We start from the raw sequence: 72,089 nt of genomic DNA on the forward strand, positions 1-72,089 counted from the left end.
TACATGTTGAACTCAAATACCTGTACTTTCTACTTCTTACATGTTGAACTCAAATACCTGTACTTTCTACTTCTTACATGTTGAACTCAAATACCTGTACTTTCTACTTCTCACATGTTGAACTCAAATACCTGTACTTTCTACTTCTCACATGTTGAACCCAAATACCTGTACTTTCTACTTCTTACATGTTGAACACAAATACCTGTACTTTCTACTTCTTACATGTTGAACACAAATACCTGTACTTTCTACTTCTTACATGTTGAACCCAAATACCTGTACTTTCTACTTCTTACATGTTGAACACAAATACCTGTACTTTCTACTTCTTACATGTTGAACCCAAATACCTGTACTTTCTACTTCTTACATGTTGAACCCAAATACCTGTACTTTATACTTCTTACATGTTGAACTCAAATACCTGTACTTTCTACTTCTTACATGTGAACTCAAATACCTGTACTTTCTACTTCTTACATGTTGAACTCAAATACCTGTACTTTCTACTTCTTACATGTTGAACTCAAATACCTGTACTTTCTACTTCTTACATGTTGAACTCAAATACCTGTACTTTCTACTTCTCACATGTTGAACTCAAATACCTGTACTTTCTACTTCTTACATGTTGAACACAAATACCTGTACTTTCTACTTCTCACATGTGAACACAAATACCTGTACTTTCTACTTCTTACATGTTGAACACAAATACCTGTACTTTCTACTTCTCACATGTTGAACTCAAATACCTGTACTTTCTACTTCTCACATGTTGAACCCAAATACCTGTACTTTCTACTTCTTACACTTTGAACTCAAATACCTGTACTTTCTACTTCTTACATGTTGAACACAAATACCTGTACTTTCTACTTCTTACATGTTGAACACAAATACCTGTACTTTCTACTTCTTACATGTTGAACCCAAATACCTGTACTTTCTACTTCTCTCACTTGGAACTCAAATACCTGTACTTTCTACTTCTACACTTTGAACTCAAATACCTGTACTTTCTACTTCTACATGTTGAACCCAAATACCTGTACTTTCTACTTCTTACATGTTGAACACAAATACCTGTACTTTCTACTTCTACATGTTGAACCCAAATACCTGTACTTCTACTTCTCACATGTTGAACTCAAATACCTGTACTTTCTACTTCTTACATGTTGAACTCAAATACCTGTACTTTCTACTTCTTACATGTTGAACTCAAATACCTGTACTTTATACTTCTTACATGTTGAACTCAAATACCTGTACTTTCTACTTCTCACATGTTGAACTCAAATACCTGTACTTTCTACTTCTTACATGTTGAACACAAATACCTGTACTTTCTACTTCTCACATGTTGAACACAAATACCTGTACTTTCTACTTCTTACATGTTGAACACAAATACCTGTACTTTCTACTTCTCACATGTTGAACTCAAATACCTGTACTTTCTACTTCTCACATGTTGAACCCAAATACCTGTACTTTCTACTTCTTACACTTTGAACTCAAATACCTGTACTTTCTACTTCTTACATGTTGAACACAAATACCTGTACTTTCTACTTCTTACATGTTTGAACACAAATACCTGTACTTTCTACTTCTTACATGTTGAACCCAAATACCTGTACTTTCTACTTCTTACACTTTGAACTCAAATACCTGTACTTTCTACTTCTCACATGTTGAACCCAAATACCTGTACTTTCTACTTCTTACACTTTGAACTCAAATACCTGTACTTTCTACTTCTTACATGTTGAACACAAATACCTGTACTTTCTACTTCTTACATGTTGAACCCAAATACCTGTACTTTCTACTTCTTACATGTTGAACACAAATACCTGTACTTTCTACTTCTTACATGTTGAACTCAAATACCTGTACTTTCTACTTCTTACATGTTGAACTCAAATACCTGTACTTTATACTTCTTACATGTTGAACTCAAATACCTGTACTTTCTACTTCTTACATGTTGAACTCAAATACCTGTACTTTCTACTTCTTACATGTTGAACTCAAATACCTGTACTTTCTACTTCTTACATGTTGAACTCAAATACCTGTACTTTCTACTTCTTACATGTTGAACACAAATACCTGTACTTTCTACTTCTTACATGTTGAACTCAAATACCTGTACTTTCTACTTCTTACATTTCTAGTTATGCTGCTAGTTATGGGTACTTTTTACTTAAGTACATTTCAAAGCCTTTTTACTTTTACTTGAGTAAAGAACTTTAGTCAGTACCTCTACTTTCACCAGAGTATTTGTAAACACGAGTATCTGTGCTTCTACTTGAGTAAAGGATGTGTGTACTTGTGCCATCTCTGCTTATACATACAATACACGTTTAAAGTCAGTTTAATTTGCCTTACAAAGATTGAAATACAACCCGTGTGGAAGTACCTGCGGGTTTGGGTCGATGCGGGGCTCCGAGCAGAGAGCTGTGCAGCAGGAGACACACCATGAGCAGCAGGAGCACCACCAGGATCTGGTTAACTGGAAACAGAGGACTCAGACATACACGAGGTGGTATCCAATCAGACTGTAAGCTGGGTCTTTAGCATCAACATAAAGCTGTGTTTACTGATATATAGGATCATGCTTTTTCTCATGGCATCAGAAAAGATATACTATCTATTCCAGACCAGATCTAAAGGAGGATTCCATCTCCCCCGGACACTTTTATCACGTCTCTTTGAGGTGCCATAACTACATCTGCACCTGAGATATGCAGGACTCACTGACCCCTGGGAGGCAGATGTAGGATTTATAGCACACATATTTGGATTGCTTTGGACGGTGAGATAAAAAAATGTTAACGAATGGAAAGCACGCGTAATATTTTTGGAAATCCCAGTTTCACTTACGGAGCTGACGAGTTTGCATTCAGTCCCAAGTGCTGTGTACACACTGGCTGGATACTCCGACAGCCTCTCATATGGTTACCTCATCACACACACGCACGCACACACACTGGGTATCTATCTTCCTTTTATCACACACTAGGGATGTAACGGTTCACAGAAGTCACGGTTCGGTTCGTACCTCGGTTTGGAGGTCACGGTTCGGTACAACAAGAAAAAGCAAAAAAAAGTCCCAAATGCATAATTCCAGGTTTGTTATTTATTTTTGAACAGTAGTGCAAGTTTCAGTTTCAAAATAAGGAACTCTGACATTTTGAATAATTAACTGTATTAAACAGTTAAAAACAAACCATAAACAGTACCACACACTCAGATGGCCATATTATCTATAATGGCTGATGTCAAACAAAAAGGTTTCATCAAGCTGTAAAACTAAAAAGAATGTCTTACATCATAAATAATAAGAAAGTATTTCAAGAGCGCAAAGTCGTTGAAAAACATATGCCAAAAGCTTCCGTTATTTATGTTGGTCTCTCGGCTCTCATGTCTATTGGCTTCTTACAAACAGCGGGGATCAGCTGCTGAACAGCTGCTGTCTTTCACCGGGCTCCGGTGAGTGGCAAATCTGGGTGATGCCTTCTGATATGATTTAGCATGTTTGGTGTGTTCCCATTAGCATACCGCACCGCTGTAGAACAACGCCGACACACCGTCCTCGTCGGTTCCACCACTCGCACACTTCATCTTTATTGTAGTCCACAGGGAACCCGACATGTTCCCACACAGCTGATTTAAAAGAAGCAGGTGGGTTCTAGCTCCTGTGTGTTATCTGAAATCGCCATACTAACTTTTCTTCTTCTTGTAGTTAGTTAGTTTTGTTGTTGTGTTTCTTCTTGTTCTTCATTTGTTGTTTAAGGGCGGCTGGCAAACAGCTTTTAGGCGCAATACCGCCCCCTGGAGTATAAATAGTGTAGTGGATGCTGCCCTGAATGACAGACTTTTTTCCCACTCGTAAAAAAAAAGGCGTATTCCTCGTGTGACTGCATGTGCCGAACCGTGACATCCGAACCGTGACGGTACGGGACGAATACGAATACCGTTACACCCCTACCACACACACACACACACACACACACACACACACACACACACACACACACACACACACACACACACACACACACACACACACACACACACACACACACACACACACACACACACACACACACCCTCCCCCAGCACACACACACACACACACACACACACACACACACACACACACACACACACACACACACACACACACACACACACACACACACCCCATGTATACATCACTTCAGGGGACATTACATTGACTTCCATGCATTTCCTGGAGACTTATCCTTACCCTAATCCTAACCAAGTCTTCACCCTAAAATGAATGATCCCCCTTATGGGGACCTCCAATATGTCCCCATAAGGGAGGCGAGTCCCCACACGTGACTGTGTAAACAGATTTAGGTCCCCACAATTATAGTAATGCTAGGCTAAGCCACACACACACACACACACACACACACACACACACACACACACACACACACACACACACACACACACACACACACACACACACACACACACACACACACACACACACACACACACGCTTTCCTTACTCCTTACAGCCTCTCATATGGTTACCTCATCACACCCTCCCCCAACACACACACACACACACAAACACACGCACACATGCACACACACACACACACACACTGGATATCTTCCTTTTACCACACACACACACACACACACACACACACACACACACACACACACACACACACACACACACACACACACACACACACACACACACACACACACACACACACACACACACACACACACACACACACACACACGCTAGATGTGGGGTTCCTTTCAGACTTTACCCAAATTAAATCTGGAGAAGACGTAGCTTCTTTGCCTCAACGAAGTGTTTACAACCTGAGACGGTAAACCTGCCACTTTGCATTCACACCACACTTATCTTCACTTACCTTTTCTCAGGAGAGCCATATTTCATCGTTGCTTCCAACAACAGCTGCAAACACACAGAACAAAAGAGCTATTAAGTCACTCAAGAGAAGTTGAAAGATTAAATATTCCTTGGCCGAACAATAACACATTGAAGGATGTTGCCTTTTCTTCTGAGGGGTATGGACACTGAAGCTCAAAGTGACGTACAACGTTTGAAATATGTATTACTAAGATGACCGGCCTCATGTATGAACAGTCAAAAGACATGGCTAAAGATTCAGGGCTTTTCTGCACAGACATTTAACTGTTCTGCTTCCTCCGTTCAGCTGAAAAAGATAATCATTAGTGTCAACGTCTTTTAAGAGTCCTCTCCTGCTGATGTTCAGGTGTATATCAGTATGTAGTGTCTCTACTTTAAAGAGTCCTCTCCTGCTGATGTTCAGGTGTATATCAGTATGTAGTGTCTCCACTTTAAAGAGTCCTCTCCTGCTGATGTTCAGGTGTATATCAGTATGTAGTGTCTCTACTTTAAAGAGTCCTCTCCTGCTGATGTTCAGGTGTATATCAGTATGTTGTGTCTCTACTTTAAAGAGTCCTCTCCTGCTGATGTTCATGTGTATATCACTATGTAGTGTCTCCACTTTAAAGAGTCCTCTCCTGCTGATGTTCAGGTGTATATCAGTATGTAGTGTCTCTACTTTAAAGAGTCCTCTCCTGCTGATGTTCAGGTGTATATCAGTATGTAGTGTCTCTACTTTAAAGAGTCCTCTCCTGCTGATGTTCAGGTGTATATCAGTACGTAGTGTCTCTACTTTAAAGAGTCCTCTCCTGCTGATGTTCAGGTGTATATCAGTATGTAGTGTCTCTACTTTAAAGAGTCCTCTCCTGCTGATGTTCAGGTGTATATTAGTATGTAGTGTCTCCACGCTTTAATGTTCAAACATTTATTTATTTTTCTCATACTGCCTGTGCTGCAGCACCTCTTTTCACCCTCTGTCTGAAACCAGAGCCCAGTCTGCTCTGATTGGTTAGCTGGCCGGCTCTGTTGTGATTGGTCAACTGCTTAGAGATGTCCCGCCCCTTAGCTTATCACGTACAATGTGTTGGAGCGCTAGCCAGTAGAAGCTTTGGAATTTGCACACAAACCTAACACGCAATACAAGCGTAATAGGGCCCCTTTAAGGCTACTCGAGGGGTTGGTTAGATTGCCACACACTCAAATTATGATTTAAAAACAGTGAGAGATATGTTTCATGTCAAAGACACACAGAACTGCCAGCTAACCTGACCTGCAGTAAACTCCCTGAGGCCTGCGGACACATGTGGCTGCATTTTCTCTAAAACCTTCCACCAGTTCCTTCCTTCCTGATGCCAGGGCTACAGAATATAAATGCTTAAACAATGAAGGACAAAAAGCAGATCTTATCCGTCCCACATCTCAAAAATCATTTCATTTCACCCTCTAGGTCAGGGGTGTCAAACTCAAGGCCCGGGGGCCAAATCTGGCCCGCGACTTCATTTCATGTGGCCCCACAAGAGCTTGCAAAAAATATGATTGTTATGGCGGTTACATGCTACTTTACAGAAGAACGTTGCCAATAAACTACATGTCCCACAATGCATCTCAGAATCTGACTTTTCTTTTTTTTAAATGTCACTTATTTTATTTTTTACTTTTTTTTCAGAATTTGGCTTTTCTTTTTAAATCATTTTGTGACATTCTCACTGAAGAGACTTGCAATTATTTTCCCTAGACTTCTGCTTTCAGACGTAGTTAATTATGAAGTTATTACCCTATCCGATAATAATCCAATGCAGACGCAATAATGTAATATAATACATTATTTTATATATATTACATATTCATATATGTATTTTTATAAAGTCTTAAAGTTACAACCGGCCATTTGAGTGCAACCTTAATGCTAATGTAGCCCGCAATGAATTTGAGTTTGACACCCCTGCTCGAGGTGGACGTCTGTTTTTTACATTTAACCACTTCCTTAGAAACCTGATAACTAAACTAGGACAGGACAATTAGTCATGCATTGCTTTCTAGATTGTTTGTCACACAGAGCAGCACAAAAACATCTGGACCGGATTAGGTTCAGATGCTGGAGGCCAAACACACTGTCTCCGGTCTGTTGAAAAAATTCATTGGTAATCCACTCGAAACTCAAAAAAAATTACAATGCAATACTTTTACATGTGATATGTTATCCTATCTCAATGCGTTTATAGACGCAATGTCAGTGTTTTTGCACCAACAGATGCAAATCCTCCATTTGTAAGCTTAATTTGAAGATTTTGTCTAATATATTACATTAAATATCAGTAAAAAGATGATCTCCTGTCTTCTAATAGTTTATTTGCTCTACCCAGGGATCATTGATAAGTTTAAATACATGAATAATTTCCAGAAGTTCCTAAAAAGTTGCAATATAACAATGTAAGTGTAGGTAAAGGGGGTGTGGGTCCGGTCCAAACCCAACCAATTAAATCATCCCACTGCAAAAAAAAAACCTAACCTGGATAGAGTAGTCTACTTTATCTGAAACTCTCTTCACAATGCTGTAACATTTTATTGATTTATATTGGAGTTAAGTTGTTAATGTTGATGTTTCTATCAAATGAAAAGTTAAAAGGGCAGATTTTTAAATTGTCCTGAAAATATTTCTTTCAGTGTAAAAGGACAGAAAGTTCTCTTGTCCAACACATACAGCAAAGCTGCATAACTAGGTCAAAATAAACAAAACATGTGTCGAAATACGCGATGAACAATAGCCTTTGCAGACCATTATGTCACACAAAAACGAACTGTGTTGTTTTTCGCTAAAATGCACTTTAGAAGAAGTGAATTAGGAGGTGTGCCCCTGTTGGTCTGATGTGTAAATCATCAATAAGGAGCACAATCAAAGCAAATGTAATATATCATAAATGTACATACCAGACAAAGAAGGTGGCAATGCGGTCAGTTTCATTCCTGCTGTTCATGGTCCATGTTGTAAAACCTTTCAGGACTCTGACCAACAAACCCACTTTTCGGTCTCCCCCAAAAAAAAATCTCCCCCTCCTTCTTCCCTCCAGATGTGACTCATCTTGTTCACCAACGCTGAGTCTTTTGCTGACATTTTGCCAAACACTGGATTAGCGCTCACAAATTAACAGAACCAGCAGTGACACTGAAAACTTAATTACATCTGCTGTGAAAACTACGGGTTTTCTGCTGTTATTTAAAGGACTTTAGTCACGATGTGAGAGAAAGAAATGTGTTTATAAGCTTCATTTAAACCAGGGGGCATTGCCACACACGTACATAGGTATGTATAAAGCTACGATTTGACAGATTACTTGTATTGTAATATCATGGAAGAAAAAAGCGAGATAAAGAAGTTTGGGACTATTTTAACGAGCCAAATCGCACGTTGTCACAAAAACTACATTTCCCACAATGCCTAGGGTGCCGGTCTGCCGAAAAGGACGACTAAGATGTATTCCTTATTTAAAGTTTCTTCTACTTGAGTACATAAACACGAATAAATTACATATATGAATAAATTATTTGTAGTTACTAAATACATTTGTGCTTTCATTATAAATTATAAGTGCTATCATAAATATTTGTGTATCAAACGTTGTCTTTTAAGTCGAAAACATTATTTACTTTCAAATAACATCATATTTTCTATATAATAATAATTAAACAAATATTCATAATGGATTTAGTTTGTTTCTGCATATTGTTATAGTTTATTTGTTGGTAACGCAGTCACAGTGTAAGGTCATGGTTGGCCATTTAATTTCTTCCTACTCTGCAATAAAAACTGGTAAACAATGTATTCCAGCATGTCTTGAAGAAGCCTAGCTTAACTATTTTCTATGAATTGACCAGCTAGTGACTTTGTTTACCTGCAGCAGCCTTTAACCTGCACCCAGCATGGACGAAAACACATTAAAACAGCTGGTAAAGCTCACTCAGGAGGGACAGCTAAACTCCCTGGAGAAACAGGTAACATTAGGAGGCTCCGTGGCTCTTCAGACAGTCCGTAATAAACACTTTGGTCGGTCAGGAGACACTTTGCTGCACTACGCTGCCAGAAAGGGACACCTTGACATTGTGGAGTATCTAATAAAGCGGGTTGGCGTGGATGTGGATGTTTACAACAATGACTACAAGAGGCCGCTGCACGAGGCTGCTTCTATGGGACATCAGGAGTGTGTTAGCTATCTTCTCCATGAAGGAGCCAAAGTGGACAGTCTGAAGAAAGCTGACTGGTGAGGATACATGAGTCAAAAATAATTTTAAAAACGAGGAGAAATTGTGCCCTCGTGATCTTTAAATACTAACTGCACGATGGTTAATGCCAGTTCCCTTCGATAGCTCAGTTGGTAGAGCGGAGGACTGTAGAGGCGGATAGCTGAAATCCTTAGGTCGCTGGTTCAATTCCGGCTCGAAGGAGGACCTTTTTAATTTGTTTTTGTAAAGACCGACAACTAACCCTTTTATATATATTTACAAAACGCGTGTATAACATACAGTGGAAACGGTTATGAAGAAACAAAGAAAGCATTCTTCGTATCGACTGTGGCTTAATGTGTGCCTCGTGTTGTACGAGTTCGTCAAAGATAACAACAAGCTGTAAAGGTCTGTTTTATTTTTTAAGTAGCTTAAAACAATATTCTGTTCCTCTAAACTCATAATTATTTCTTGCGGTGCACAATTATTATATTCTGTATTAATCAGTATCCCAAATCCTGCTGACTATTTCACTGTCCGAACACGGTAAAAGATGTAAAATCTTCAAAATCAACTTAATAATTATGTCAAATTGAACGATATGAGACGTGAATATTAATATAAATGTTGTTATCCATTATTTGCATTCACATTTGTAATTACTTTTTCTGTGATGCAAGAAAAATCACTTATTATGGGATGTAATGCATGTAAAAGTGTAACAGTCACGACAAAAATGTACAGTATATTTGATGCTGTCTAGTCCAAATTAAACTAAAGAGGGAAAAAATAGAGATTTGACACAGACAATTATTTAGAAATGTTATCGTGATTCTTCTATTTATAGATATGTATACAGTATTTCCTGTAAAATAATAATAATAGAGTACATTTGTATAGCGCCTTTCAAGGGACCCAAGACCGCTTTACATGGTGAACAAACAAACAAAAACAAAAAATTAACTATATCTACAAGAAAAACAACAACAACAACCCCTGTGTTCTGTGAGTGTTTCAGCCTCTCTTCTCTCTCAGGACCCCCCTGATGATGGCCTGCACCAGGAGAAACCTCTCTGTGATCGAGGAGCTGCTGAGTCTCGGTGCTGACCCGGCTCTGAGAAACAAAGATGGCTGGAACTGTTTCCACATCGCCTGCAGGGAGGGGGATCCTCTGGTCATAAAACAGCTGCTTCTTATCAGGCCGGACGTCTGGAGGACGGAGAGCAAGACGCAGAGGACACCTCTACACACTGCAGGTAAGACGTGCTCTGGTTTACGCCATTACATCTTGTAGCACTCGAGTCTGTGTTACTCCATTCTTGTTGTCTTTGTAAGCAGACTGCAATGCAATATTCAATAACGTCTCTGTCATAAAGTCAAATTAATTCCTAACACTTCCCCTTGTGGTTTTACTACATTAATAACATCTGTTTAAGGTAAAGCGTCCTCTGGTTTACTTGCAGTGGTTTAGCTTCACCAAATGTGTGTTTCAGGTGATCACTGAGTGAAGGACTGAGTCTTTGTGTTCATTGTCAGATTATAATCAGTACTCTCTCTGTTCATCATGCAGCGATGCACGGCTGCGAGGACGTTGTTAGCATTTTGCTGGAGAGGTATGTAAACATTTTGTATGGGGAATATTTCACATAAAACAAATAGAAAACACTAGAAAGTTAAATATTATGAATTAAAACCAGTAGTAGCCAAGCTGGAAAGATAGTTTGTTTACTTACATTTCCCACCCCTGTTTTGGGATATAAATACTAAGGGTGGGAATCACCAGGCTCCCCACGATACAATACTATCGCGATACTTAAGCCACGATACGATAGTATTGCGATTCTGCGATATGCTAAGTATTGCGATACGATATATTGCATTTCTGATATCTTTCTCCGCTGACTCCATCTTTGTGTGACTAACTTCCTGCCAATCCCACTGACTTTACCCGTTGTCATGACTGCGCAAGAAAAAGCTCAGCACCATCTTCTCGTGGGTTGAAAAAGCAATTGTTATCAAAAACTTTAATGTGGAATTGAAATATGAATAGTTTATAATATAATAAAATATCTATACTTGGCGTCCGTGTATCGATACAATATAGCCACGCAAAGTATCGATGCCGTATCGATTATTTCCACCACCCCTAATACATACAGTGTATTGCAGTTCTCCCACTTGTCTGACTGTCTCTTCCGTTTTCTCCCAGATGTGTCTACCCCCCCGACAGTCCTGACAGCTGTGGAGCGACTCCTTTCATGGACGCTGTGAGGACCGGACACGTTTCTGTAGCCAGGCTGCTTTTAGAAAAACACCAGGTAAAAAAAAAAAGGCCTTTTTTAAATCAGCTTCTGCTCAATTGGGCAAGTACTCACACCTACGGTCCGCTGACTCTAGACTCTGTAGACCCCATCTAAAGACACTCCTGTTTGGGTAACCTGTGTTTTTAGGACTTCTTAACACGTGGCTTGTGTGGTCATTAAATCTGTTATGATTCGTATGATGTTTTAATGCTTTGTCAAGCACTTTGTGACTAAGTCTGGGAAAAGCGCTTTATAAATAAATGTTACTTACTCACTCTCTATAATATTAGGGCCCTCTAGAAACTTTTTGTTTTAGTATTGCAACACGATCTGAGTCGTCTATCTTATCTTCTGCTTTGTTCCCCAGGCTTCTGATTATTTTCGCATTAACATTTCTTAATGATGTGTCTTTATTTTCATTATCGTACAACAAAATAACAATAACTGTTGTCTGCAGGCGTCTCCAGCAGCAGCTGACGGTGTCGGGGCTCAGGCGGTGCATCAGGCTGCTGTTACCGGGCAGAACGAGGCGCTGCGCTTCCTGGTGAAGGAGCTGAATGTAGACGTGAACCAGAGGACGACTGACATCCAGCTCACTGCCCTGCACTACGCTGCAAAGGTCAGATAGTGAATAGGCACTTCTTCCCCTGCTGGGGCGACGTGGAGATAAAATGTCTTTCTTATTTTAATCTGTGTTTTTCAGGAGGGCCACACGTCCACTATAAAAACACTGCTTGAGTTCGGGGCTGATCTTCATGTTCGGGACACAAAGGGAAGAACTGGTGAGCAGTTTTAAACTTCGACTACAGTGGTTTTTAACAAACAGAAATCTGCTGAAAATGAGGTTTCAAACCATAAATATCTTTACAACCTTAGAGGCTTCAAAGCTAACATTTCTAGTTTTAAAAATGTACACTCAAGTATTTCCTCCTTGCTTACTTATTATTACATTACATTACATTTAGCTGACGCTTTTATCCAAAGCGACTTACAATAAGTGCGTTCGACCAGGAAGATACAACCTTGAAGAAAACAGAATCATATAAGAACATCAGGTTTCATAGAGCCAAGTATTACAAGTGCTACTCAACTGGCTTTAGATAAGCCAGTCCTTTATTAGTATATAAGTGCTTTGTTAGTATTTGGGCCATTCTACCGAATTGGACCAAAGTAAGGTTGGAAATATTTTGACATTTTTGTATGTTTTTTTCCCAAAACTTTTTCCATATATATTTTGTCCCATATCTAAATTACACATATCTAGTAAAAGAACCGTACATGTTTATATCGTATTTTCAGACTGTATTGGAATGTTCTTCCTCTCCCAAAAATGGTCACTACCGAAACATAATACATACACTGTGGTAAAAAGGTATTATATGAACCTCTTAAGATTGTTTTACCTTCCCTTCTCTAAATATTATTTTAACAAATATTTAAATCAATAAAAGTGAATTTTTAATCAAATTTCAAAGTTCAATTTATACAATTCATAAAAATCTTAATGCAATCTTTCTTTGTAAAATTCATAATACTGATCATATTGATTCCAGAGTTGATGATTGTTGAAATTGAACATACATTAAACCAATCAGTATCATATCATTTTAGTCAATATACTTTATTTTTTATAAGTGATTTGTTAGTCATTGTATCGCTTACAGTCAATATGACGGCAAAGTTAACAAAAACTATGAAAAATATTTCTGAAAAAGACTACTTTATGAATAATACAATATGTGTTATTTACTTGTGCAACAGCTAAGGCTTAGCCTACAATATTGACAGCACATGTGGATCGACATAAGACAAAATATTATGCAAACCAATGGCTTCCTGGAAGGTCAAAATAAAAATAATTAAAGTATACATAAATACCAGTATGTTCCCCTTACGACTAGGACTGCTACTTTTATTCTTTTCATTATTATTTGGTCTGTGAAGTGCCAGAAAATAGTGATAAAGTGTCATTAACGTCCAAGGTGAGATATTTCAATATCTTGTCAGTCCACAAACCCCAATGATATTACATTAATATTAAATCACTGTAACCGTTAACTGATTATCGAACAACAAATCAATCAGTATCTCTGCAGCTCTGTTGAACCCCATCCTGTGCTCTCTTCTGCTGGCAGCTCTTCACATGGCGTGCATCGGGCAGCACTCAGATGCCGCCATGACGCTCCTGCAGCTGGGACTCAAAGACTCAGAGGACACATCTGGCACATCTGCACGGCAGCATGCGAAGAAACCAGACGTAGTGCAGGTGTTTGAATGTGGAACACCAGACCCATCATAGACAATACCACACAGATGCGGCTACTGGTTCTGTTAGTCTTTTAATAAATATTTAATGTGATTAAAGTCAAGATTGCTGTGTTGTGTATTCTTGAGTAACACCACTTAGGGACCTTAATCACATGGATTGAATGGAAGTCTTGCTTCAGTGTTTTATATTTACAAAAAGGCCATAATGGTGCTGCATAGAAGTAAATATATGTTAAGAAAGTGCTTTGCAGTGAGGTTTAGACATGATTAAACATGTGCCCGCTGAATTGATATTATGTATAAATACTAGTGCATCCATGTAAATGTGTATGACATATATTGTATGTAGTTTTAGGCTCCTGACGGATTAATATGTTTAAAGGCCTTGCTGGCTGACTGTAAGGCCAATAACATCCAATCCTATCGAAGCAGGATTGGATGAGTAATACAGAGGCTTTATGACTGTCACTGGGTTTACTTTACAGCTGTGTCAATCATTAATCTAGTCCACAGTGAAACGAGACTACGTTGCATTTCCCATTGTTTCACTCCATTTCTAGGTGGAATTCCTCATTCTTCTAAAATAGGAGAAGGTATAGCCTCTCGAGCTCTGAAACCCGGCAATCACTCACACCTTTGCTATCCTCATTAATACACTTAATAAACGGGCAGTGTGTTAAGGAGACATTTCTGGAAAAATATGTCTAGTAACACGCCTCAAAACAGAGATTTAAATGACAGTAAACAGGAAAAGTTTGGACATTTCTTCCTGTCAAAACGGCAGCTGGATCCAACCAAAAAAGAAAAGTATATTAAGTCGAGAGAATGTAGAAATACATTAAAGATATATAATGTGTGTTCTGTTTTTTATTTATACATTAATTTATTTATTTCCATATTTATTCTTGTATTTATTAATTCCTGTATATATTCCCACATTTCTTTATTCTTGTATTTTTGTGTTCCTTTCTGTTTTTATTCCTTTATTTATTCCTGTATTTATGCATTCATTTAATTTGCACTTGTGTCATGTTCTGTCCTCCATACCTGTGTGCTTGTTGCTGTATAAAGGTACAAATCACATCACAGCTAGACCTATAGTTGGGGGTTCATTATTTTAAAACTCTATGGTGGTCCAGATGTCTGTGCATTGGTTTTTCATGCAGGTGCTTTCGGTTCACCTAGGGGACGGGGAGGGACACATGTTGTCTTCTCATTCGCTGTTAAATCTCGAGAAATTGTCCCCACCACTTTTTCAACGCCCATGCAGACAACTAAAGCATAAAATAAATACGAGTGAAGCATATTCTGTCTGCCCTCTTGCCTCCCTGCCTCTCATTTGATTGACAGGCCCATGCCCCGCCCACCAGAGGCGCCTGACGCTGAGCCGCAGCCCCTCTCATTTCCAGACCCGTTGATCTCCATTTTCTTCTTTCTCGATATTCAGCAGCAGAGTCGTAAAAGACTTGAAAAATGAATGAAGAGTACGACGTTATCGTGTTGGGCACCGGACTCACGGTAAGAAAGTATTCTAGCTGTTGTTTATCGGCGCAGGAAGTGATTTGCAACCTGTTACCAACGGCAGTTAGCTCCTAACGTCTTAGCTTCGAGCTAACTGGGCCTAATCAGTAGAGCTAAGTAGCTAGCTTAGATGCTAACCTAAACGAATAGGAACTGGGAGCAGGGGAGATAACTGCTAGCATTATGCTACCAGTGAAGATTAACGACACCAACAGTTAAATGTCAACTGACACAATAACACATCAACTCTCACTGTATTGCTGTGTCTATTGTGTATTATGTTGTTAAATACTGCTATTTTAGCGTTTTTCTTAAATGAATCTTCAGGCTCCCCGTCAAGATAATCGGATGATTCGTCTGCTAAAGTGAGCCGAGCTAAATTAAGCTAGCCTGCTAACAACAGAATAGCGACGTGTCAGCTTCACCGGTTAATCTCCAGTGTACAGTAAACACCCTTTTTCAAACATTAGGGTCATTTCATGAAAGCTAAGTAATAATAGTAGTAAAATCGTGGCACCATATGTAGCTATGTTACGTTTTTGTTCCGCTCCTGTCAGTGCGGTAGACTCAACAGGCTGCGGAGTACAATTGTGTCTTCGTATAGACAGATGGATTGATACTTTATTAGCATTTGGACAGTCAATCTACAAGAATTACAACATTACTTGAATAAAATAAATATATACGTAACATCAATAATGTAAAAAACAATATATACATATTCTCAGTACAAAAAAAACTATGTTCAAACATTATTAAATACAGAATAATATGGAACAGTCTCAATTAATATACCAATCTGTACGTTAGTTGACTAATTGTTACATTATGAATACCTTTTTTTTTTTTAAATAAAAACATTTGAATTACGTTCGCACAGTGTATAAACAAGGTTTTACACTACGAAAAATTGCAATATAATATAGCAATGAGAAGCATATACAACTGAGACAATAGTTTGCACTCAAAGAGTACAAAGAGGAAGAACGATTAGCAATGTGTTGTTAATCTGTTGAGATTGAACTCCATGTGTCCTACTAACTTCTGATATTGTTTGATTTAAGGTTTGTTTTTTGTGGGCTATTCCCATTCCCATTCACTTAGGATACTGTCTGACAGAAAGGGGGCTGGTTAAGTTTCTAGGAATGCTGCGGATTTAACTCAAATGTGGGTGTGGTTCCACTAAGACTGAGGAACCGAAAGTACAGTCCTCTGTGAGTTCAGAGAACCGAGAAATACACTGACTTCCTGCCAGTTTAAAAAGCCCTGTAGACCGTTTGTAAAATGTAGTTTCACATAGTTTTAGTTTTTCTATTAAAGCAATTTACTACTCTACAGATGGCACATTTCCCTTTTTATGTTGCACACACAGTACTGGCTTCATAATAACTTAGATACACATACTTCCACTATGATATATTAGTGATGCACTCGTTGTGTATCCTTCGATAGCATCAATTCCACCTTTTTTAATGTTATCGGGTTAAGCGATTGGGGGATTGGGTTTCCCCATCTGTCCACTTCTAATGACACATCAGGGGAGTGGCTTGGCACAGGAAATCAAACTGTACCTAAATGCAGTCTGGTGCACATTTGGATGCTCTCATGGTGATCCACAGTAAGCAGCTTTTTGTCTGGAGACGAGAGAAGCATTTCAGTGATTGAGGAGGCCGTGGCACTACCAAGGGAAAACTAGCATTGGTGCAGTGGAATACAGTAATGCATTCAAAACTTGTAAAACAAGACACATAAAGACATCACATTGGGCTTTAGAAAATCAGAAGTATACAGTTGTTGTTATTTGTATCCATGTAAACTGTATTATTGTTAAGGAAATGGACACAATGCTTGCATTCATTGGAGATAATAAAGATTAGCTTGTCTAGAAATGTAAGGCATCAAGTGATCAATAACAACAAAGACCTACGAAATGTAAAGATTTGCATTATTATCATACAGATATCATTACTAATACAGACACTGCTCGAACAATTTAAATTCCTTTAATCCAACACATTCCTATCTAATTTATCTTGTTGTGAATGTGTAACTTTATCTGCTGTGTTGCAAAGAGATGTTTTATCACAACACAGATTGTTTTTGACCTGAAACACTCGGAAGTGTTCAGAAGTTTTCCAGTGTTGTAAAAAAACTTGTATAGTGATATCCTGCCATGTGAGTTTTCAAGTTTTTGAACTGCAGAGATAGTGGTTGTGTTCTGTTGGACTTTGCCGTGTCTCATCCTCTCTGATCTTTTATGGGTTTTAAGTGTTTCAAATTGAACTGAGGTCCCAATGTTTGACACTCCGTTAGCTTTCTGTCTGACTGTACACTGGGTCAGTGTGTTTTCCTCTCCGTCAGCATGGCCGCTGCTATGTCGCTGAGGTAGTGATGACAACGCGTCGCTGGCTCCGTGTCAAAGCCTGTAGTTACACAAGCAGCTGTAGGTCGGCTTCAGTCTCGTCACGCCAAATGAATGACGGTGACACATCACTCCTTAAAGTCAATGTCATTGCAAGATCCTACAATAGGTGCAATCCAACTTCACGGGGGCATGCTGTGTTTTGGGAGAGCACCTATCAGGAACTAAGCTAGGGTGTACAGTAGTAGGTATGTCACTGAGGCTATGAGAGGGGCAATTAAGTTTGCCATTAATCCTCACACTGTTTTCAGACAACATCACTACTCATGGTCACAAGGGAACAAAGTAGTGTCTTCATGCTTATGGGCGATCCTTAGAGAACAGCACACTGCAGGCGGCCCTGCTGCTGGATATAACGGTCATACAGGTCAATAATTAGTGCCCATAAAAACACACATGAACATGAACATCCGTCTATGTCTCTCACACATGTTAGGAAAAAAGCAGAAACTCAGTAATGAAGCTTTGGCAGAGGGACATGCGATTTTTAAAAAGATAAATCCAAAGAAAAAGGAGGATATTGGAAAGCCAAAAGAAGGATTCACTAACCATGGATTAGCAACATGAGTTTAAGACTAATGTGCTATTTAGCTTCCCACCGCACCCCACGTTACGTTTTGACGTTATTTAAATATGACTGTTGTCTATTACAGCTTTCATTGAGATTGATTAACCGAAGTTATGTTTAAAATGCAAACCTTTTCTTATATCCTTTTACGACTGCAGTTATTTCTCAGGGTTAGGGAGGGGTACCGAGCCCCGGTATTAAACGGGCCCCGGCGCTGAATTATTCAAGACCGTGGCGTGGTGCCGTTAAGCTCCGACGTTATCGGTCTTTTTATCGGTACTGGAGACATGTAAAAAAATATGTCGTATGTATTATTGCTACACAAACATTATATTGCAGTTTTAGTGTCGTCAACTCCGTTTCTAATACGCAAAAATACTGCAGAATGCTTCTATAATTATTTTTAGTATTTTCGAGCTTTCCTATCCAGACAGATCTCCCCCGTCTGTGTGCGAGGGGGCGGGGCAGTTTACACACACGCAGCTGCTACATGCAGCAACACACACACACACACACACACACACACACACACACACACACACACACACACACACACACACACACGTGCACACGCACGCACACACACACACACACACACACACACACACACACACACGGAGGAGATGGCTCTGTCGCCCCATCCACCAGGAACGTTTCCACGTCAGGTGTTCTGTATGCTCGCAGCAACACATGGAGTTAACTCCATGATACACACACGGGTTAATGATTAGAGGTAACCGAGTTATTAGTTTGTTAAAGTTTCAGCTATTCTGTTTCCAGTTCTGTCATCAGATTATTTAATACGATTTGTTAAACACTGTTGTTTCTTTTGATGTCAAATATTATGTATTTACTTTAAATAAAAAGCAATGTTTGTTTTGTTCACAATTTGTTTAGTTCTCCAAAAGAACCGATAAGAGTACCGTTAAAAGACCGGGTCGATAAGCGGTCTCGATAAAAGTAGTAGTACCGTTAACACCTTGACGATACCCATCCCTAGTCAGGGTTGCATTGAGGTTGTGTGCATGATCTATCTTTGGCCTCTTAAGAGTCATGCGAATGAAAAGGAACAAATGCACTTCCTGTGTTTTATAACAAGCGACCGTGTCTTTACAAAGGGAGTGAAAGTCACCTGAGACGCACGTCATACCCTGTACTATCGTGTTGTAAGCTGTCATTATAGTAAAACGAGTCAAGTCCACAGTCACATGATGCACACAGTAACCGCATTGTGGCCTTTGGACTGTGTGGATTCCAGACTCTCGCAAACATAGGCATTTTTCCCTCGTCGTAACTCAGGCTGTGAGACTTCAAGCTATAATCATCCTCCCAGCTCCACACAGGCACGTCTGACGTTATGTTGGTATTGGGTGTGCCCAGTGTTTCCGCCAGACCGGGGCTGAGAGGGCGTCCACCCCGAGAGCGGAGCGGAGCGGGGGGGGGGTGCTTGAATTTTGACTTGAGCCGTCCCTTATAGACACTGTCTTGTTACGTTAGAGAGCCGGATCACTTGACCCGGCTCTCTTAAAGCGCCGGCTGTTTCGGCTCCCAAACCCCCTCCAGCAGCCGGATGTCCTTTTCCTTTTCGTTATTTCAAGCGATAAAAACTCTCGATCTTCTCTCGAATCATTAATATTTTTGGACGCCCTCGAGTTGACTTTCAAATAGTTTAATATATTGTCCCTTCAGGCTATATCGTCAAACCCAACCCTTTAAGCCAACCTTTAGGGGATTTAAGGCAATTTAACAAACGGGAAACTCGAGCAGGCTCTCTAGAAGACTTACAATAAAACAAGTGTTGAAGACAGTTAAAGCTTGTGGTGCTGATCTGATGAGCTACGATTTGGAGCCTGCAGCTATATTTATGAAGGGGTTGTTGTTGAGCCTGTTAAATCGATATTAACCTTAAGTGCCGTAATGACACATGCTGTGTTGTTAGGAGGAAACATGTCTGTGGATTTCCCCAGCATCCCTCGGGTCTCGGTCTAACTCCTCTTCTGTCTCCTCCCACAGGAATGCATTCTGTCAGGCATCATGTCGGTGAAGGGGAAGAAGGTCCTGCACATGGACCGTAACTCCTACTATGGAGCGGAGAGTGCCTCCATCACGCCTCTGGAAGATGTAAGTTCGTGTATATATATTTTTTTTGCGTCCAAATGGTTGGAAGATAAGGAGGAAGGACAGTCAATACTGTATATAGTCAATGTGAGGTAAAGTGTGTCGCCAAGGTAACCGGTTAGAACTCAAAGTGGTGATGAGGTCTTAAAATGTATGGGAAGGGGCTTACATCTGACTTCAGGATTCCTGCAGAGACCCTGCTTATAGAGAAATAGGTAGAGTAACAATGTAAATACTGCCAGGACAAACAAAATCCCACACAGACAGACGACAAACAGACGTACACAAAATAAACAAACAAATAATTAGAAACCCAGTCAGCTAAAACAAAAATGTCCATAATAAACAATACATGTCAGTACGGCAGCACCTCCTCCAACATGTTAAAGTTTAATCAGGAATGTTTGGGGACTTCATTCTCTTAACAAGTTTGAGAAAAGGGAAAAGTTAATATTTGGCTGCATGATATTTGACACATTTGTTGCATGTGACATATTTTCCGCCTTTTTAATGGATTTTTTCTTACAACCTGAAGGCTTTCATGATTTAGACAGGTTAGACTACTGTCAGTGATGTATTGTAGCTTTAAGTCGTTCACATTGCGAGGGAAAGCTACAGACTCGAGGCCTGGCGTCTTTAAATGCTTTTGGCCGCAGAAGGGTGCTGTGGGATTTCTTCCCGGTGAAGCACGTGCTTTCAGGGTCGGAAAGAAGCACGTTTAGCCAACTTCTGACCGCAACCCTGGAAGAAACGTTCCATGAGTGGGATCTGAGAGGCGAAGAAGCTTTAGGATTTGGCAAACACGATTTGATTTATAAGCAGAGTTTAAACAGAATTTAAAACCTAGTCTTATAGTGAAGTAGAACTGAAAGAATCAGCAGGAACTGAAAAGTCTACACATGTTTAATTAGAAAGAATGTCTATACAATAATATCCTTTCATTCTACTTCCTCATTACTTACAACAATACAGGTTATTCCGGTATATCTACTTTTTAAATATTCGTTTTAAAGGGGACCTATCATGCAAAATGCACTTGTTGATGTCTTCTCTACATCAACGGTGTGTCGGGGAACTCACGCAGCGTCAGGAAATAAAACCCTCTCTCTTTTCCTCCGTACCCAAATCTCTAAAAACGGGGAACAACGGAGCAAATCGAATCGCAATATCTGTCAGAAAAATCGCAATTAGATTATTTCCCCAAATCGTGCAGCCCTATCGTCGCTATGCAAAGAGTTTCCTTTTTAATGGTTACCACATCTGCTGCAGCTGAAGCATGCGAGTCGTGACGGTTTCTGTGTCTCCCTTCAGCTCTACAAGCGCTTCAACCTGCCGGGGAAACCGAGTGAATCAATGGGGAAAGGCCGGGACTGGAACGTGGACCTGATCCCTAAATTCCTCATGGCCAACGGTATTACTAAGATCACACACCGCTTTATCTTGTGACTTGAATGGAGGCTGTTATTGCTGCTTTATGGCAGTTGTTTTGAACCAGATTAGGCAAGTTTATTTATACAGCACCTTTCAAACACGAGGCAATTAAAAGTGCTTTACAGAAAGGAAAGACATTTAGACCGTTTCCCACGGCACACCCGACGACCTCTCCCGGATCGCTGGTTGAAAATCACTTCTATATGGTTTTAGTATATGAAACATCTTAAAATACAAGCAGGAACCACCTGCCACAGTTACTACGGCAACATCATTAAAGTGTCTTTATGACATTGGTGTTGATATTAGAGCAATGTTTCATGGATTAGCAATATCCTAACTATGTGTGTGAAAGTAACGCTGATGTCTGCATCTTCTCCCTCAGGCCAGCTGGTGCGCATGCTGCTCATCACCAAGGTGACCAAGTACCTGGACTTCAAAGTGATTGAGGGCAGCTATGTGTACAAGAAGGGCAAAATCTATAAAGTCCCCTCCACTGAGGCTGAGGCGCTGTCATCAAGTAAGTCATCTGAGGATCAACCAAACGGGGGTTTTAAAAAGAACGTGTGACATCTTGAAGCCGTCGGGGAATAGTTTGTTATTGATGAGCTGCATTTGTGTCTTTCTAAAGTTGCACTGAAAGAAGACCTTTGCCTTTCTGCTCACGCCTTGTTTTGTGTCACATTATTAGAAGCGGGTTGCATGTAGGCGCGTTCACACCGGAGTACTTTTCCCAGTATAGTTCCGAAAATGTGCTTTCACACCAACTTAGTTCAGAGAACCTTCCACCCCCTTTTCTGTCCCTGCTAGAGAGGAAAAAGGTTCCCATTTCTGATTGGCTGGGCGGATTGCAAACTCCCAAAAAGTGTTGTGAAGCCGCCATTTTATTTCCCTTGCATTAGCATTATTAGCATTAGCATAGCGCACAAACGGAGAGAGACTAACTTATGGCAACACAAAAGAAAACATGTGAGCGGTGGAGATGAGGAGGTGTCGGCGTTTCTGGCCGGGGGCTTCGGGCGGCAGTATACGCCGTGAAGTGGTTTGCGGCCTGCCAGTAAACCCGAAGAAGTGACGTCAGCGGCTTCATTTGCCTAATCCACCCTCAGGGACTTATTCCGGTGTGAACGCGATCTGTACTTTAGTTCATCAGAACTAAAGAGTTCATCAGAACTAAGTACAGCAAAGTACTAATGCTGTTGTAAATTGTTGTTGATTGTTGTAAATCAACTCAAGTTCAAACTCTTGCTTTCCTAAAGGTCTGATGGGCTTATTTGAGAAAAGGCGCTTTAAAAACTTCCTTCAGTTTGTCGCCAAGTATGACCCGGAGGACCCCAAAACCATGGAAGGCATCGACCCCACAAAGACTCCAATGAGGGACGTTTTTGCGAAGTTCAGTCTGGGTCAGGACGTCATGGACTTCACCGGCCACTCCCTGGCCCTCCACCGCACAGACGAGTCGGTTTCCTTTCGTTTGGTATTTCATTATTTAATTGCATGTGATGGATGGAGCTTGATATCTTCTCCGTCTCTCTCCACGTAGCTACCTGGATCAGCCGTGCCTCGATACGATAAAAAGGATCAAGCTGTACAGCGAGTCTCTGGCCATGCATGGAAAGAGCCCATACCTCTACCCACTGTACGGCCTGGGAGAGCTTCCACAAGGCTTTGCCAGGTAAGGGCCTCTTCCTTAGTCACAGATGTGTAATATGTGTGTATACAACAAGTCTGGGGGAGTCCCATATATTTGATATCGCAGCGTTGTTAATCGACTGCTGTTAAATGCAAATAAAGAAATCGGTGGTCTCCTATCTGTTATCAGATCCAACGTTTGTGTTTAATAACTAATATGTTATCATTCCAGGCTGAGTGCCATCTACGGCGGCACGTATATGTTGAACAAGCCCATCGAGGAGATCGTGGTGGAGGACGGGAAGGTGGTGGGAGTCAAGTCTGAGGGAGAGGTGAGTATTCTGCTCTCAAATCTGTTTGAATGCCCGTTGGCAACCATCCGACCTCCGGCTGTTGCCCCCGCAGATCGCCAGGTGCAAGCAGCTGATCTGCGACCCGAGCTACGCGATGGACCGCGCCACCAAAGTGGGTCAGGTGATCCGAGCCATCTGCATCTTAAATCACCCCATCGCCAACACCGGTGACGTCAACTCCTGCCAGATCATCATCCCCCAGAGCCAGGTCGGCAGGAAGCACGGTGAGCGCACACAGGAAATGAGAGCGCGTCTTTACGCTTTTCATATCCGTTAGTCTCCTCTGAAGATAGTGTCCTTATCATAGCGGAGTCGTCTGTAGATGTCCAAGTAAAATAGAACGGTTGATTTGCAGATAAGGGAAATGAAGCTTGAGCAAGGAGTGGTGTTTGACCAACCTATGATATTATTCTGTTCATTTAAATATTGAAAACAACAACAACAACAAATGTGTGAAGTCCATTGTGAACCGTCTGCTTTTATATTCCTATCATCAGAAATTACCCAGTTATGACTTCCAGCTAAACCAAATGAAATGCATCTTCATAATATTAAAACAACATTTTATAATAACCTTTTTAATTTAGTTGCTAAGCAACAGAGGTTAACCAGCAGCTTTGTTTCCAATGTACAGACATCTACGTGTGTCTGGTCTCCTTTGCTCACAACGTGGCCGCACAAGGTAAATATATCGCCATCATCAGCACCACGGTGGAGACGAGCGACCCCGAGAAGGAGATCGATTCAGCCCTGGAGCTAATCAAGCCCATCGAGCAGAAGTTTGTCAGCGTCAGTGACCAGTACGCACCAACTGACATGGGCACCGACAGCCAGGTACGACCCCTCTTCTACCGCTCGAGCACTCTGTCCTGTCCACCGTCTGTTTCTTTACAACGGGCGAGTCGAAGCCCAGAGCCCGCGACCTCGTTTGATGAGGCCCCACAAGAGCTTGCAAAGAATATTATACACAATACAATTGGCTTGGCAACTGGAAGGTCACCAGTTCAAGTCCCGGCAAGACCAAGTGCTGCCGAGGTGTCCCTGAGCAAGGCACCGTTCAAAATGGCCGCCCACTGCTGCAAAATTCCAAATTGTTAAATATTTGCTTTCAATGAGACTTCTGCTTTCAGACGTAGGTAACTATGAAGTTATTATTGTAACTGATAATAATCAAATGCAGAGCCAATAATGTAATATAATACATTATTTAATATATATTTATATCGAGAAGCCAACTCCGGATAGACAGACGCAGCCAAAGCAAGCTTACAGTGACGTCCTCAGCTTCTCATTTAAGAGGATTTCAAACTCGAAACGCTCTGTGGAAGTCAGCTAGAGAAAAGCTTGAGAAACACAATTGACTGTATACCTGCTCCGGACCTGAGACAGCTTGCCTTTGAGACAATGGCCCAACTAATATAACGACACTCCTGTTGCACCTTAAAACCCTAGCTCAGCATTCCTGTTGGTTTCAGATTTCATCATGCGTGTCCACGTCTGCATAGTAAGTCAGCTCAATAAAAAGGATACTTTAGTATACCCTCGATCAAAGTTGGGTTTAAAATAAGAATAAGGCATTAATTGACCTGGCTTTTATTTAACAAGCATACCTCATTACGTCTTTGCAGCACTTGGCTTTTGTCCTGTTGTTGAGTGAAAGTAAAATGTCAGCAAAAAACAACCCGCACAGGAAACACTTCTAAGATACGTTTCCTGCCGCCTGTAAAAACACAAAGCCGGTGCGAGGGAAACCTTTTTGTAATCTTTCGAAGTTATTTTCTCTCACACACAAACACAAAATTACACACACAAGTACACACACACACACACACACACACACACACACACACACACACACACACACACACACACACACACACACACACACACACACACACACACACACACACACACACACACACACACACACACACACACACACACACACACACACACACACACACACACACACACACACACACACACACACACACTCTCTCGCAAGCTTCCCCCAGACCAGTAATCCAAACGAAAATATCTTCCCTCCGTATTACTTTGATCATTTGCTGATAACCAATCAGATCGATGGATTCCAGAGGAGAGGAAACTCTGAAGGCCTTTTTCTCAAAATGAGGACTCGGGGACAGTCTTTATATAATGCGACGTATTTTGCTTAATATTCGGAGTACAACAACAATCCTGATATCATTCGAAAGCTATGAATCTCCTCTTTCCAGCAGCGTACAACTCAAAATGTGTCTTCGGTTCATTGCGACTGCTTTCGATGGAGCAGGTCACACATACAGTCTTGTAAAAATAAAATAATAACCACATCAAAATGCCTCTTTGACCGCGGTTTGTTTTCCCCCTCTAGATGTTCATCTCCCGTACTTACGATGCCACAACTCACTTCGAGACCACCTGTGACGACATCAAAGACATCTACCAGAGGATGACCGGCTCAGAATTTGACTTTTCCGAGATGGAGCGCACGAAGCAAGACTGCTTCGGAGACGTAGAGTAGAGTCCGAGCATCCACAACACTCCTGATTATCAAAGACGACGACGCTGCCGACAACTGAAATCTTACAATTCAAATTAGAAACCCTTCTCAAAAACGTTAAACGCCAATGGGCTGGCCGGTCATCCACGTGCATGGCTTGCCCTCTCGAGGAAGCTCATGATATACCTAGAGATCTGTTATAGTTATTGTGGGATGTTTTCAGGGAGGGGGCTATGCTTTATCAAATCTCATTCTGTTGGATGTTGCACTAAACACTGGTTATGCCTAATATACAGTTAATACCCGACACACTGCTTATCATGTTGATTTATAGTCCAAAGATGCCAAATGAAATGACGATTCATATTCAAAAGTATCTTGCATAGTGGATATATGTTGGGGTGGGAGTGGGGGGGGGTTACATTTTTCTGTTATTGTAAAAGAAAAAAGCGTTTGGAAGTAAATATCTATACGTCAGTTATTGGTCTTTGCAAGTATTTGTTCATGTCGGCGGGGTGAGGAAGGTGGCTTGGTTTCGTGCATCTGACAGCCATGAGAGAGGGTCCCTGTTCGTATCATCAGAGCGAGGGGCACGGGGTGATCGGATTAGATATCTGTCTTTTTAACCCCTTTTACTGTCTAGTCTCCAGCATAGCCAATAAAGACCGAGCCACAAAGGGTGACTGTAGGTCAGCGTAAACTACCCAAAGCTGTTCAAAGCGGCTTTATATCCCATGATGCATTAGAGATACATTAGTTCCTGTATCATGCACAGTGATGGAAGAGCAGTAACGGCAGGTTAATGGGAAGTGTGGGTGAGTGTATTTGCTTAAGAAGGACCAAATGTGTACTGCAGCAGTATTGACTTTATGAGAGCCCTGTGTGATATGCTCTGTCTTCAAACCACTTAAAAGAAACGTCTTGGGCTCAAATGACTTCTGTGCTGCAAAGTAAAAACAACTTTGTCAAAAATCAATCTTTGTTGGATCCATTTCTTCTTAGATTTCAGGTGTGTGTGTGTGTGTGTGTGTGGAGGGAAAAGTGAATGTGTGAATTGAACCACAGATTTTCAATTAAGTAGCTTAAAATAATTAGTTTTAAGGTGTTCTTATAACTCGCAACACTAGCCATCCGAATAGTTGCATCCTACTCAAATTCAAATTTTAGGGCGTAGAGTTTTTAAATCTTACTGCATATCTGCTGGGTTTTAAAATCACAATGAATAGGTAACTATAAACATTGGTTAGTGGTTACTTCCCAGTGTAGGCTGTTATTACAAAAGACAAGAAAGCAAGTGGAAATATTAGGGAAATGGGTGTTTAGCTGTGCGAAATGGGATAAGTTTTAATATATTAAAGATTTTAATAGTTCAGCTAAGCTATGAATATATATACAGTATGTTTAAAAGAACATTACTAGAAGTTGGGAATAAGTCAATCTCTCTCTCCAAGCAAAGGACAAATAAAGATGAGGGTGGTATATCGGTCAACGTAAGAGGAAACGCTCTCAGGATATTAAAAATAACTCATTACTAGAATCAAAAAAGATATAAGCAAATGTTATGAAAATGATTGTAAAGCAAAGCTGTCAGATTTGTTGTTACAGTAATTAACTACTTAAAAAAGGACACGAAAACAACTATTGGAACTACTGCCATGAATGTAGTTGAAGAAATAGCAAGTAACATACCTTATCTGTGACTTGTAATATATGTGACCAAAGACTATTAAAACAAAAAAACACATTCAAATAATATGATATAATTAATACAAATAATTGAAATAAGTTCCCAAATTGGGATCAATAAAGTATCTACCTATCAAACGTAAGAACTACAACTCCCAGCATGCACTTCGAGTTCTAGGTATGTCACATGATTCCCTCCGCATGTAAACCAACCAGTGCTTCTTTCGGGATGTAAACATCACCAGCTCGCTGTTTACGTCTCATGTCTCTGCCTCTGCTGCCTTATTCCTTCCTAAACAAAATAAGACGGAATGGAAATTCAAAGTGACCGAGATTATTTCTTTGGCGACATTGGTGAGTGTGAGAAATAGAGAACATTTCCGGTCAGAATATCTAGTTATTTTGGGACCTTTTCCGGCCCGGTTTGACCGGCATGTAACGTTATCCACATGTGTCATGATGAGGAATGCTAATTAGCTGTAGCTCGAGTGTTGGACTTGAGTGGACATTTACTCAAGTCCTACACTTAAGTACAATGTTGAGGTTAGGCCTACTTGTTTTTATTTGAATATGTTCGTTTCCTTCCTCTCTATACGCCTTTACAGTTCAGGGATATACATTATATTTCTAGTATTTGTTTGCTTTGAGCCAATAAGGAATTATGACAGATGACAATAAGATTTGTTTTCACCCCTTGGTAATTTCACAGGCTTTTCGGCTGTAAACAAAGTACAAAAATACATTTGAATATAGGACTTTTACTTGTGACAGTGGTATTGTCAAGTAAGTGCAGTGTACTTGTTAATTCTGAGTACTTTAATCCCATTTGTAGCTTCTTTTACACGTGTTACTACTGCAATAAGTGTGTATGGATACTGACAACAAACTATGGTGTGCATATACAGTAAGTATGGTTAAATCAGTCCTTGTACAGTATTTGAGGAGACATACAAAGACTACTTTTCTAAGATGTGATACAATTATGTAATGTACTACTACTATATACAAAATGTACAGAGTGTACATTAAACAACATATTTACAGCAGAGCTCAAATAATTAAGTAACAGTTGTCTATTTATACACTCATACAAGAGGATTGACAAACATCTTAAGGTAAGATAAGACACAGATTAGAGATGAATACAATTAAAGATAACATCAAAGATAACGATACAATTATACACAGGTAAGTAACTTTAAAATATGAAATAAATAAAAATAAAAATGAACATATATACAGTGTAGTTATGTCAATGGAAATCTTAGTTCCCAGGCTAAACAGATACAATAGTGCAAGTAAATACAAATAGAATAGAATAGAAATAGTGCAAGACAGCCTCATCTGCACTCTGACCACCAGACTCTTCATAAACCAGAATGTTCCGCTTGTAGGATGTGCCTTACATTTTAGGAAAAATAACTGTTGTGTAAATGGAGGACATCTTACCACCAAACTATAGGCCTTTCAATCTACATGAACACAACACAATATATACCAAAGGATGCTCTTGAATATGTTTGCATGTGTGGATAACATGAGAGACTCCTCCTATGTAATCCACGTCTGCAGGTATTACAGATCTGTTCCAGCCTTTCCACTGAGACGGAATGATATACACTTTTTCCAAATGCATCTGCAATTGTTCATCAGAAAATCAGCCCACATGTTTCCCATGTCTCGTCTGAAGTCCTAAGAATACTCACGAGGTAGGCAGGAAGATGATCTGGTAGCAGTGGCACATTCTTTTCAGCAAGCTTCTTCAATTTTGCTTAAACATTGTGATTAGTCAAATGTCAGTGAAGCCTCAAGTTACATCTCGTTGTTGTCCTCCTAAAACATGGGCAGGATGCCAGAGGGACTGTTACTGAATGTTCCACGGAAATGAGAGACTGGCAATATGTATACTCAGAGTAGTAATCCCGCAACGATCCCTTCTCGCTGTGACTAAAGTATCTCATATCTTTTAGGAAAACATGACCTTTTTGTTTGTTGTCTTACGTGAGGGTGAGAGTTGAGTGGCAGCAGCCGCATGTAGCAACAAGACAGGAAACAGGAACACAGCGAGCTTTAGCTTTTGCCTAATATGAGAGTGGAATCGATCTTTACATCAACCCCCAACATTGTCTATTTTTAATGTCCTCCGTCATAGATATTATTTTGGCCACAGCAAAGACTGGTGCCTGATGTCTCTGAACATAACACAGCACTGATATCGCTTAGTCAATTAAACAAGCCTCCTGACTTCAGACACAGTATTTGAGTTTAAAGAGGAGAGGTCACGTTTCAAACTAGTCTCTTTTGCATTCGTAAAAGCTGTAGCTGTGTACCCACATATCCTCTCATTACCTGTGATGAAGTTTGTATGGTTTCTTATCTTCCCCTCTTTGAAGAGGCTCTGTTATCTTATCATTGCCTGACCACTGTTATAAGTGTCTCTATGCTGCAGGCCTAAGAGTCCCTGGAGAGTTTCCATTGTGCCTTAAAACACACATTTTACTACATCTCCAGCACCCACTATCAGTTACCAGCCTTTGTGAAAACAAAACCAGTGTCTTCTTCTCTGTCTGAAGCTTTACTCCCTGCTGTGCCTGTGGCTGTGGTCCTGGATCATCGGTCCTGATGGATATCCTCGTGGATTCATCGTCCTATTATACACACATTTGGACTACCTATGTTGCAAATGTATTATCTTTTCGATTTACACACGGCATCTATTGCACGTCTGTCCGTCCTGGGAGAGGGATCCCTCCTCTGCTGCTCTCCCTGAGGTTTCTCCATGTTCCCTTTAAACTGTGGGGTTTCTCTGGAAGTGTTTCCTTGTACGATGTGAGGGTCTAAGGACAGAGGGTCTAAGGACAGAGGGTCAAAGGACAGAGGGTCTGAGGACAGAGGGTCTGAGGACAGAGGGTCTGAGGACAGAGGGTCTAAGGACAGAGGGTGTCGTATTGTCATACTGATATTCTGTACAAACTTTGAAGTCCACTGAGACAAATGTAACGTTTGTGATATTGGGCTATAAATAAACATTGATTGATTGATTGATTGATTGATTGATTGATTGATTGATTGAAGGAGAGTCTATATACAAGTAATTGGAATATGACATATTAGATGAATTAAGTAAGTTGCAACCAGATGAATGTTATGGATGTCCTTTCAAAGGTTCAGGTGTTTAACAGTCTTAGGCCTGTGGAGTGAAACTGCCCGTGAGTCTGGTGGTTTTAGGCCTGATGCTGCGGTACCATATACAGTATACATGTACAGTCACAGTCTATGGGTACCACCGGCCAGATATTTGGGTCATATTTGGTGAGCATCCTGATGTCTCCCCTCCTGCAGGCTGCTGGTCTGAGAGGACGGAGGTGCACAAAGCTGCGTCTCAGGGCCAGACGTCCCAGCTGCAGAGTCTGATCCTCGGCGGAGCTTCCGTCAACGTGGTGGCGGTCGACTCCATCACCCCGCTGCACGAGGCCTGTCTGCGGGGACAGACCCAGTGTGTCCGCCTGCTGCTGGACGCCGGAGCCCAGGTGAGACAGACAGGACGGACAGGTGTAACATCCTTTCCTCCGTACCCAAATCTCTAAAAACGGGGGTGCACCGGAGCTGATCCAGTCTGATATGACGTAATATCGGAAATGTGGACCCACGGCCCAATCAGAAACGTTGCTATCAGAAACAATGCCTCACGTGTTTTGGATGTAATATGGTCTTTGTTTACATTAGCAAACATCGCTAATACTCAGAGCTAACCTGTGCTGGAGAGCATGTGTAAAAAAGCAGGAAATGAAAAAAGGAACTCACCTTGTGGAAAGTAATCCTTGATGTGGTTTGGAACATGATATGGCATTTAATCACGGCAGCATTTAGCTGTATCTCCGTAGAATTCTGAGCAGGCACAAGCACCCCCTCCTTTTCCAGAATCAGCGTTTCTAAGATGTCTAGCATGCATTGTTATTTTTTAGCAAAACACATCATAGACAAGTTTTTGTATATATTTGTATATATCTGAGACCCATAATATATTGAAAACAGTATAATAGGGGACCTTTAATGCTATCTCAGGTGGATGCGAGGAACGTGGACGGCAGCACCCCGCTGTGTGAGGCCTCCTCAGCGGGGAGTCTGGAGTGTGTGAGGCTCCTTCTGGAACGAGGCGCCAAATCCAACCCCGCCCTCACCTCCCGAACCCCCTCCCCCCTCCACGAGGCCTGCATGGGAGGTGAGGGCCTCCACATGCCTTTTTAAAATCCTGTCTCTTTGTTGTTAGAAAAATCTCACTCGTCCCCGGCTTCAGCTTCAATCTCAGGATCCATGTATTTCTGATCCTCTCCAGAATGGAAGGAGTCATCACATACAGATCATCAACTAGTCCCTGTCTTTTTCTTAAAATTATGGCTTTTTCTCGGAATTCTCAAAATTACGACTTTGTCTCAATATTCTTAAATTTATGACTTTTTCAAAATTATGACTTTCTCTAAAAATCTCAAAATAACTACTTTTTCTCTAAATTATGACTTTCTGAAAAAATTCGGACTTTCTCTCAACATCAGGATCCATGTATCTGTGATCCTCTCCAGAAGGGAAGGAGTCATCACATCCAGAGCATCAACTAGTTCATGAGCAGTGTCCTTCACATGCTGATATCCAAGAGAGGGAGTCACACAGTCACAAGATGGAGGAATAGAAAGCAGTATTAATGTTTACTTCAGATTAGCTCCACGTCAGAAATGAGCATGCTTGATGTCTCTCTCCATAGAGGCTGAATCATCATGTTAATCACAGGTATTTGTGTTCAACATGTAAGAAGTAGAAAGTACAGGTATTTGAGTTCAACATGTAAGAAGTAGAAAGTACAGGTATTTGTGTTAAAATGTAAGAAGTAAAAGTTAAAAGTCGTCAGAAAAATAAGTAGCGGAGTAAAGTACTGATACCAGAAACATGTACTTAAGTACAGTAACCAAGTATTTGTACTCCACTACTTCCCTCCTCTGGGTGGTAGGGAGTTCCGGAGGCGGGTTTATACATAACATTATTTTACTCAATAGCCTCCTGTTATTCTCCAGGTAAAGAAGACTGCGTGAAGCTCCTGATCGCCATGGGTGCAAATCTGGAGGCGTACGATATTTACTACGGGACCCCGCTACATGTAGCTTGTGCTAACGAACATACAGAGTGTGTGAAAGTGTTGCTCAACGCAGGTCAGTGCAAAGCAGGGTTGGGAAATGTACCGGACCAGATGTCACACGGCTTTATATTTGGATCTTGTTTACCCTCAGATTGTATTTCTAAATCTAGGAAGATGGATTATGGTGGAGCTGTTTTGATTTCAATAATGAAGGAATTTAAGGACAGGTCAGCTGGCCTGTAATAATATCTCCTGCCACCTGCGCTAAAACTGGGTTTACATGAGGGTTGGGCGATTATTCAATATGATCATTAATGTCATTGAATGGAGTCATATTGTAGGGCTGCTCAATTAATCGTATTTTAATCGCAATTACGATTTTGGCTTGTAACGATTATGAAAACAACATAATCAAAATAAAACGTTTTTTAAAAAATTATTATTATTATTTGTTATAGTTTTTCAGTTGAATTGAATGGTAATCAACTGTTAAAAACATACTGTTCAAGTAAATGGATAATACACCTGAACATCAGCAGGAGAGGACTCTTTAAAGTAGAGACACTACATACTGATATACACCTGAACATCAGCAGGAGAGGACTCTTTAAAGTAGAGACACTACATACTGATATACACCTGAACATCAGCAGGAGAGGACTCACCTGAACATCAGCAGGAGAGGACTCTTTAAAGTAGAGACACTACATACTGATATACACCTGAACATCAGCAGGAGAGGACTCTTTAAAGTAGAGACACTACATACTGATATACACCTGAACATCAGCAGGAGAGGACTCTTTAAAGTAGAGACACTACATACTGATATACACCTGAACATCAGCAGGAGAGGACTCTTTAAAGTAGAGACACTATATACTGATATACACCTGAACATCAGCAGGAGAGGACTCTTTAAAGTAGAGACACTACATACTGATATACACCTGAACATCAGCAGGAGAGGACTCTTTAAAGTAGAGACACTATATACTGATATACACCTGAACATCAGCAGGAGAGGACTCTTTAAAGTAGAGACACTATATACTGATATACACCTGAACATCAGCAGGAGAGGACTCTTTAAAGTAGAGACACTACATACTGATATGAAACCTGGAAATTAGGCTCTTTTTTTAATAAGAAATCATTTAATTCACAAAGGAGTATAGTACAAAAATAAGCTTTACCATGTCATTATTTCATATAGACTACTCTTTTATTGTTTCAACAGAATTGTGTTGTGCCATTGGGTGGTCATTAAAAAATGCAGACAAATGTGTAAAAAAAGAAAGGAAACTTGTATTTGCAACTGTCTTTTGAAGATTGATATATTTAGTAACAACCAAGAACCAGGTTAGATAAGTCAGATTGTGTATTTGTTGATATAATAACCAGCTGACATCAAAGCTCTTTTCCCTTCAGGTGCTAAGGTGAACGCGGCCCGGCTTCACGAGACGCCGCTGCACCACGCTGCGAAAAACAAGCAGGTGGAGATGGTGGAGATCCTGGTGGAGTTCGGAGCCAACGTCCACGCCAGGGATCATCACGACAAGAAACCTGTAGATTACACAACCCCCAGCTCCCCCTCTGCTACCTGTCTCCAGTTTTATGAAAGTGAGTTCCTCTGAAACACGACCAGGAAGTGTATCAGTGTAGTAGCGACTTATCACCAGCAGATGGCGAGCAAGGATCGCATTTTAGTTCCGATAGTTACTTCACAGATGTGGATGAATGATGTGAAATATAATCAAGTGTTTAATCTTTAGTTCCACCTGGAGTAAATCCACCAGCTACTCTGCAGTCTACAAAGTACTTCAGACTAGCTGCACCTTCACCAGCTTTGAGAACACTTTCATGATCAATCATTATAAACATATCATATATATTATTCTGAAATGGACCAATCTGCACAACGACTACTTTTACTTTTGGTACTTTAAGTATATGTTGATGCTAATACTTTTCTACTTTTACTTGAGTAATATTTTGAATGCAGGACTTTTAGTTGTAACAGAGTATTCCTACACTCTGGTACTTCTACTTTTACTAAGTACAAGATCTGAGTACTTTTACTCAAGTACCAGATCTGAGTACTTCTACTCAAGTACAAGATCTGAGTACTTCTACTTTTACTCAAGTACAAGATCTGAGTACTTCTACTCAAGTACCAGATCTGAGTACTTCTACTTTTACTCGAGTACAAGATTTGAGTACTTCTACTTTTACTCAAGTACAAGATCTGAGTACTTCTACTTTTACTCAAGTACAAGATCTGAGTACTTCTACTTTTACTCAAGTACAAGATCTGAGTACTTCTACTTTTACTCACAAACAAGATCTGAGTACTTCTACTTTTACTCAAGTACAAGATCTGAGTACTTATACTTGTACTCAAGTACAAGATCTGAGTACTTATACTTTTACTCAAGCACAAGATCTGAGTACTTATACATTTTCATCAAGTACAAGATCTGAGTACTTATACTTTTACTCAAGCACAAGATCTGAGTACTTCTACTTTTACTCAAGCACAATATCTGAGTACTTCTACTTTTACTCAAGTACAAGACCTGAGTACTTCTACTTTTACTCAAGTACAAGATCTGAGTACTTCTACTCAAGTGCCAGATCTGAGTACTTCTACGTTTACTCAAGTACAAGATCTGAGTACTTCTACTTTTACTCAAGTACAAGATCTGAGTACTTCTACTTTTACTCAAGCACAAGATCTGAGTACTTCTACTTTTACTCAAGTACAAGATCTGAGTACTTATACTTTTACTCAAGCACAAGATCTGAGTACTTATACATTTTCATCAAGTACAAGATCTGAGTACTTCTACTTTTACTCAAGTACAAGATCTGAGTACTTATACTTTTACTCAAGCACAAGATCTGAGTACTTCTACTTTTACTCAAGCACAAGATCTGAGTACTTCTACTTTTACTCAAGTACAAGATCTGAGTACTTCTACTTTTACTCAAGTACAAGATCTGAGTACTTCTACTTTTACTCAAGTACAAGATCTGAGTACTTCTACTTTTACTCAAGCACCAGATCTGAGTACTTCTACTTTTACTCAAGTACAAGATCTGAGTACTTCTACTTTTACTCAAGCACAAGATCTGAGTACTTCTACTTTTACTCAAGCACAATATCTGAGTACTTCTACTTTTACTCAAGCACAAGATCTGAGTACTTCTACTTTTACTCAAGCACAAGATCTGAGTACTTCTACTTTTACTCGAGTACAAGACCTGAGTACTTCTACTTTTACTCAAGTACCAGATCTGAGTACTTCTACTTTTACTCAAGCACAAGATCTGAGTACTTCTACTTTTACTCAAGCACAAGTTCTGAGTACTTCTACTTTTACTCAAGTACAAGATCTGAGTACTTCTACTTTTACTCAAGCACAATATCTGAGTACTTCTACTTTTACTCAAGTACAAGATCTGAGTACTTCTACTTTTACTCAAGTACAAGATCTGAGTACTTCTACTTTTACTCAAGTACAAGATCTGAGTACTTCTACTTTTACTCAAGTACAAGATCTGAGTACTTCTACTTTTACTCAAGTACAAGATCTGAGTACTTCTACTTTTACTCAAGCACAAGATCTGAGTACTTCTACTTTTACTCAAGCACAATATCTGAGTACTTCTACTTTTACTCAAGCACAAGATCTGAGTACTTCTACTTTTACTCAAGCACAAGATCTGAGTACTTCTACTTTTACTCAAGCACAAGATCTGAGTACTTCTACTTTTACTCAAGCACAAGATCTGAGTACTTCTACTTTTACTCAAGCACAAGATCTGAGTACTTCTACTTTTACTCAAGTACAAGATCTGAGTACTTCTACTTTTACTCAAGTACAAGATCTGAGTACTTCTACTTTTACTCAAGTACAAGATCTGAGTACTTCTACTTTTACTCAAGCACCAGATCTGAGTACTTCTCCCACCCCTGTTTTGTAGACAGGTCTAATAGTACTCCATAACACTCTGCTCTCGTCCCTGCAGCCTCCCCCATGAACCTGCAGCAGCTCAGCCGGCTGGCTTTGAGGGCGATGCTGGAAACCAGAGCTCTGGAAGTCATAGAAAAACTGGACATACCTAAACTCATCATCGGCTACCTGTGCTATCAGTGAGGAGGAGGAGGAGGAGGAGGAGGAGGAGGAGGAGGAGGAGGAGGAGGAGGAGGAGGAGGATGAGGTGTTGAGTCGGTAAAATGTGAAACCTCAAAGAGCTGCGGCACAGAGAAACGCAAAGGTACCATTTCATATGGGAATAGGGGATGAGCACGGAATGATAAACACACTGCGGTGCTACACTTTACATTTGAGAAGGTTTTCTGAACATTGCAGAAAGTCACGTCCACATTGTCAAAAAGTTGCTACAATTTCCTCACTCTCACGAGATCTCGCGAGACTTCATGTCAAGTTCTCATTGCACCTTTCATGTCGCAATGATGACACCTTGCAAAGAAATGTTACAAAAGTCTCCTAACTTCCACTATTAAATGCCCACTACTGAATTGTACGACACACACACACACACACACACACACACACACACACACACACACACACACACACACACACACACACACACACACACACACACACACACACACACACACACACACACACACACACACACACACACACACACACACACACACACACACACACACACACACACACACACTCACACACACACTCAATGCACATTTTCACTCTTTTTTCCCAAGTGGTTACGGAGGTCGCCGTTCAGGACTTTTGGCTGTTCTCACATCGTTCTCGTTCAGCCGCCAGCAGGCGCACTGAGCTTACTCTGCTTTGAGGAGGCCATCTGTCGGCTCTCATATGAAGTCCTGCACCTGCTGACTGTTGCTTTGATCTTTACCAAGTATCCAAACACATGTTATGCTTTCAAACCCTCGTCCAAATCTTTCATTTCTGCCCTTCTTTGCCCTGGCTTCACGGTGCTGGCCTGAATATACGCAGCTCGTCCGCTGCACTCCATAAATACGCCAACATGGCCGTTACACTTTAATCAGTATAAAGTATAAATTCCTGGCACCCTATCATTCCCATCCTTACAAGTGACTTGTTTTCATGGTACAAAAATGCACCCTGGTTCATTTTTATCTCGGCCTGTAATAAATAATCCAGAAGCAGAGATCTGCCCTTCTTCCCATGGACTGTTCTCTTTAAATCTTAAAATATCCGACCCTGATACCGACGGGGTTTCTTCTTATAGCTCCTTAACGGCAGAAGGACTGGAAAAAGCAGAGTCGGGCAGGCATGCAGGGAATGTTATCTCACATGAGAAATGATCCTTGTTTTGCTTCAGGTTGGTTTGTGTGGATCTCTCCTGCTGCTGCTCCGTCGGGTTAAACATATGTGTGTGTGTCTTATTCAAGTGAACAATGTCTTGAGGTGCTGATGAATCAGCGCATGGACACGCTTTACTGTTAGTATTTATCTTATGAAGCTGTACAGACGTGTTGCTATGATGGTTTATGTTAATTTATTGAATAAATTATACTGTTGGTGTGCTTGTTGCACTTTATATGTTTGCATGAATCTGGATTTCACATGTTTTCTGGACTGTATGTCCTCATTGTGGCCATGGTAATAGTAAATAATGACTTAAAGGTGGGGTAGGGCATTTTGGAGAAACCAGCTCGAGTGCGATAGAATTAGAAAATACACAGCCGGAAGAAATCTGCCACTTCCTTACAGAGCCCCGCCTCCAACACACACGAACGCGCACATGACCAATGAGGGCACGAGATCAGCTTGTGCCCAGATGGAAGGCTGACAGGCAGGTAGGCCATCCAGTTACTTTAGCCGGGCCGGCTCAGATGATTGGTCAAGCTCTTTACAGCGCCACGGCTTCCACAGATGACTATTTTTATGGATTTTTTGTCAAAGCACTTCAGATATTCATTGCTATCGGGACGTTAAGAGCATTCCATGGAATATAACAAAAAGTGTATCTCGAGACGGCTTTTCAAACTTACCTACCCCACCTTTAAGGACTTAACATTTATTTGTAAAATGACTTAAGCAATCCAAGTTTTTTGGGGGCTTTAACGTTAAATGTGGGTTCACGAAGTTACAGTCAACCAGTAGGGAGCAATAAAAGACGATTTAAGGTAGTAGAATATCAAACTGTGTGATGTTTTGTATACTTGCCTTTCCGAATTTGATAAAACTTGACAATAAATCAAAGTTACGAAATTTGATCTAATCAAAATGCCTGTACATTTCACTATAAACACATTTTCAAATGTTCTAGGAGTTTAAATACAGCATGTTCAACAACACACTCAGTTGCAATTGTTGACCACCAGGGGGCGCCACATGTCCACCAGAAAAGTGCAGTATTATTGATCTGACGCCAAAAATGACTCCAAGCCTACTCTCAGCTTTAATTAATCCATCACTTCTGATTTACATCTGTCAGGAAACACAGCTCTGAGTCTCTGGAGGAATATATCTTCCTCGTTGCTCAGAGAGGGGGATCACGTGTTAGGCAGTAAAGGAGGAAGAGGAGGAAAAAGATCGTGTAGATTGTAGATTTTAGGCGCTAAGCAGACAGGAAGTGGGAGGCTTTTGTTTGAGAATCAGATAAACAGTGAGCTGGATGCTGTGATGGTCCACTGCTATAACCCCCCATCAGACGCTGCAGCCTGGAATGAGCTGCAGATGTGAGACTGAATCAGCAATAGTCTGCAACTGAATTAAATAAAGAGACAAAAACCAAAACACACAGACTTTGAAGTATGCTTCAAGATGCAGGAAATGTTTAAAGAGGACAGTTTATCCTCATGTTCAGGTGTATGTCAGTATGTAGTGTCTCTACTGTGACATGTCTCCATGCTTTAAAGGTCCCATGTCGTGGCCATTTCTACTGATCATAACTCCATTGTTGAGGTCGACTAGAATAGATTTAAATTGTTCAATGTTCCAAACTCACATTGGTTTCTCACAGCATCTCTGTAAAGTCTGTGTATTCACTCTCTGTCCTAAACGGCTTGTTGGAGCTCCTGCCCCCCCCCCCCCTCCCTGTGAGCCCAGTGTGCTCTGATTGGTCGGGACGTTGCGAGGCTCGCTGCTCAGTGAGCTGGGTTACTGGTGTGGTTTCCGGGTCGGCGGGACAGCGCGAAAGTAAAAACGATAAGTGTGGCTTGATATTGAGAAAGAAAAATGTTTATAACGCTGTGAGAATGGGTCTGCGGAGAGCATTTCTTCACGATCCCAACTCGTCTATTACCAGCGTTCAGGGAGCTCTATGCAAGTCAATGGGCTAGTTGAAAATGTACGCTAAAGGTCCTGGTGTGTGAGGAGCTCCACCGATTGGTCCATTTTGGTTCCCGGAAGAAACAAATGGAGAAAGATAAATCTCCAACGAGGCGTTCTGGGGCAGCAGACAGGTCTTCTCTGAGTCAGAGCTTTACTCGCTACAGGGTGTCCTTTGAGGGTTCGTGACTCTGCAGACCGTCTACATGCAGAAACACCTTCATAACTCAAGGGGACGGGTGATAACCGGAAAAGCATGACATGGGCCCTTTAATGTTCAAAAAGCTCTTTATTTTTCACACTGCCTGAGCTGCAGCACCTCTTTTCACCCTCTGTCTGAAACCAGAGCCCAGTCTGCTCTGATTGGTTAGCTGGCCAGCTCTGTCCGTTGTGATTGTTCAAAACCCGAAACCTCTGGAGGGAACACAGGATTGTAGCCTTTGCAGACCATTAACATGCACAAAAGCCTTTATAGCACACGACAGGGAAGAGAAACTCCAACATGCCTGGTTTAAAAATGGCTAAAAAGTGAATTGAGGTCCAAAAAAATGCACTTCCAAAGTGAACTGGACTCGTGTAGATTCACTCAGCTCACTTAAACAAACCACATATCTCTTAAAGACGCAGCATCAAAGTCTCTTTCGATTCTCGTAAAACCCGTTTTTCCGAGGGTTTGATTTGCCCTTCCTGTCTTGATGTGTTCTTCTGCCGTGACCTGCAGCATTAGATTGATCCGCCGCTCTGCTGCAGAGAGCTCGGAGTAAACGGAGAACACTTTGAAGACGGACTAATCTCCGTGAACGGAAGTGATGTGACTCGGCAGCTGTTGTATTCTGTCAAACAACCTGGAACCTTATGGAGAGAGAACTCGCTCAGTGAGCCTGAGAGCAGATCGCATGTCGCCCCGCGCTTTTAAAATGCACTTTTTAAGAGTAAACGGGGGTTTCTTTTCTGCTGAAGAACGTTGCCACAGAGCTGGCTCCGGTGTGGCAACCCATCTTCCAGGCTTCTATTGACACCATCCCTCTGTCATGGAAAACTTCACACATCAAACCACGACCATAAATTCCATGCCCAAAAGAACATCAGGACTGCAGCCCAATAGCCCTCGCCTCAGCGATTATGAAATCACTAGAAAGAATTCTGCTCCGAAGACAAACTGGATCCATACCAATTTTCCTATAAACAAGGGTGCGCTACGGAAGATGCTTTGGCCACTGGTTCACATCATCACTAACATTTAGATCAGGGGGGTCAAACTCAATTTCATCACGGGCCACATCAGAATTATGGCTGCACTCAAAGGGCCGGTTGTAACTTTAAGACTATATAAAAATACATAAATATTTAATATATATAAAAAATAATGTATTATATTACATTATTGCAACTGCATTGGATTATTATCGCATAGGGTAATAACTTCATAATTAACTACTTCTTAAAGCAGAAGTCTAGGTCAAATAATTCCAAGTCTCTTCAGTGCGCATGTCACAAAATGATAGAAAAGCAAAGCCAAATTCTGGAAAAACAAAAACAAAGAAGTGACATTTTGAAATAAAAAGTAACATTTTGAAATAAAAATCAAATTCTGAGGAAAAAAAGCATATTTTGAAGAACAAAAGTCAAATTTCAGATGCATTGTGGGACATGTAGTTTATGGGCAACGTGCTTCTGTAAAGTAGCATGTAACCGTATAATAAACATATTATATTCTTTGCAAGCTCTTGTGGGGCCGCATAAAATGAAGTCGCGGGCCGGATTTGGCCCCCGGGCCTTGAGTTTGACACCCCTGATTTAGATAAACGCAACACCGATGCAAGAGCCCTCTTCCTAGACTTCTCATCAGCATTCAACACAATACAAGCAGACATCTTGGTGTCAAAAATGGCCAAAATGGAAGTAAATCCATACCTGATTTCCTGGTAGGCTGCTTTCCTCACGAGTAGAGAGCAACTTGTGAAGGTTAACAAAACCCTGTCGTCTGCCATCACAGCCAATGTAGGGGCCCCAAGCTGTGCTGTTTACTCTCTACATGATGACTGTCGTACCAACACACCACATCAGGTCATCGTGAAGTACTCTGATGATACTGCAATAATATCTCTGCTCAGTGACACCGACGACCCTGAGCTGCACCGACAGGCTGTGGGTCAGCGAGTGGACTCATAGCAATGACCTTGAGATCAACACCAAGACAACTGGGGAAATCGTTTTTGGCTCCATCTGACTCCCTTAAAGTCCCCGTGGTCATCAGATGAAATCAAGCAGGGAGTTTCATACAGATACCTGGGCGTAATGATTGACCATCATGGAAGGATCACATTGAATATTTGAGCAAAAGGACAAAACAAAGAATTTATTGTCTCCGCCGTCTCAGGTCCTTTGGGGCGAGCAGAGAAATTCTTCCCCTCTGTGATCTTGTCCATTCTGCAGTACTGCAATACTACCTGGTACACGTGTTTGTCAGCAGCTTTAAAATCAAATCTGCTCCACCTGTTAAAGATCTGCTCAAAGACTGTTGGTCCACCCTGTCAGAGTCTCTATGACCTATCATAACAAAGTGAGGCTGTCCAACAACATCACCTCTGACCCAAAGCATGCTCTGAACAGTGAATATGAACTGCTACCAGGGACGTGCACAGACATTTGGAGGGGCTATTGCTCTAAACTAGAAAAAGGGCCCCGCCCCCCCCCGAAAAAAACACAAGACCTTTTGAATTTGTTTCTAAATGAAATCCAGGGAAATCTTTTGTTTGCTGTCCATATCTCATTAAAATATCTAATGTTACTAACTATTAAAGAAAAAATGGGGACAATTCTGTTTTAATGTAACTTCTGTGCAGACATACTGATAAAATAGGGCTTCTAAGTAATTTTCTTAAATAAACTCACTAATTATTTCAACCAGTTTAATACGCATTATTCTTATTCTTTTCATTCTTTATGAGCGCAGTAACGGTAAGGTATCTAATGACTTATTTATTTCGTATTCCATAACGTAATAACAGAGATGGTCAAACTAAAGTAGAGACATGGCAGAAATCCTACAATGAAGCGGGACGGTGAAGTGTTCTCTGAGAGAGGGCGATCAAGAAAAGAGAGCGAGCAGCCCCGTTGACGTTGAGGGAGTTCACGGAGCAGATGAAAAGACACAGAAAGACAGAAGCACAATAACAAGTATAGCCTATTTAGATTTTTTTGGTGTAAATAACCAACGGTGTCAAGAGGAAGTAAAGTCCCTGGTTTGTCCCCTATACTCTAACTTCCATGAGAAAACTCAAAATCAATGTAAGCATATTTAAAAACGGGAACATTTCCGGGGACAGATGGACCCGAGGATTGGCCACCAAAGCCAGGCAGGCACATGATAACCATAGCCATGAGGCCGGACCGGACTCCGAGGGCTTTCCTTTGCTTTCAGCTGTCAGATTGTAGGAGGGCATTGCGTTCCAAGAATGCAGGGTTGTTGGTTGTTCCTAGAATCTTTAAAAGTACAATGGGAGCCAGAGCCTTTTCTTATCAAGCTCCACATTTGTGGAATCAGCTTCCAGTTTGTGTTCGGGCGGCAGACACCCTATCCGTTTTTAAGAGTGCGCTTAAGACCTTCCTTTTTGATAAAGCTTGTAGTTAGGGCTGATTAGATTCAGCCCCTAGTTTTGCTGATATAGGCTTAGTTTGTCGGGGGACATCTTACTTCTTCCTTCTCTCTGTCTGTACCTGTGTCCTCTCATGTTCCGATTAACCCAGCTTCCCCACATGTCTTTCTTTTTGGTGTCTATATACGCCGGGATCCGGAGTCATGGATGATCCTGCGGTCCTGTGTCCTGGATCGCGAGCGCTGGATCTTGAGTCGTGGCTGTGGTCCTGGATCATCGGTCCTGGATGGATGTCCTCGTGGATTCATCTTCCTATTATACACACATGCATTTCCAAACATTTGGACTACCTATGTTGCAAATGTATTATCTTTTCAATTTACACACGGCATCTATTGCACGTCTGTCCGTCCTGGGAGAGGGATCCCTCCTCTGTTGCTCTCCCTGAGGTTTCTCCCATGTTCCCTTTAAACTGGGTTTTCTTTGGAAGTTTTTCCTTGTACGATGTGAGGGTCTAAGGACAGAGGGTCTAAGGACAGAGGGTGTCGTATTGTCATACTGATATTCTGTACACACTGTGAAGACCACTGAGACAAATGTAACATTTGTGATATTGGGCTATAAATAAACATTGATTGATTGATTGAAACAAAGTCATGTGACTGGGGGCAGATGTCAGCGCTGACAAGGTGTGTTTTATCGCAGCGAGACGCTACAAAACTAATTGTGGGCTTATCATGTGTATTCGGCCACAACAGAAAAAACATAAACCTCTCACTCTCTCCAGAGGGGCAGGTCAGCCACAATTGGCAAAAGGGCCGTTGCCCGGGCAACATTAGCCCGTACCTGTGCACGCCCCTGACTGCTACCATAATCGGAGAGACAGGGTCCCACCATTCAATAAAGTCAGACTGAAGCATCCTTTGTGCATCAGTCAGTCCTCACAGTACACACAGAGCTGATCCCAGATCAGATGCACGCTGAAGGCTCTGAGCAGCTTTTCTCTCACTGAGTGTGCCGTTATGTTTCATGTAGTGTGTCTGGATACTCGTCTGTTGATGTTGGACATGGAGCTGCTCTGACGCAAGTCACATTTCAGACTTGATCTGACAAATAAAGGATTATCGTATCGATTCGATTTGTGTTTTGGAAACTTGCAGCCTTCCGATGTCCAGCCCTTGATTGTAACGCTATGTGCTGTGGGTGTTTCTCTTATGTAAACTGTCTAGGATTTACTCCAAGTATTTATAAAGAGTCTGCAAACACTGTCTGACGTCTTGCAGCCTTATCACCACACCAGTAGACTGAAGGCGAAAAAGTAGTCCCTATTTTCACATGAGTGCTGAGAAGAAGAGGCACCGCGAATCTTAGAAATTAAAACCGAAAGAAAACACACAGATTGAGGCGATTACCGCTTTGATTATACCCGTTCATTGATGAGACCGGTAAATTAAAGACTCCTTAAAGCGGCTTTTTGATTGTTTCCAGACCGTCGGATGCCGGTCTGCAACCACACTTACTGTAAAGCTTCGGTCTGAGAAAGTCTTTCTCACATGTGTCTGGACGACAACGCCCGGGGTTACACACACACACACGCAGGGACACTTCAAAAGCAGCGTGAGGACCGGGACATCTGGTTGTACTTTGTGAAGGGAGTCCCCCTACTTGGAGTTTCTTCAGAGGTCTTTTTGTTCCAGCTGCTGAGCGACAGCCTCTGAAGTCTGGACGTTTTTCTCCGTTAGCCAAGTTTTAACACAATCAACAATAACTGGGCGTCTCACAGCTGCTCCGTGGAGTACTATGTCTTCGTTTGTATCAGTATTTTACGAGGAATGCTGGTGACTAAACCTTTCCTTCTTTAACCGGTGTAGTGGAACTGAGAGAATGACTTCTGGTGGTTTTAAATGACAATTCCTCGTGGCATGAGAGACAAAGTTGTTTTGATCCAGGGGAAGCCACTCAAACGACTTATTCCTGGACTCCGTACTAATGGCCTTTTGTTCCTTGGGCAGCAGATCCAAACACTTCCATTCTCAGACTCGTCTAGCAGCAGTTACTTAAGGAATTCAATAAAAAAGCAAAACAGTCAAAGTATTCAGACGCTGAGACTGAGGGCAGGTGGTGGAGCATTTTTCTTGTAACTTTTTGTAGACTTTCGACAAAGCCAAGCTGAGATTCTCTGAATAATAACCACATGTTAAAGAGGCCCTATTGTTCTTTTGGGGGTTTAACCTTTCCTGTAGAGACACTACATACTGATATTCACCTGAACATCAGCAGGAGAGGACTCTTTAAGGTAGAGACACTACATACTGATATACACCTGCACATCAGCAGGAGAGGACTCTTTAAAGTAGAGACACTACATACTGATATACACCTGAACATCAGCAGGAGAGGACTCTTTAAAGTAGAGACACTACATACTGATATACACCTGAACATCAGCAGGAGAGGACTCTTTAAAGTAGAGACACTACATACTGATATACACCTGAACATCAGCAGGAGAGGACTCTTTAAAGTAGAGACACTACATACTGATATACACCTGAACATCAGCAGGAGAGGACTCTTTAAAGTAGAGACACTACATACTGATGTACACCTGAACATCAGCAGGAGAGGACTCTTTAAAGTAGAGACACTACATACTGATATACACCTGAACATCAGCAGGAGAGGACTCTTTAAAGTAGAGACACTACATACTGATATACACCTGCACATCAGCAGGAGAGGACTCTTTAAAGTAGAGACACTACATACTGATATACACCTGAACATCAGCAGGAGAGGACTCTTTAAAGTAGAGACACTACATACTGATATACACCTGAACATCAGCAGGAGAGGACTCTTTAAAGTAGAGACACTACATACTGATATACACCTGAACATCAGCAGGAGAGGACTCTTTAAAGTAGAGACACTACATACTGATATACACCTGCACATCAGCAGGAGAGGACTCTTTAAAGTAGAGACACTACATACTGATATACACCTGAACATCAGCAGGAGAGGACTCTTTAAAGTAGAGACACTACATACTGATATACACCTGAACATCAGCAGGAGAGGACTCTTTAAAGTAGAGACACTACATACTGATATACACCTGAACATCAGCAGGAGAGGACTCTTTAAAGTAGAGACACTACATACTGATATACACCTGAACATCAGCAGGAGAGGACTCTTTAAAGTAGAGACACTACATACTGATGTACACCTGAACATCAGCAGGAGAGGACTCTTTAAAGTAGAGACACTACATACTGATATACACCTGAACATCAGCAGGAGAGGACTCTTTAAAGTAGAGACACTACATACTGATATACACCTGCACATCAGCAGGAGAGGACTCTTTAAAGTAGAGACACTACATACTGATATACACCTGAACATCAGCAGGAGAGGACTCTTTAAAGTAGAGACACTACATACTGATATACACCTGAACATCAGCAGGAGAGGACTCTTTAAAGTAGAGACACTACATACTGATATACACCTGAACATCAGCAGGAGAGGACTCTTTAAAGTAGAGACACTACATACTGATATACACCTGAACATCAGCAGGAGAGGACTCTTTAAAGTAGTTACCCTCTGTCTGTAGTGCTTCTAGTTGTTAGCTAATGGCTCCATATCTCTCTTGCAGTGCAGTATTTGTGCAGCGTCCTCATAACATTGACCTTTTACCCTAACTTCACGTCTGTCACCTCACAGTTAGCTCAGCGGTGTTCTTTCCCCGCTCTGTTCCACAGGAAGCACTTCCTCACTCTTTCCAGCCTCGCCGCTAAAACTGGAAAATCAGCGAAAGATAAGAGGGCTTCGGGTGGGATGAGAGTGATTCCTGGAAACCGTCCACACCACCACCATCACCCCGAGCTAACCTACTGCTAGTACGGCTCCCCTGAGGGTGTGTGTGTGTGTGTGTGTGTGTGTGTGTGTGTGTGTGTGTGTGTGCGTGCGTGCGTGCGTGCGTGCGTGTGTGTGTGGGGGTTAGTAAAGGTGAAAGGTTAGCAGTGTGAGGTGGAATGAGTGAGAGGGACAACTGGCTCTGATATCAGAAGAGCTGGTGGGGGGTATCTTCCTTTTACCACACATACACACACACACACACACACACACACACACACACACACACACACACACACACACACACACACACACACACACACACACACACACACACACACACACACACACACACACACACACACGGTGGCACACACACGGTGGCTTGTCTATCCTTTTCTGCAGAATCGCATGTGTTTTTGTTCAGTGGGAGTTTTGGCGGCACATCTTAAACTCACAGCAGCAGAAGTCCATGCTATTGTTGTCAGCGAAGGATACTTCGGTGCGAAAGAAGTTGCAGACATGCACTGCCTGTACAAAGATGTCTAACAGTGAAGGACTGTTCTTGTTTTTCTCCGTGCAGAGCAGATATTGAGAAGTCTCTCATTGTGTCGTGTCCAGCCTGATCTCCCCTGTGCCTTTTTAACAGCACATTGTGTATTAGCACGTCTGTAAGCGAGCTGCATGTTTCCCCCCGGACCCTGCTCAGGATATTGGGTCATGTCTGGATTCCTCTGGTTGTGCTTCTGGCTGTCTGCTAAGGCAATCGTCGCTGCGGTGAAAGATATTGTGAATCGCTGCAGCCAAAATATGAACTAACGATGTGAACGGACTCTAATTTTCCACCAGAGGCGACGTGCTGAATGCCTGCAGGCACAGACGCATGTAATATTAGCTGTGTGTGTGTGTGTGTGTGTGTGTGTGTGTGTGTGCGTGCGTGTGTGTGTGTGTGTGTGTGTGTGTGTGTGTGTGTGTGTGTGTGTGTGTGTGTGTGTGTGTGAACATGGGTTAACGAGCACAAAATGTGGCCAACAGCAAGTGTGTGTTTAAAAATCATGCTTATTCCTAACTTGGCAGTGTGTGTGGAAACTTGTTAAGGTCTGAACGTCAGACCTGCGTAGAGACGGTTATAATCCTCAAATACTACATTCAACAATCAGAAAAGTCACAATGTCACAACATGTTTTCATTAGTTTGAGGTTTGGCTGCTGCTTTTTTAACTGGGCCGACATCATGGCATTGTGCAGAGCTTTAAAGAGTCCTCTCCTGCTGATGTTCAGGTGTGTATCAGTATGTAGTGTCTCTGCTTTAAAGAGTCCTCTCCTGCTGATGTTCAGGTGTATATCAGTATGTAGTGTCTCTACTTTAAAGAGTCCTCTCCTGCTGATGTTCAGGTGTATATCAGTATGTAGTGTCTCTACTTTAAAGAGTCCTCTCCTGCTGATGTTCAGGTGTATATCAGTATGTAGTGTCTCTACTTTAAAGAGTCCTCTCCTGCTGATGTTCAGGTGTATATCAGTATGTAGTGTCTCTACTTTAAAGAGTCCTCTCCTGCTGATGTTCAGGTGTATATCAGTATTTAGTGTCTCTACTTTAAAGAGTCCTCTCCTGCTGATGTTCAGGTGTATATCAGTATTTAGTGTCTCTACTTTAAAGAGTCCTCTCCTGCTGATGTTCAGGTGTATATCAGTATGTAGTGTCTCTACTTTAAAGAGTCCTCTCCTGCTGATGTTCAGGTGTATATCAGTATGTAGTGTCTCTACTTTAAAGAGTCCTCTCCTGCTGATGTTCAGGTGTATATCAGTATGTAGTGTCTCTACTTTAAAGAGTCCTCTCCTGCTGATGTTCAGGTGTATATCAGTATGTAGTGTCTCTACTTTAAAGAGTCTTCTCCTGCTGATGTTCAGGTGTATATCAGTATGTAGTGTCTCTACTATAAAGAGTCCTCTCCTGCTGATGTTCAGGTGTATATCAGTATGTAGTGTCTCTACTTTAAAGAGTCCTCTCCTGCTGATGTTCAGGTGTATATCAGTATGACCTTTCTACGTTTTTTCTGAGTCTTCCTTAAACAAGGAGGCATGTGAATTCAAGGTAACACAGGTTGAGTAATTTATATAAAAATATAGAAATGTACGGGCTGAGTTTAATGTCACCTGCCTGGAGTACAAGCGCCACCAAATGTGTATATTGGTGTCCTCACTCACTCACTCTGAAAACACAATCAATTGCATTTATTTTTTAGATTCTTCAGTAAATTCCTCTTCAAATAATCCGCACTCGTTGAGAAAGAGCATCCTGATCTCCACATAATTGTTGTGAGGAGCCGTCAGCACCGTAGACCCTGTGTGAAAGCATAGAGTGGTGATTATAAATTATAAGAGAAGTTCAGAGGAAGAGTCCTTGCCAGCTGGCAGCATTAAACATGGCTGTGACTTAATAGCTACTATCAGCTTTCTGAGGGAAAATCCTCTCTGAATATTTTACAAGACAATTAAAATTCTTCAGGCTCCTGCAAGCACATCAGTTTTGAGGGAAATTCCTTCGCATGCTAGCAAGCTGTTGATGGAGATATGGAGTTGGAGTGTGTGTGTTCTAAATGGAGGTGTGTGTGTCACGGTTTGCAGGCAGGTGCGCCGTCCTCAGGCTTTCAGGCCATGCACCCGAAGGTCAAATGTCAAATTCTTAAAAAGCCGGGGGGGTTAAAATCCTGTCAGAAGGCTGCAGACTTAACACAGCTGATACCCTCTGCCTTTTGTTGTTGAGTCGTCTTCTAATTCTTCTGGAAAAGTCGACCTGTACAGATATGTGGAGAAAACACGGCACGGAGGGGAACCAGTGATTTCAACAAGTTAATTGAAGAGGACATCTTAAGGGGATACCTTTGCCTTTAATTAAGTGACTTACATTTTTACATCTGTAGCCTATACTGAAACACATGAGCTCATACTACAATTAAAAAAAGCAGAAATTAAATCTGAGCCGACAGAAAATGCTCCGTTTTAGTTTAACACACACATGTTAAGCTCACACACACTATTTTATGAACATATAGGTTCACCTGCTGAATTAAAAACGGAACAAATGAAGCAAAGAAAGTGGAAACCATAAAGCAGATTCCGGCAGTAGAAGTATAGATTCACACTTAAAGTATTATCCTACAGAACAGCTGACAGAGAAGAGAGAACATCTGATCCTTTACAACAAACAATAGATGATATTTTTAGGTTTTTACTAACATTGTTATCCTGCTAGAAATCCCCAATGTTTAGAAATGTAACAGGAACAGATGACTCTTAAGCAGTGTTGGGACTAACGCCTTACAAAGTAACGCGTTACTGTAACGAAACTACTTTTGCGGGTAACTAATAGCTTTACTAGTTATATATTCCCATTAAGTAACGCCGTTATATTTGTGATTTAAATGGGTTACTGCGTTACATTATGTGATGGAACCGAATCTGCCTGCGGATGTAGCTTACATGCGAACACAGCGATGTCCTCTCACAGCACCATGGAAAAGTGAACGTAACCAGAGAGGAGTGATGATTGGTTAACGCGGGGTAACGTTTCAGGGTAAGCCAATCAGAGACCGAGTTGGGCGGGTCTTGCCTTATGGGGAAAATACGAACACTTGCTAAGCTATCACACACACGGCAACGCTGAACGCTCACGACACACACACACACACACACACACACACACACACACACACACACACACACACACACACACACACACACACACACACACACACACACACACACACACACACACACACACACACACACACACACACACACACACACACACACACACACACACACACACACACACACACACACACACACACACACACTGGCAGATGCAAGTATCAGCGAGAGCAGCAGCGCTGATGAAATATAACCACTATTTTCAATTTGTGGGGATAAAGGACGCAACAAATATTACGGTCAAATGTAAACTGTGTGCAGGACAGAAAGCATTGTCCACATCGAATAACAGCAATGCCAATCTCCTGAAGCCCCTAAGTAATGTACATGGGGCTATAAAACTAGTCGCCAAAGACCCCACCGTCTCCACCACCGGCAGTGACCCAGATGGAGCAACACCATCTAAACAGCCAAAAAACGATCTTTTTAAATCGCTCTTTTGTGTTTTATTGTTCCACTATTTCATAATGATAATTGCTACAATGATGGGGAGCTGTCTTTTCTCTTGTGCCACAGAACAACACAACAACTTGTATTTTTATTGTTATTTTTTTTAAAGTAAAGGAACTTGTTACTAGTTACTTTTATAATTTAGTAGTAACTAGTTTTTTGAGAGCAGTAACTATAACTATTAAGTAACTTGCCCAACACTGCTCTTAAGGAATAGTTATTTTTTTGTAACCTGAATACATAATCCCATTACTCCCCAAGCCCTGACATAACACACGTTGTTATTGTTTTACCGGCAACATCCATTGTTTGTTCCTCTGGTTATATAATCCCTCTGCAGACACTCGTACAGAACAACTGTAGTGTGTGTGTGTGTGTGTGTGTGTGTGTGTGTGTGTGTGTGTGTGTTTACAGATTACCGGCTTTTCTGTTGAATCACTCGCTGTGTTTACATGGGCTGCTTTTGACATTAAATAAGGTAAGAATAAGATCTTCCCATGTTAACAGAATGTTCCAGATAACCTTAACTATAATTAAATGAAAGCCCTGAAACTCAAAGTAATCCAACAGTTTATCTAGAAGTCCATGAAAAATGTTCCTGCTGTAGCTTGAATCTACTGTTGCACGTCATCACAAACCACACGTTCCTGTAATTACTAGTTTTAATATTTACAAATCGGTTTCTTTATCTGATAAACACACGTAGGCAGGTCTTGCAATAGAAGCCAAATGTCTCGGTCGTGTAAACTCTGAATTAGTGTTTTAATGAGCAAAGCAGTGGTAGCAGAACGCCTGGAATACAAACCAGGTGCTGCATGTGTAATGAGTTTCACTTCATAAGTCAAACCGTAATTATATCTGATTTCGAATGCAAATTGATTTAAGACCCAGCACGCAATCTGTGCTTTCTGTAGAACTACTGTGAACGGACTTAAGCTTCAAAAATAGTGTATTTTGCAGCACTTCATGCACACTGAGCTGCTTTTTGCCACTTTCTCACCCCGTGTGTCGATGAGGCAGTTTGCCGTGTTTTTCCAGATGTGGGATAAGTACTCGGAGCGTTCAGGCTCACTTTAAGAAAACTAATCTTAAGCACGAAGTAGGGTCTATGTCAAAGCACTTTAATACCCAGTGCCTTTGACCTTTGCCCTTGAATCCAAGTTGACATTTGGGCTAAAGTTGAAGCAATTCCCTCGTGGTGACTTCTGGGACGGACAACCTGCAGACCTGACGCCCCCTGCTGTGTCGGTTGCCGGCCTTTTTGGATTTTGAACGTGTCGCGAGGAAACTCAGCGAGACGGAGATCAATAAAGCGCCTTTAGACTATCGTTGAACTTTTCCTTCCCGGCATCACACCTCTCGCCCTGTCTGGTCTGGTTTTCCCTCAGTTCAATCGGCCCCCGCTGCACCGTGTCCATACGTTTTTAAAGATGGAAAACAGCTGCCTTTTTCCTGGATTTCCCGGCATCCCTTTTGGAAAACTCCCTGCTCCGACATGCCTCACCTGCCGTGTTACACTCTTTGGAAACAACGACAAAACGCAGACCGATCTGCTGCTGACCGGAGCCTTTGATCACACACACACACACACACACACACACACACACACACACACACACACACACACACACACACACACACACACACACACACACACACACACACACACACACACACACACACACACACACACACACACACACACACACACACACACAGAAGCCCGCTGTCCAAATCTCATTAGTTTCAGGGTGCACTTTTCGGGGGGATTCGTGTCCAATGATTTACGGCGTCTGTTTCTCTCATGATTTACCAACGCCCCCTGACAGGGTGGTTCATTTAAAACAAACGGTCACATTTTTTTAAATTCTTTTTTATGGCTAACATAATGCGAAAATCTAACGGTCGTGAAATCCACTGCTACCTCCATTAATCGGTATGCATTAATAGTTGCATCGCTTGCCTGGCTTTGATTAATGGGGGGCTAAGTCGAGGCCCCACACACACACACACACACACACACACCTTTAAGCCTCCCTCTTTCCAACATCTGCTTTGGCGAGACGTTTCATTTCGCTTGTTACTACGTCAGCCTCTCCCGGCCTTCCAGGAGAAGCCATTAGAAACGTGAAGCTGGTCTGAGGCTCGAGACAAAGAGGCTTTTCTCTGCAGCAACATTACCTCCGACTGTAATCACACACACTGCTGCCGAGAGCACAGAGGAGGGACAACTGCTGCTGAGCATCGCTGTGATTATTAACAAATACGACCGGTGGAGCTCTGCGTCACGTCTACGTCTCTCCACATTACGCTGAGAAACTATTTAAAGAGGCCCTATTATGCTACTTTTCTCTTCCCTGTCGTGTGTGTGTGTGTGTGTGTGTGTAGGTTTCTGTGCATGTAAATGATCTGCAAAGGCAAACATTCCTGAACATGAACATACTCGCGCTCCTATTGGCACCTAGTGGTACGTTGACCAATCAGAGCAGACTGGGCTCTGGTTTCAGACAGAGGGTGAAAAGAGGCACAGGCAGTATGAGAAAATGAAGAGCTTTGAGATCTCTAAATGAGCGAAATAGGCCCATTTTATTTTAATATAGATATTTAGTTTTTGTTCCACAAGTCAGTCACATTTGTTTCCATTTTGTGGGTCGAGAAGCGACATGCGTGAAAGACCTAGAGGTTTAACTTCTCAAACGATTCAAATCAGTTGAGTCCAGCTTGATTTTTTCCTAAGTTCACGATGAATTCACGTTTAAATAAAATGTTTTTACGGATATTTCCCTTTGTCAAAATGAGATATGCGGTACCTCCATTTTACACAAATCTATCCACTTAAGTTCAATATTGAACATTTTGGCCAATCATCTATCAGTAAACTTTATAAGAGACTATTTGCATTAGAGAAGAACTACTTCATGTTGAATACTGCTAACATGGGATACATATTCATTTAGTCTACAGCGACAACAACTCTGTGTTCAATACATCAACCAATCTGTCCCTGATGTATTAACAACCTCTAAATAAAGCTTATTATAATATACACGTTATCTTATCCTTGTTTGTCACCGCTTTCATTTCCAGCCAGTGTCCAGTCCATCTGTAAGATTCTGCTCTGATGCAGCTGGGAGCAAAGGGCTGGAAAAAGAGACGGTTGGTGAAAAGAGGATAAATCTCCCAGTGGTGGATGCGGTGTGGCACGTAACCACCGTAGTGTGTGTGTGTGTGTGTGTGTGTGTGTGTGTGTGTGTGTGTGTGTGTGTGTGTGTGTGTGTGTGTGTTTGATGTGCCAGGGCTGTGGGTCTATTAGCTGCCCTCAGAGGAGCTGGAAACCAAATCTTTTCATGGCTGCTGTAAGTCACTTTGCCATGTGGAGCTGCCAGGACCTTTAAAACTGTCTGCCGCATGCATTAAATAACCCTTGAACCAGTACTGTGTGTGTGTGTGTGTGTGTGTGTGTGTGTGTGTACCCTGCTTTGGAAATGAAAGACCAATTAAAGCGGGCTGTGTTAGGCTTATTAGTGAAATTCATATGGGTAGCGGAGGAGAGAAAGAAAAACAAAAAGGAGTGTTGAAAAAGAGCTTGGATCAGCAACACACACACACACACACACACACACACACACACACACACACACACACACACACACACACACACACACACACACACACACACACACACACACACACACACACACACACACACACACAGATGGATTACTGTGACTGACACACTGGCACTTACCGAGGAATACCATGATGAGTTCACAAGACGTTGCCAAATGAACAGTCAGAAACGTAATGTAGTGTTTTTGCTTGTTGCCAACAGGATGGCAGCCATCTTTTCTGCAGGGCATTGGAGATCATTAATGTTTCCAGGCCCAAGATTAACATTTGACTTCCAACACGAGGCATTGCTTTGCTCGTGTGCAGACTGATTACTGGCTGGATGCCCTTCGCCTCAGACACAAGCAATCACCTTCTCACGTGGAGGTCGCAGACGTTACAACTGACCTCCGTCACAACCCGGACAACACACAATCAGTCAGGAACAGACCGTGCTGCGTGGTGGGAGTACTCAGATGTTGTGCTTGAGTAAAAGTAGAAGTATTCAGATCTTGTACTTGAGTAAAAGTAGAAGTACTCGGATCTTGTGCTTGAGTAAAAGTAGAAGTACTCAGATCTTGTTCTTGAGTAAAAGTAGAAGTACTCAGATCTTGTGCTTGAGTAAAAGTAGAAGTACTCAGATCTTGTGCTTAAGTAAAAGTAGAAGTACTCAGATCTTGTACTTGAGTAAAAGTAGAAGTACTCGGATCTTGTGCTTGAGTAAAAGTAGAAGTACTCAGATCTTGTATTTGAGTAAAAGTAGAAGCACTCAGATCGTGTGCTTAAGTAAAAGTAGAAGTACTCAGATCTTGTATTTGAGTAAAAGTAGAAGCACTCAGATCGTGTGCTTGAGTAAAAGTAGAAGTACCAGAGTGTAGGAATACTCTGTTACAGTAAAAGTCCTGCATTCAAAATGTCCCTCAAGTGAAAGTAGAAAAGTATTCTCATCTAAATATAGTGAAAGACAGTGAAAGTAGTCGTTGTTTGATTGGTCCATTTCAGAATAATATATATGATATGTTTTATAATGATTGATCATGAAAGTGTTCTCAAAGCTGGTGAAGGTGCAGCTAGTCTGAAGTACTTTGTAGACTGCAGGGTAGCTGGTGAAGGTGCAGCTAGTCTGAAGTACTTTGTAGACTGCAGGGTAGCTGGTGGATTTACTCCAGGTGGAACTAAAGATTTAACACTTGATTATATTTCACATCATTCATCCACATCTGTGAAGTAACTAAAGGGATTAAATACATGTAGTGGAGGAGAAGTACACCATGTACCTCTTACCTACCTATACTTAAGTGCAGTTCTTGAGTGAAGTACTTTGTTACTTCACACCACTCGACGGAGTATAACACCCACACACACACACACACACACACACACACACACACACACACACACACACACACACACACACACACACACACACACACACACACACACACACACACACACACACACACACACACACACACACACACACACACACACACACGCTAGCACACGAGCAGATTCAGTAGCTTTACAAACGACTGCTTCCACACTCGCACACGTTTACTCCCTCTCGTGATCCAGAGCGTGTCGGACTCCAGTCATTGTTCAGTTCTGCATGAGCTCCAATATGACCAGGAGCGGAGGGAGGATGCTGGGGAGGTTGCATTAAATCATGTAGAGTAGAGAGGGATTGTTGGAGCCAACAGACTGGGGTTTGGAAGGATTCCTAGACATTCACTCTGCAGAGTTTAAAATGAACAGACAAGAGTGACATCGCTTGGATCCCAGTTGAGGTTAAGAAAGAAATGCAAGTTATTTTCTGCCGTTTCTTTCAAAAGGCCAGGGGGTGCTTTTGCTTTGAGACGGCCAACGTCGGGTTAACAGAGAGAGGAATGGATGAAAAACGTCAACACGAAAAAGCTGCTCAATGCTTCGGTAAAGTTACACGTTCACTGTCTCTTCATAGTTGGTAAGTGTGGTTTAGAAAAGCCGATGTGTTCGCCTCAAAAATCTCCACTGACGCAACGACCTACGAAGCAAAACCCAAAAACATTGGAGCACTCCTGAGTTTCCGTGGTCCACTTAATTTCCTCTCTGGTCAAATGCAACGTTGCTGCACAGAGCGCACATTAACCTTTCTAACTCTCACATTAAAGGACTTTTCAAGCCTGCAGAACTTACCGTAAAGTGTTTTGTTGGCATGCTGTAACCATTTAGCTACCAAGGCACTCAATCAAGCGCAGCTTTTAAGACAATTTATAGATCAAAAGCTCTGAAAGTGGGAAAAAGAGCCAGGATGTTCTTTTATCAGGAGTTGGCGAGACCAAAGTACAGCTAGAAATAATAATAATAATACATTACATTTATAAAGCGCTTTTCCTGGTGCTCAAAGCGCTTACAAGCAATAAAACAAAATAACAACAAAAGTAGAAAGTGCTAAGCTAGGAGGAATAAGGGCGAGGGGTTAGTGGATGAGGAGGCGAAGGCAAGAGTGAAAAGGTGAGTTGTGAGGGATTGTTTGAATGATGTGAGAGTGTTGGCGGGTCTGACGTGGCTGGAAAGAAGTATAATACATACAATTGTAAATACCATGCAAGAGGGGTTTGGTACAGTTTAGGTTTAAGTATACATGATTTTAAGTCAATTTGCAGAGCCAATTGTGAAGATCTTTAATGCAAAGTACAAGTATGTTGGCTGATTATCAAGTTAAAAACACCTTTTTTGCAGAACAATTTATGCAGAACATTACATAACATTACAATACATTACATAACATTACAATACATTACATTACAATACATTACATTACATTACAATACATTACATTACAATACATTACATTACATTACAATACATTACATTACAATACATTACATTACAATACATTACATTACAATACATTTACATACATTACATAACATTACAATACATTACATTACAATACATTACATTACATTACAATACATTACATTACAATACATTACATTACAATACATTACATTACATTACATTACAATACATTACATTACATTACAATACATTACATTACAATACATTACATTACAATACATTACAATACATTACAATACATTACATTACATAACATTACAATACATTACAATACATTACATTACAATACATTACATTACAATACATTACAATACATTACAATACATTACATTACATAACATTACAATACATTACAATACATTACATTACAATACATTACATTACATTACAATACATTACATTACAATACATTACATTACATTACAATGGATTTAGCTGACGCTTTTATCCAAAGCGACTTACAATAAGTACATTCGACCAGGAAGACACAACCTAGAAGAAAACAGAATCATATAATCATCAGGTTTCATAGAGCCAAACATTTCAAGTGATACTCAACTGGCTTTAGGTAAGCCAGTCCTTTATTAGTATATAAGTGCTTTGTTAATAGTTCTATCGCTCGAAGTGGAGTCGAAAGAGATGAGTTTTCAGTCTGCGCCGGAAGGTGTGTAAGCTGTCTGCTGTCCTGATGTCAATGGGGAGCTCATTCCACCATCTTGGAGCCAGGATAGCAAACCCACGTGTTTCTGCTGATGGGAACTTGGGTCCCCCTCACAGCGAGGGTGCAGCGAGTCGATTGGCTGATGCAGAGCGGAGTGCACGCGCTGGGGTGTACGGTTTAACCATGTCCTGGATGTAGGAAGGGCCAGATCCATTAATGCAGAACATGTATATGATGTGAAATCCACTGGAATTGGACTTGTTAAAGGGAAATGGAAACACTTTTCAAACTGCTTTCCATGCGACAATATTCCCATTAGGAAATGTATTTATCTAGTCTATTTCCAATGTAAACGATCGAGATACGCACATTTATTTTTTGAAATACGCACCTAATGACCTTGGGCGCTTCCATCGATCCGGGACTTTCCCAGTGACGTCACTGTGTGGGTACAGCTTCCTGGGCCAACGCTCAATACAGCTGCAAACAACATGGCGTGCAATGCACCAGTGGTTTCCAACAAAAGAAAACGGTCGTCGTCAGGAGCGTATTGTGTTGCCCCAGGCTGCACAAATGGTTTTTATACAAAGAAGGAAGAAGTACATTTCCATAGGCTCCCACTAAAGGATGAGAAGCTGCTCAAAGCATGGCTTATTTCCATGAAGCGGTCCGATCCGCCGCCGAATCAGTACGCACGTGTGTGCAGCGAACACTTTACAAATGACGAGTATATCCACAAAATGAGGTTTGATGAGTCTGGATGCCTGGTTCAATACAAAACATCGGATTTGAAGCCAGGATCTGTTCCCACAATATTCGATTTCTCAACGTATGCAGTCGGGAACACCGACCGTCCCAGCACGTCGGCCGCGCAAGACAATGACAGTGTCAACAAACGTGAAGTTTGAGCCACCAAACGAGTTGCTTCAGCTGCCGAGAGAGAGGTAAATATTGCAGCACTACCAGATTACTAGCTCACACATGTATTTACTGACACAGTGTGACCTTATTAATTTATGTATATATATATTATGTAATAATGTACTGGAACTGGTGGTATCCCACTCGGCGAGTTCAGAACCGTCGGTACTTTCAGCGGATTCCGGATCGTATGCCACTCTAATATTCGACCGAATCGGTTCATAAGCATAGGCCATGGGATGCCTGGTAACTGTAGATTCTTCCACATCAATGTCATCTCCCGACGAATAGTCAAATTCATCGTTCAAAACGTCGATCTCATTGCAAAATTCCTCCATCGCTGCCATATCTGCTACGTTGTGTTGACTTCCGGTATGGATACCCGGAGCGAGGACCCACGTCACCATTTGGGACTCCCCTAATGGCGGCGGCCTGGTCCCGGAATTCCCCACCCGGCCGGCGGATAATTCATTTTCTTTTGTCGAGTAATATCATATACTATAAATATTACGATCAATATCCATTGTAAAATGAATAAACTACCGGAATATTATAGCTGTAATGGCGTTTCCTTTCCCCTTTAAAACAAAATAATAGTGAAACCTGAGTCCATGTATCACCGTTTGTTGGCATACTACAAAAACAACGCTGTATGTGCACTCCCAAAAAGGTTTGCATGAACTGAAATAAGGAAGAAAGCTTAAAGGTGCACATCGTTGTAAACTAAAACACATTTAAGCAAGCTATCATGTTATAAACCTCCAACATTGCAGCTTCACGGTGTGTTACCTACCTCTGATTCAAGGCTCTCTGTGAAGGAGGCCATTGTTGCCTGCAGGTATTTGGCAGGTCACAATCTTTGCAATGACAGACAAATGGTTCCTCTGGCCCACCTGCTTCAGCTGCTCACAAAGGAAGGATTTTGTGCGAGGAGTTGAGCTCCCTGCTTGGTTTCGAGCCTCCAAAAGGAGTCAGGAGAGAGAAGCCAGACAGGGGGAGATCAGGAGATGGTATGGAGAAATGTGGCTTATCAGATAAAGATGTACTTTTCCCCTGGCAGGTCATTACACAGCTGGCACGAAGAGATGCAGAAAAACACACACTGGTTCCCGTTGGTTACAAAAGATTGCATGCAACTAAACTTATGCTTCTGGGGGCAAGGCAGCGGGGATTTCTAAGCATAAACCTAAACTGAAATGAAAACTTATAAATCTCTCAAAAGCATAACAAGGAAACAAAGCTAAGGTCAATAAGGCTTTTTATCACAACTAGCAGACAAACGTTTAGCTAACGATATTAGCATGCAACATTTAGTAGCTAGTCGACCCACAGTTTGGTAAATGTTTGTATTCAGTTCTGAAAGTGGAAGCAAGTTATCGTAGCATGCTAACATTATCAATATATCCAACTATCCGTCTTCCGTTCATGTTATTAACACGGCTGCTGAGTGCCATGGTCATTTAAGTTTTCGCAAGCTAAATGTTGTTATTTTATATAGCATTTAGAGGAGGCTAGCTAAAAACGAGTTGTTTTTCATATTTGTTGCCGTGGTAAAGGACTACAAAGCCAAAGAACAGCAAGTTCTACTATATAACATCCATGTGGTTTGAATTACAACATTCATGGAATAATTAAAATAAAACTGGGACAATTCAGCTAACTACTTAGCTTAGCCTCCTAGCTTGTTAGCTTGTTAGCTTGTGCTAGCTAGTAATGAAACAAATGAATTCAATAACTTATAAATACCAATGGGATTGTTATATTTCGTGTCCTGTCTGCCTGATGAGTACTCGAAAGAAGCATTGGACACACTTTTAGTAATACACCTCGTCAACAACAACAACCAAATGCACAAACTGTCCCAATTGAGAAAGAGCCTCCTGACAGGTAATAATAATATTTACACAGTAGCAGTACCAGTTAAACAAATGTACATTGAGCCTAGCTTAACTGCTGTTCCCTACTATTATTCACCCGTGTTGTTTGGCAGGTGTTACTGTTTCGTGTTAAGGCTAAAGCACAGGTAATTGCCCCTCATTATACCCCTGTGAATCATGGGATTCACGGCGAGGCGATGTGCAGTGTGCAAAGCAGAGGGAGGGAGGGAGGGGGAACGACACACAATGCACCCCTGCAGGCTAAACGGAGGCGGCAAATGAGAGGTTGTGATCCCTGATGAGTGAACAAAGACTACATGTGTGCATGCGGGGTAAGAGAGTCCATGTGTGCAGTTGGCAGGTCAGAGAGTGAGAGGGCAGAGGTCACGTCGACCTGCAGGGAAAGCTACTGATCTACAAATAACCAGGACGCAAACACTTCCTGCTGCCGCTTGGGAGAAGTACACCTCGAGGGAGAGAGAATCCCATCGACACTTGGCAAGGTTAGAGGACAGGCTTCAGAAAGGGGAACAGAGAGAGAAACAACATCCGGGTGTAAGGATGTGTTTAAAGTCAGCTCAGACAGGAGAGCAACAGCTCGGCAAGGATCTGGATCCGAGTGTGTAAACATGCCACGAGATTCTGTATAGATTGCTTTGAACCAAGCCACCAAGAAACCAGTGCTTGCACAACTTTGTATTGAATAAATAAATCACTTAAGATACTTTGAGCCCCTCAGTTGATAGACACTATGTCAATTTCCCTTCCTCTGTTCTCAAGGAAGAGAGGAAATGAGTACTGAGGATTCTTCCTGCTTGTTTAAGGCCCATTCTTCATCAACAGAGAACAAAGTCCCATCACCTCCAGAGGCTTGCTATGTTAAAAAACTGAACGATAAGGAAGCTTTAAAGGGGCACTATTATGCTTTTGGGGTCTTTTCCTTTCTTGTAGTGAGTTATATAGATTGTTGTGCATGTCAATGGTCTGCAAAGGCTACAATTCTTAAAGGGGACCTATCATACAAAATGCACTTTGTGATGTCTTTTATACATAAACATGTGTCCCCGGTGAGTCGAGGAACTCACGCAGCGTCAGAAAACCACCCTCTCTTTTCCTCCTCTGATCCAGATTCCATCCGAACTGACGTCATGGACCCACAGAAAGTTGCTATCAGAAACAATGCCTGACGTGTTTTGGACGTAATCTCGTCTTTGTTTACTTTAGCAAGCCTCGCTAACGCTCAGAGCTAACCTGTACTGGAGAGCACATGTGTTTAAAAAGCAGGAAATAAAAAAAGGAACTCCCCTTGTGATAAACCTGCAAGAGAAAAAGCATTTGAATTCTTTCAAAAATAATCTTTGACGTGGTTTGAACTGGATGGCGTTTTATCACAACCGAATGTTACTTTATCTCCGGTAGAATTCTGATCAGGCATTAGCTCCGCCTCCTCTTTTTTTTTTTTTTTAAAGCTAAGGACCCCAAATCCGCGTTTCTCTAACAGGGCTGCAAAAGAGGGGTTAGAGCAGTATGAGGCATGGCTGCAACGGGGGAACTGTTTGGTATTTTGAAAAAGAAAAGAAAAATGTGCGAAAGTACGCACAGACATACGTGCGTACTTTCTTGCTTTTGTTTCTACCTGTGCTTCTTACTTCATCTGAAGGGAGTGCATTTACGTATCCACGTTGTGCCTCTCCACCTGGGTGTCTGACTTCCTACTTTGTTCTAAGGGAGTGTATTGACGTACACGCGTCGTGCCTCTCTACTTCGGTCTTTTACTTTCGTCTATTTCGAGGAGTGCATCTACGTACACATGTGGTGCCTCTCTACCTCTGTTCCCGACTGCTTTCTTCGTCCTGATGGAGGCATGTATGTATACACGTTGTGCCTCCCCACGTCTGTCTCCTATCCCCTTGGGTCAAAGGTCATAATGTTCAGGACTCTTTCGACCGACTTGCGCCGGCCCGTGCCTTGCTTCACCTTGGACTTCTATTCTTCCTTTTCGGACGTGTAATTAGCTAAAGTTTTGTTGTTTATTGTTATCAGACAATGATACTACAGATTATTCAATTATTATTTAAATATTTCGTTTAGTTATTGCATTCATTTGTATAGTACTGTATCATGTCTGTATCATCTTTTGTTTCATTTGTATTTTCTTTGGTTTACACGCTCAAAAAAATAAAATAAACTAAACTAACTAAACTATTAGAACTGCTCGGGTCTTGATAGATTGAGTGGGGGAGTCCAGGAGATTCTCCCTACATGTATAGGTACGGCCCTATGGTTTCAAATATAGCATGACAGGTCCACTTTAAGTATAGTGCATATGTAGCACTTTTGGAAGGATCTCAGTCTTTTGCCATCAGACATTATGCTAAAAAGTAGCACCAAGTATTAGGTATTGGCATCGCGTAAAGGTCTACAGTTACAGGTTGAATTTCTTTGCAAAACAATCTTCTTTGGACGAGCTCCACCGAAATCTACAAAATGCCAGATGTTAGAGACGGTGAAGAAAAACGAGTCAGCACAGTTATCATTTAAGACGTTGTAGTGCAGCTTGTGCTGTTTTTGGCAGTGAAGAGAGACAAAGCTCAGCACATCAGGGAGCCAAATGTGGGCTATTTCTCAGGACAGCAAGCTGGAAAAAAGAGTGTAAGAGTTACTGAGGATATTGTAGACACTGTCTCGTTCTCAAGATTAATTTTCCCGTTGTCTGATAAAAATAGTTTTATTTTGCAACTGTATGTAGTCTACGACGGAACACTGAACTCGAATGGTTCATAGTCTATGAATTTGTAAAGGTTGTCTGCTTCTTGCTCGAAAAAACCTCCCGGCCCCGACAAAATCGGACTGTTATGCTCTCCGTCAAAGTTAACTTCACCTCGTCGTGAAACATTATTGACTATCACTAGTAGCAATCAGCTAGCTCGAGCAGAACAGCTAATGTGCGACGAGTGTAGGGCTGCACGATTTGGGGAAATAATCTAATTGAGATTTTTCTGACAGATATTCCGATATTTGTTTTTAAGCGACCCAACGGAAGTTTATTTTAAAATGCGGCCATATCTCCGGCTAGGAAGGTCGCATCAACGTGCTCCCGTCTCTAGCGCCCCGCAGCCCGAGCTACGAGTGAAAGAACTAAACTTACACGAAGCTTCCGTTGCTTTAAAGTCGAGCTTCAGTTTCAGACTCACCCTGTGATAGAAACACGTGATGGAGCGTTGCTAACTGACTCAGATGCTTTCACCAAAGCATCTAAAGCTCCATTGGAAGCCATTTGGAAAAGCATTTCAAAAATACTTGGCAGGTGATTGGATCAATCTGTCTATCACCTTCTATCATGGGCCACTTCTGATTGGTTAACAATGACTGGTACATGGGGAGCACAGCACTTCTGATTGGTGTGGAGGACTGACACACAACAAGAACAAAACACTTTTTTTTTTTAAATGGCAGGCTTTGCGATTTGATAATTGCATCATTTCAAATCGCGATTTCGATTTAAAATTGATTAACCGTTCAGCCCTAGACGAGTGGGAAAAGTTGGGTGTAGGAGCCAATACTTGCTTGTTTTTACCTGCAATAAATGGTCAAACGAAATGGAAGAAGTGAAGCGGTTTAGTTTGAGCTCCTCAAAGTGTTGATCTTCCCGTATTTAGTCCCTTGAAGCCTTTTTATTTATCACGTATAGACCCAATATCGGGGATTCGTCACGAGTCTGGGTTTGAGAGGCCTACATTCCTCACACAGGACATGCATTTTCACTTTTCGCACAAGAGGTTAAACGGTAGTTGTGGGGTTTGTTCATGATCGCAAAGAAAGGCCGAGACCTGTGAACTTAGGCTGCGGCCCCACGAGGACGAATTTGGTCGTTTGCGTTACTGTTTAGTGTCATATAGACCGTTCGGCCACACGAGGACGACTGAATATGGCACTAAACGACTGAGGAAACGACAACGGGTCCCAAGGTGGATAGAAAGGCATACGCAGCTCTCTGGGGGGTCAAACGGCTCCGTGTGTGCGCCCTATACGACATTTTCAGATCACTGATAGTGATTGCGCAATAGCCGCGCCTCTCCCCACCTCTTCTGCTCACCTCCGCTTACCCCGCGCCAGTGCTGAAGTGTTTCGCCACCAACAACAACAACAATGGCGGATCGCAGAGTTGCTATCGTGCTCCGGACGCTATTGACCATGCTACAGTTGTTTGTGCAACATCTACAGCAATAATGATGAGGCAATAGCCCCGCCTCTCCCCACCTCTGCTGCTCACCCCCGCGTCAAAGTAAACTGCACCCTGAATTCAGATTATTTATCTTTCTCTCGCGAGTGAAGTCTAATCTGACAGGACGGAGACACGCAGCTCTGCCCACCTGCAGCTCCGCCCACCTGCAGCTCCTCCCGCTGCAGCAAAACACACACTTCAAGTCAGATCATTGCCCTTAGCTATTTTAATTACCTCTCAAACTCCCTAAACTAGTTATAAATATGTTTATTTTTACTGTCGGCCGGGTCACACATTACTGGATGAGCTGCTGCATGAGACAGACACTGACGCTGTCCGAAGAGAGGGAGGAAAAAGAGAGGCTCCGTGTATTTTATCATTATATTATATAGAGTCGTTATTCATTTGTTTTAAAGCTCAATAAATAACAAAGAAGACCTTTGACCGGCACTTTTATAATTGTGTCCGGAAGATTTAAACTTTAATACACGCTGACTGGCGAAAAACTCTGCCCGGTTCCCTCGCCCCCCACCGCGGAGAATAAACAGAAGGGCAACCATGACAACCATGCTTCTTCGCTGCTTTTGTGGAGGAAGTTACAGCGCCACGTAGAGGCTCCTGGATATGTACTGCAGCTTCTCCAGCGGTTGGAGCTAAACGGAGCGGTCTCCTGTGGGCAGACACTATCCGGATAACTAATGCATGTGGACGGAAGCCGTTTGCGATTGCGTTTGCGTTAATCCTATGCGTTTAGCCGTTTTCGTCCTCGTGGGGCCGCAGCCTTACTCGAGCTTTTCCTCAGGAAACACGGGAAGGGAGGCGCAAACAGCGACCCGTGCCCCAGACTTTTCAGATGAGGTGATAATTGAGTCCTGTGGTGGATGACTTTCAAAAATACGCTTTGCCTTGTTTCAAAACCTCCCCTCAAAGCTTTCCCTCTCATGTTTCAGCAGTGTGTGTGTGTGTGTGTGTGTGTGTGTGTGTGTGCGTGTGCGTGCGCGTGTGTGTGTGTGTGTGTGTGTGTGTGTGTGTGTGTGGTCTAGCATTACTATACTTGTGGGGACCTACATCTGTTTACATAGGCACGTGTGGGGACTGGCTTCCCTTATGGGGACATTTTGGAGGTCCCCATAAGGGGGATCATTCATTTTAGGGTGAAGACTGTGTGTGTGTGTGTGTGTGTGTGTGTGTGTGTGTGTGTGTGTGTGTGTGTGTGTGTGTGTGTGTGTGTGTGTGTGTGTGTGTGTGTGTGTGTGTGTGTACAGCAGCACTGTAGGTGGAGGTTTTTAGAGAGGCTTAGTGAAAAGCGCTGAGAGAGCTTTTCCTAAATCTCTGCACTGAACTACTTTCTGACTTTTGTGTGAGCACCAGCAGGGCCTCCGTCATACTGCTTCAAAGGGCTTATGGATTATAACAGTACTCGCAGTTGTTATTAAAATAAAGAAAGCAGCTTTTTACAGTGTGCACGGCAATAGCGTATTGTTCCTGTCCGCTTCACGCAGGACATCAATTTAAAGTTTACAATGTTTTCACAGGAGCTCCTTGTATTACAGGCTTTAAGTGACTTTTAAAAAGCTCTTCTCTTCACCCTGGCTTTGTTAGCAGGATGGATGGATCGAGCTCGGTTTAAAAACAAAAAAAAAAAGCTGCATGGGTGGCTTCATGTTCAACTGCATTCGCATCACGTGAGAAGAGAGGCCCGCTTTGGGACGAGTAGATCGAGTTTCAGCAATAAAAAGTCAGTCAGCCGTCAGTTCTCTGCTCGTCTGTTCCTCCGTCAGCACGCCTGCAGACCCTCCACGAACACCAGCCCCTTCTTTCCGTCCTCGGTGCTGTCTTTCGACCCGCTTGGACAAACATATCAAAGGCAGGGCTTTACCGTGTCAACATCACAGGCAGCAGGAGTTTCACTGCGAGGCGGAAAGAATGAGGCAAACAGATAAAAGCAAAGATCCTGTGTCACAGCCATTAGGGCGGCTCATTTGACTTCAAGTCTGAATCACGGTTCACTGAACTGTATGTGGTGTCTCTACTTTAAAGAGTCCTTTCCTGCTGATGTTCAGGTCTATATCAGTATGTAGTGTCTCTACTTTAAAGAGTCCTCTCCTGCTGATGTTCAGGTGTATATCAGTATGTAGTGTCTCTACTTTAAAGAGTCCTCTCCTGCTGATGTTCAGGTGTATATCAGTATGTAGTGTCTCTACTTTAAAGAGTCCTCTCCTGCTGATGTTCAGGTGTATATCAGTATGTGGTGTCTCTACTTTAAAGAGTCCTTTCCTGCTGATGTTCAGGTCTATATCAGTATGTAGTGTCTCTACTTTAAAGAGTCCTCTCCTGCTGATGTTCAGGTGTATATCAGTATGTAGTGTCTCTACTTTAAAGAGTCCTCTCCTGCTGATGTTCAGGTGTATATCAGTATGTAGTGTCTCTACTTTAAAGAGTCCTCTCCTGCTGATGTTCAGGTGTATATCAGTATGTAGTGTCTCTACTTTAAAGAGTCCTCTCCTGCTGATGTTCAGGTGTATATCAGTATGTAGTGTCTCTACTTTAAAGAGTCCTCTCCTGCTGATGTTCAGGTGTATATCAGTATGTAGTGTCTCTACTTTAAAGAGTCCTCTCCTGCTGATGTTCAGGTGTATATCAGTATGTAGTGTCTCTACTTTAAAGAGTCCTCTCCTGCTGATGTTCAGGTGTATATCAGTATGTAGTGTCTCTACTTTAAAGAGTCCTCTCCTGCTGATGTTCAGGTGTATATTCAGTATGTAGTGTCTCTACTTTAAAGAGTCCTCTCCTGCTGATGTTCAGGTGTATATCAGTATGTAGTGTCTCTACTTTAAAGAGTCCTTTCCTGCTGATGTTCAGGTGTATATCAGTATGTAGTGTCTCTACTTTAAAGAGTCCTCTCCTGCTGATGTCCAGGTGTATATCAGTATGTAGTGTCTCTACTTTAAAGAGTCCTCTCCTGCTGATGTCCAGGTGTATATCAGTATGTAGTGTCTCTACTTTAAAGAGTCCTCTCCTGCTGATGTTCATGTGTATATCAGTATGTAGTGTCTCTACTTTAAAGAGTCCTCTCCTGCTGACGTTCAGGTGTATATCAGTATGTAGTGTCTCTACTTTAAAGAGTCCTCTCCAGCTGATGTTCAGGTGTATATCAGTATGTAGTGTCTCTACTTTAAAGAGTCCTCTTCTGCTGACGTTCAGGTGTATATCAGTATGTAGTGTCTCTACTTTAAAGAGTCCTCTCCTGCTGATGTTCTGGTGTATATCAGTATGTAGTGTCTCTACTTTAAAGAGTCCTCTCCTGCTGATGTTCAGGTGTATATCAGCATGTAGTGTCTCATACTGCCTGTGCTGCAGCACCTCTTTTCACCCTCCGTCTGAAACCAGAGCCCAGTCTGCTCTGATTGGTTAGCTGGCCGGCTCTGTTGTGATTGGTCAACCACTTAGGCTAAGGGGCGGGACATCTCTATCACATACCATGTTTTGAAGCGCTAGCCAATAGGAGCACCAGTCTTACATAGTGATGGCAAATAAGATGCGTTGAATTTGACCAGTAGGGATGAACCATTTAAAGATATGATATCTTATTTTATTTGTTTGTAAATTAATACAAAGACCAAATTCTCTTAAAACTTAAATTGATAGTGTTTTGATTAAAATATAAGAAAATGCAATTACTTGGCAAATAGGTTGACAAGTGCTTTTAGACTTTAGGTCACCCCTGTTGGATCATTCATTTTAGGTATAGATTTTATTTTCTAATGCATACATTGCTATATTTATTTAAGTGATTTGTTTCTTGCTTCCCATGTTAAGTTAAATAAAGGTTGTCAAAGTAATAAAAGTAAGTGCTGTCCTCTCCTCTTGACGGATGCGTGCTCTCACCTGACATCAACAACACCTTCAAAGCAAGCGGAAAACTCTCTTTCCCCCTTCAGCCCTCCATGCCGGTGTTTGCTCTCGCCTCAGGAGATCGAAGGGTCTCCCAGTTTTAGATCTCTTCAGGATTACTGAGGAATGCAGCTTCATAACGGGAGGCTTCGAATGCACTTTTCATTTCCAAAGCGCTCAGATTCTATCAAGAGCAGCCTGCCGTGAACCCAGCGCCTGAAAACAAACCGGACGCTTAGTCTGAGGCTTATCACAGCACAGGCTACCGTGTGTAAACCCCCCCGCTGAAGACTTCTATTTAAGCACTGCTAGCACAAACTTATTTTACTTACACACACACATTCGGAGGCACACACACACTTAAATTAAATATACTCTGCTCTGTTTTTTTGAGCGTGTGCTACCAAAGTCACTTCACACATCAATGCTCTCCTGCTGGTTTTACTACAACACGTGTCGTGAAGAAACGCTTCGGCATAATTGTTGGTCTTTTGGCCAGCGTGCCATCGCCTGGGATGGTCAGCAATTAAAGTAAGTAAGTAAAACTTTATTTATATAGCACCCTTCTCAACACGGATGTACAAAGTGCTTTACAGTACAGTACACAGGACACAATTCCCAATACAACTATAAAATGTAGAATAAAAGGCATAAAACGGCAGCAGGTAAGACGTAGGATAAAACATACGACAAAACACCGATAATAAAAAAAAGAAGACAGCCACTAACTCACCTCCTCCGACGACCCAAAGGCCTGTCGGAAGAGGTGGGTCTTTAACCGCCCCTTAAAAATCTCTATTGAGGCCGATTATTTGGGGGAGTTTGCCTTTAAGCTTTTTATTTCATGTATTAAGCATTTGATTTTCCTGAGTGGCGGGTGTGTGCATCAAGATAGGGCCGTCAAAGCAGATTTAAAGAGGACATACTCTTTGTTAGGAACCTTACAGACTCAAACGCACGACTCAAAAGAAAGTTTGTTCAAAATAGTCTTTACTTTGGAAAAGTATAACGTTCAAACAAAAAATCACTCCTAAGAGGCAACACGTAGCAACGCAAATTACAAACTAAATAAACTTGACTATGGTCACAAAATACAATAATGTCTTGGCGAGACAAGCCGGCTCTCTAAAGGCACAAGACGAACTGGCACAGGACGAACTGGCACAGGACGAAGGGAGACGGGACTATTTATACACGAGGTACGGGGGAACAGGTGGAAACAATCAGGGGCGGGGCAGACACTGACGATGGCGGGAAAACTCACAAAGGGAGGAAGTAAGGGGACCTGAAATGAGACCAGAGGTAAGTACAATATAAAACAGGAAGTGCAATGACAGGACGAGACAGGCGAACAAAAAGACTACACATAAATCTAACCTGGGCGATGAACTAAACGTGAAACAATAGCATGAACCTGATTAACATGACATGACGGGATGTTACACTCTTCTAATTTCCAGGTTCATATTTGCCGTCACTTTGACACGTGTACATGCTTTAATGTTCACGAAGGTCTTTGAGTATCTCATACTGCCAGGAAAACTACAATAGGGCCTTTAGACAACTGAAAACTCATGTTCTCTAGTTTAGAGTTCAAAGTTACCTGTCTTGAAATGACTAAAGTGAAAGATTACCTCACTATTAACAACACTATTGACCTTAAAATCCACCTTAGTAACGGAAGTAAGATTTTAACGAGGACCTTATACAGATCGACATTTCACGTTTGTCACCACATTAGCATATTAAGCATTGCTATGAGAGGTGCACTGTAGTGACATCACTGCAGGTGTTGCCCATCCGTCGAACATGAAACTCCTGCTCCGACCAATCACCTGTGTTTCTGACTCACCGGGACTCCAGACTAATACTTGGTAGACATGCAATGTGCAGGTGGACCGCATACGGACACGCAGAACACACGTCTACCCTGTGATTCAGAGCGAACAGGTTCAACCTGCAGTTTGAGTGAATCACAGTACGGCCCTTCTCCACATGGTTGTTATCT

General features: G+C 41.7%; 3 protein-coding genes, 1 long non-coding RNA gene and 1 other non-coding gene across 5 annotated transcripts; 4 read left to right on the forward strand and 1 right to left on the reverse strand.

Annotated features, from left to right (window-relative positions):
• Positions 1-2,440: 2,440 nt before the first annotated feature.
• On the reverse strand, positions 2,441-7,965 carry LOC117439057 (uncharacterized). Its single transcript, XR_004551131.1, has 3 exons — positions 7,874-7,965; positions 4,947-4,990; positions 2,441-2,527 (listed from the first exon to the last, which is right to left on the reverse strand). It is a non-coding gene; the product is annotated as an uncharacterized lncRNA (long non-coding RNA).
• A 784-nt stretch (positions 7,966-8,749) lies between these two features.
• Positions 8,750-14,507, forward strand: ankrd16 (ankyrin repeat domain 16). The gene is made up of 7 exons (XM_034074763.2): positions 8,750-9,201; positions 10,199-10,419; positions 10,734-10,776; positions 11,373-11,481; positions 11,924-12,085; positions 12,170-12,248; positions 13,602-14,507. The coding sequence occupies exons 1-7, from the start codon at positions 8,864-8,866 to the stop codon at positions 13,763-13,765; spliced, it is 1,116 nt and encodes a 371-aa protein (XP_033930654.1). The 5' UTR covers positions 8,750-8,863; the 3' UTR covers positions 13,766-14,507.
• trnay-gua (transfer RNA tyrosine (anticodon GUA)) lies at positions 9,298-9,385 on the forward strand. Its single transcript is given in 2 exon segments — positions 9,298-9,334; positions 9,350-9,385. It is a non-coding gene; the product is annotated as a tRNA-Tyr (tRNA).
• A 569-nt stretch (positions 14,508-15,076) lies between the features above and the next one.
• Positions 15,077-27,258, forward strand: gdi2 (GDP dissociation inhibitor 2). Its single transcript, XM_034074759.2, has 10 exons — positions 15,077-15,252; positions 20,259-20,366; positions 21,675-21,774; positions 22,180-22,314; positions 23,054-23,252; positions 23,338-23,469; positions 23,659-23,758; positions 23,832-24,003; positions 24,414-24,613; positions 26,154-27,258. Exons 1-10 carry the CDS (start codon positions 15,208-15,210, stop codon positions 26,301-26,303), a joined length of 1,341 nt encoding a protein of 446 aa, XP_033930650.1. The 5' UTR covers positions 15,077-15,207; the 3' UTR covers positions 26,304-27,258.
• A 919-nt stretch (positions 27,259-28,177) lies between these two features.
• Positions 28,178-37,260, forward strand: LOC117439054 (ankyrin repeat and SOCS box protein 13-like). The gene is made up of 6 exons (XM_034074767.1): positions 28,178-28,322; positions 31,311-31,498; positions 32,034-32,190; positions 33,035-33,169; positions 34,528-34,719; positions 37,132-37,260. The coding sequence occupies exons 1-6, from the start codon at positions 28,280-28,282 to the stop codon at positions 37,257-37,259; spliced, it is 843 nt and encodes a 280-aa protein (XP_033930658.1). The 5' UTR covers positions 28,178-28,279; the 3' UTR covers position 37,260.
• The last annotated feature ends 34,829 nt before the right edge of the window (positions 37,261-72,089 follow it).

This window comes from Pseudochaenichthys georgianus, chromosome 23 (genome assembly GCF_902827115.2).
Source record: "Pseudochaenichthys georgianus chromosome 23, fPseGeo1.2, whole genome shotgun sequence".
Taxonomy (NCBI): domain Eukaryota; kingdom Metazoa; phylum Chordata; class Actinopteri; order Perciformes; family Channichthyidae; genus Pseudochaenichthys; species Pseudochaenichthys georgianus.

What these genes read in the sequence shown, in the direction of transcription:
- ankrd16 (XM_034074763.2), top strand. Translation starts at nt 8,864, where the DNA reads ATGGACGAAAACACATTAAAACAGCTGGTAAAGCTCACTCAGGAGGGA. An exon ending in GACACCTCTACACACTGCAG is followed by an intron (nt 10,420 to 10,733) that starts GTAAGACGTGCT and finishes TTCATCATGCAG; the next exon opens with CGATGCACGGCTGCGAGGAC. An exon ending in GTTAGCATTTTGCTGGAGAG is followed by an intron (nt 10,777 to 11,372) that starts GTATGTAAACAT and finishes GTTTTCTCCCAG; the next exon opens with ATGTGTCTACCCCCCCGACA.
- gdi2 (XM_034074759.2), top strand. Translation starts at nt 15,208, where the DNA reads ATGAATGAAGAGTACGACGTTATCGTGTTGGGCACCGGACTCACG. An exon ending in TAAATTCCTCATGGCCAACG is followed by an intron (nt 21,775 to 22,179) that starts GTATTACTAAGA and finishes CTTCTCCCTCAG; the next exon opens with GCCAGCTGGTGCGCATGCTG. An exon ending in GAGTCAAGTCTGAGGGAGAG is followed by an intron (nt 23,759 to 23,831) that starts GTGAGTATTCTG and finishes TTGCCCCCGCAG; the next exon opens with ATCGCCAGGTGCAAGCAGCT.
- LOC117439054 (XM_034074767.1), top strand. Translation starts at nt 28,280, where the DNA reads ATGGAAATTCAAAGTGACCGAGATTATTTCTTTGGCGACATTG. An exon ending in TGCTGGACGCCGGAGCCCAG is followed by an intron (nt 31,499 to 32,033) that starts GTGAGACAGACA and finishes ATGCTATCTCAG; the next exon opens with GTGGATGCGAGGAACGTGGA. An exon ending in CTGTCTCCAGTTTTATGAAA is followed by an intron (nt 34,720 to 37,131) that starts GTGAGTTCCTCT and finishes TCGTCCCTGCAG; the next exon opens with CCTCCCCCATGAACCTGCAG.